This window comes from Eriocheir sinensis, chromosome 11, assembly GCF_024679095.1.
Source record: "Eriocheir sinensis breed Jianghai 21 chromosome 11, ASM2467909v1, whole genome shotgun sequence".
Classification (NCBI taxonomy): Eukaryota; Metazoa; Arthropoda; class Malacostraca; order Decapoda; family Varunidae; genus Eriocheir; species Eriocheir sinensis.
This window is the reverse complement of record NC_066519.1, coordinates 1420854-1491848: the sequence shown is the minus strand read 5'-3', so window position 1 is coordinate 1491848 and position 70995 is coordinate 1420854. Positions and strand designations below refer to the sequence as shown.

The window sequence follows — 70995 nt, the reverse complement described above, 5'->3', positions numbered from 1 at the left end:
TGTAACCTGCTCACCAAAAAATGTTTTGGAACAAATGAATACATAGAAACAAGATTAGAAATGAAAGAAAAGAGAAGAATTACACTAAAAGACAATAAAGAAGAAGAGAGAAGACAGACAAAGGAATTCCAATTCTATTGCTATGCACCTGAGAGTACTGATCGAACCTTGCAACAACTAGGGGGTGTGGCGCCAGCCTGACACCTCGCCTTTGAGCTATTAACTCCTTCACTACTGCCGCCAAAACAGCCTCGCCGTATCTGATCGCTGCGGCCAAATGTCAAATGTCGCTATTGAATATAACAAGTGTTCAGCCATAAACTCAACATAATCATCATGTATTATATATGAAAACATGCAGAAATAAATGGTGCACATAAAGAAACATAAATTAATTGATAATTTTGAGATGTAAGCATAAATATGGAGATAAAATAACTCGTATATTGGCTAAAGTGAGCCAGGACGCAGTATGCGCATCCTCGGATATGGTACGGGGCACGCAAGGACGCAGTATATGCGTCCTCGTGTTGAAGGGGTTAATACCTTCATAAGGGGGACAAGGTGCCTGATACTTTTATGCACTCACTGATATGTGATTACTGATCCCATAAAACTCATATGAAAATAGCATTGACGATATAGTACCTTCACTGGGCCCAAGAACTTTAGCAAAATTTCAAGCGCATTTTTCTCAAAAATAGTATACGAATTGAACATTAAATTATTTTTTGTATTTATTTTCCGCATGATTTTCATGAAACTTAAGGACATACAACATCATATATCGTACTAAAGTTCTACAAGATGTTTTTTTGAAAAATGGCATAATTTTGATATGTGGGAAAATTTTCCAAAACAATTTTCAAAATTTTTAAAATATTTTTACAGATCAACAAAAACAGTTTTCAAAAAAACATCTTGACAAATTGTTAGTATAACAATGAATTATCAGATGTGCGTGTCACAAGAAATTTAGTAAGAAAATGGCTGAGAAAAATTAATTTAATTTTTTCATAAAAACAACGAAAAATAATTTTCTTGAATTTTCATTTGATTTGATCAGCTTGAAATTTTCATATGATAACAAAGGTACTAATATATACAACATATTAATTATTCATGACCATAGATGCAATTATAATCCACGGCAAACTTTCCCCTTAACCCCTTCCCAGCGGAGGATCTACATATGGATTCTTTGAAACTGGGACTATTTATCAGTAAGGGCTGTATTACAAGTCAAATCCGAGAAGTTTTGGGTCCCTACAGAGTTCAGGATGAATAACTCTAAGGACCCAAAACTTCTCGGATGTGACTTGTAATACAGCCCTAAGTCTACATGTGGACATTTGGGCTGGTATTACAAGACACTTTGCCATATCACATCAGCTATTTCTAAAGGCCAAAGAGGGGATCAATCGGGTTCTAATGAGTGTTTCTTTAGGTTCATGGTACAGAAGAAGGGTCAGACTACCACCAGGGTCATAAAACTACCCTTGGAAATGCCCATGGCTCCTATGAAAGCCTTGTCAAATATGTGTTTCTTCAGGTTCACGGTACAGAAGAAGGGTCAGACTACCACCAGGGTCATAAAACTACCCTTGGAAATGCCCACAGCTCCTATGAAAGCCTTGTCAAATATGTGTTTCTTTAGGTTCATGGTACAGAAGAAGGGTCAGACTACCACCAGGGTCATAAAACTACCCTTGGAAATGCCCACAGCTCCTACGAAAGCCTTGTCAAATATGTGTTCTTGGGTGGCGAATGTCTGATAATACGCCCCTTGCTCTCATGTCACCACGCTAGTTTGCAGGAAATATACATACACACTTCCATCTAGCTCACATGATCACTGGTATGGCGGGGAAAACTACACATAGATGTATAGACTATATGCAGCAGAGTCTATATATATGGATGATTTTTTATTTATGGTGGTGCCGCCAAGAAGGGGTTAACGCAAATAAATGGTGACCTTGGTGGAGATGATGACACTTACCTTTGTTTTACTTGTTATAATTCTACCATATGTTGCCCTCCTTCAGTTTGTTCCTTCCTTCCTTCCTTCTTTTCCTGGGTAATTCTTTCCTTCTTTTCCTTGTTATTATTCTACCCTCTGTCTCAATCCTTCTTCAGTTCCTTCCTTCCTTATCTTCCTGTGCAGTCCCTTCCTTCCTTCCTCTCCTGGGCAGTTCCTTCCTTCCTTCCTTGTTCTCCTGTGCAGTCCCTTCCTTCCTTCCTCTCCTGTGCAGTTCCTTCCTTCCTTCCTCTCCTGGGCAGTTCCTTCCTTCCTTCCTTGTTCTCCTGTGCAGTCCCTTCCTTCCTTCCTTCCTCTCCTGGGCAGTCCCTTCCTTCCTTCCTTCCTCTCCTGGGCAGTCCCTTCCTTCCTTCCTCTCCTGGGCAGTTCCTTCCTTCCTTCCTTCTCCTCTTATGCAGTCCCTCCCTTCCTTCCTTCCTCTCCTGGGCAGTCCCTTCCTTCCTTCCTTCCTCTCCTGGGCAGTCCCTTCCTTCCTTCCTTCCTCTCCTGGGCAGTTCCTTCCTTCCTTCCTTCCTCTCCTGGGCAGTTCCTTCCTTCCTTCCTTCCTCTCCTGGGCAGTTCCTTCCTTCCTTCCTCTCCTGTGCAGTTCCTTCCTTCCTTCTCCTCCTGGGCAGTTCCTTCCTTCCTTCCTCTCCTGGGCAGTTCCTTCCTTCCTTCCTTCCTCTCCTGTGCAGTTCCTTCCTTCCTTCCTCTCCTGTGCAGTTCCTTCCTTCCTTCCTCTCCTGGGCAGTTCCTTCCTTCCTTCCTTCCTCTCCTGGGCAGTTCCTTCCTTCCTTCCTTCTCTCCTGTGCAGTTCCTTCCTTCCTTCACTCCCTGTGCAGTTCCCTTCCTTCCTTCCGTCCTCGCCTGTGCAGGTCCTTCCGTCCTTCCTTCTCCTCCTGGGCAGTTCCTTCCTTCCTTCCTTCCTCTCCTGTGCAGTTCCTTCCTTCCTTCCTCTCCTGTGCAGTTCCTTCCTTCCTTACTTCCTCTCCTGTGCAGTTCATTCCTTCCTTCCTCTCCTGGGCAGTTCCTTCCTTCCTTCCCTCTCCTGGGCAGTTCCTTCCTTCCTTCCTTCCTCTCCTTTGCTGTTCCTTCCTTCCTTCCTCTCCTTTGCAGTTCCTTCCTTCCTTCCTTCCTCTCCTGGGCAGTTCCTTCCTTCCTTCCTTCCTCTCCTGTGCAGTTCCTTCCTTCCTTCCTTCCACTCCTGGGCAGTTCCCTTCCTTCCTTCCCTCTCCTGGGCAGTCCCTTCCTTCCTTCCTCTCCTGCAGTTCCTTCCTTCCTTCCTTCCCTTCCTCTCCTGGGCAGTTCCTTCCTTCCTTCCTTCCTCCTGTGCAGTTCCTTCCTTCCTTCCTCCTGGGCAGTTCCTTCCTTCCTTCCGTCCCCTCCTGGGCAGTCCCTTCCTTCCTTCCTCTCCTGGGCAGTCCCTTCCTTCCTTCCTTCCTCTCCTGTGCAGTTCCTTCCTTCCTTCCTTCCTCTCCTGGACAGTTCCTTCCTTCCTTCCTCTCCTGGGCAGTTCCTTCCTTCCTTCCTCTCCTGTGCAGTCCTTCCTTCCTTCCTTCCTCCTGGGCAGTTCCTTCCTTCCTTCCTCTCCTGTGCAGTCCCTTCCTTCCTTCCTTCCTCTCCTGGGCAGTTCCGTCCTTCCTTCCTTCTCCTCAGCAGTCCCTTCCTTCCTTCCTCTCCTGGGCAGTTCCCTTCCTTCCTTCTCCTCCTGTGCAGTTCCTTCCTTCCTTCCTCCTCCTGGGCAGTTCCTTCCTTCCTTCTCCTCCTGGGCAGTCCCTTCCTTCCCTTCCTTCCTCCTCTCCTGGGCAGTTCCTTCCTCCTTCCTTCCTTCCTTCCTTCCTCTCCTGCAGTTCCTTCCTTCCTTCTTCTCCTGGGCAGTTCCTTCCTTCCTTCCTTCCTCTCCTGTGCAGTTCCTTCCTTCCTTCCTCTCCTGGGCAGTTCCTTCCTTCCTTCCTTCTCCTGTGCAGTCCCTTCCTTCCTTCCTCTGTACCTGGGCAGTTCCTTCCTTCCTTCCTTCTCTCCCTGTGCAGTTCCTTCCTTCCTTCCTCTCCTGGGCAGTTCCTTCCTTCCTTCCTTCCTCTCCTGGGCAGTTCCTTCCTTCCTTCCTCTCCTGGGCAGTTCCTTCCTTCCTTCCTCTCCTGTGCAGTACGTTCCTTCCTTCCTTCCTTCTCTCCTGTGCAGTTCCTTCCTTCCTTCCTCTCCTGTGCAGTTCCTTCCCTTCCTCCCTCCTACAGTTCTTCCTTCCTTCCTCTCCTGTGCAGTTCCTTCCTTCCTTCCTCTCCTGTGCAGTTCCTTCCTTCCTTCCTCTCCTGTGCAGTTCCTTCCTTCCTTCCTCTCCTGTGCAGTTCCTTCCTTCCTTCCTCTCCTGGGCAGTTCCTTCCTTCCTTCCTTCCTCTCCTGTGCAGTTCCTTCCTTCCTTCCTCTCCTGTGCAGTTCCTTCCTTCCTTCTTCTCCTGTGCAGTTCCTTCCTTCCTTCCTCTCCTGGGCAGTTCCTTCCTTCCTTCCTTCCTTCTCCTCCTGGGCAGTTCCTTCCTTCCTTCCTCTCCTGGGCAGTTCCTTCCTTCCTTCCTTCTCCTCCTGTGCAGTCCCTTCCTTCCTTCCTCTCCTGGGCAGTTCCTTCCTTCCTTCCCCTCCTGTTCAGTTCCTTCCTTCCTTCCTCTCCTGGGCAGTTCCTTCCTTCCTTCCTCTCCTGGGCAGTTCCTTCCTTCCTTCCCTCTCCCTTCCTTCCTTCCTCTCCTGGGCAGTTCCTTCCTTCCTTCCTTCCTCTCCTGGGCAGTTCCTTCCTTCCTTCCTTCCTCTCCTGGGCAGTTCCTTCCTTCCTTCCTTCTCCTCCTGGGCAGTCCCTTCCTTCCTTCTCCGCCTGGGCAGTTCCTTCCTTCCTTCCTTCCTCTCCTGGGTTCCTTCCTTCCTTCCTTCCTTCCTCTCCTGTGCAGTTCCTTCCTTCCTTCCTCTCCTGGGCAGTTCCTTCCTTCCTTCCTTCCTTCCTCGCGGGCAGTTCCTTCCTTCCTTCCTTCCTTCCTCTCCTGGGCAGTTCCTTCCTTCCTTCCTCTCCTGGGCAGTTCCTTCCTTCCTTCCTTCTCCTCCTGTGCAGTTCCTTCCTTCCTTCCTCTCCTGGGCAGTTCCTTCCTTCCTTCCTCTCCTGTGCAGTTCCTTCCTTCCTTCCTTCCTCTCCTGGACAGTTCCTTCCTTCCTTCCTCTCTCCACTTCCTTCCTTCCTCTCCTGGCAGTTCCTTCCTTCCTTCCTCTCCTGGGCAGTTCCTTCCTTCCTTCCTTCCTCTCCTGGGCAGTTCCTTCCTTCCTTCCTCTCCTGGGCAGTTCCTTCCTTCCTTCCTTCCTCTCCTGGGCAGTTCCTTCCTTCCTTCCTTCTCCTCCTGGGCAGTTCCTTCCTTCCTTCCTCTCCTGGGCAGTTCCTTCCTTCCTTCCTCTCCTGGGCAGTTCCTTCCTTCCTTCCTTCCTCTCCTGTGCAGTTCCTTCCTTCCTTCCTCTCCTGGGCAGTTCCTTCCTTCCTTCCTTCCTTCCTCTCCTGGGCAGTTCCTTCCTTCCTTCCTTCCTTCCTCTCCTGTGCAGTTCCTTCCTTCCTTCCTCTCCTGGGCAGTTCCTTCCTTCCTTCCTTCTCCTCCTGGGCAGTTCCTTCCTTCCTTCCCTCTCTGGGCAGTTCCTTCCTCCTTCTCTCCTGGGCAGTTCCTTCCTTCCTTCCTTCCTCTCCTGGGCAGTTCCTTCCTTCCTTCCTTCCTTCTCCTCCTGGGCAGTTCCTTCCTTCCTTCCTCTCCTGTGCAGTTCCTTCCTTCCTTCCTTCCTCTCCTGGGCAGTTCCTTCCTTCCTTCCTCTCCTGTGCAGTTCCTTCCTTCCTTCCTCTCCTGTGCAGTTCCTTCCTTCCTTCCTTCCTCTCCTGTGCAGTTCCTTCCTTCCTTCTCCTCCTGGGCAGTTCCTTCCTTCCTTCCTCTCCTGGGCAGTTCCTTCCTTCCTTCCTTCCTCCTCTCCAGCAGTTCCTTCCTTCCTTCCTCTCCTGGGCAGTTCCTTCCTTCCTTCTCCTTCCTCTCCTGGGCAGTTCCTTCCTTCCTTCCTTCCCTCTCCTGTGCAGTTCCTTCCTTCCTCTCCTGTGCAGTTCCTTCCTTCCTTCTCCTCCTGGGCAGTTCCTTCCTTCCTTCCTCTCCTGGGCAGTTCCTTCCTTCCTTCCTTCCTCTCCTGTGCAGTTCCTTCCTTCCTTCCTTCCTCTCCTGGGCAGTTCCTTCCTTCCTTCCTTCTCCTCCTGGGCAGTTCCTTCCTTCCTTCCTCTCCTGGGCAGTTCCTTCCTTCCTTCCTTCCTTCCTTCTCCTCCTGTGCAGTTCCTTCCTTTCTTCCTCTCCTGGGCAGTTCCTTCCTTCCTTCCTTCCTTCCTTCTCCTCCTGTGCAGTTCCTTCCTTCCTTCCTTCTCCTCCTGTGCAGTTCCTTCCTTCCTTCCTTCCTTCTCCTCCTGTGCAGTCCCTTCCTTCCTTCCTCTCCTGGGCAGTTCCTTCCTTCCTTCCTTCTCCTCCTGTGCAGTCCCTTCCTTCCTTCCTCTCCTGGGCAGTTCCTTCCTTCCTTCCTTCTCCTCCTGTGCAGTTCCTTCCTTCCTTCCTCTCCTGTGCAGTTCCTTCCTTCCTTCCTCTCCTGGGCAGTTCCTTCCTTCCTTCCTCTCCTGTGCAGTTCCTTCCTTCCTTCCTCTCCTGTGCAGTTCCTTCCTTCCTTCCTCTCCTGTGCAGTCCCTTCCTTCCTTCCTCTCCTGGGCAGTTCCTTCCTTCCTTCCTTCCTCTCCTGTGCAGTTCCTTCCTTCCTTCCTCTCCTGGGCAGTTCCTTCCTTCCTTCCTCTCCTGTGCAGTTCCTTCCTTCCTTCCTCTCCTGGGCAGTTCCTTCCTTCCTTCCTCTCCTGTGCAGTTCCTTCCTTCCTTCCCTTCTCTCCCTGTGCAGTCCCTTCCTTCCTTCCTTCCTTCTCCTCCTGTGCAGCCCTTCCTTCCTTCCTCTCCTGGGCAGTTCCTTCCTTCCTTCCTTCCTCTCCTGTGCAGTCCCTTCCTTCCTTCCTCTCCTGGGCAGTTCCTTCCTTCCTTCCTCTCCTGGGCAGTTCCTTCCTTCCTTCCTCTCCTGTGCAGTCCCTTCCTTCCTTCCTTCCTCTCCTGTGCAGTCCCTTCCTTCCTTCCTCTCCTGGGCAGTTCCTTCCTTCCTTCCTCTCCTGTGCAGTCCCTTCCTTCCTTCCTCCTCCTGTGCAGTCCCTTCCTTCCTTCCTTCCTCCTGTGCAGTCCCTTCCTTCCTTCCTCTCCTGGGCAGTTCCTTCCTTCCTTCCTTCCTCTCCTGGGCAGTCCCTTCCTTCCTTCCTCTCCTGTGCAGTTCCTTCCTTCCTTCCTCTCCTGTGCAGTCCCTTCCTTCCTTCCTCTCCTGGGCAGTTCCTTCCTTCCTTCCTTCCTCTCCTGGGCAGTCCCTTCCTTCCTTCCTCTCCTGTGCAGTCCCTTCCTTCCTTCCTCTCCTGTGCAGTTCCTTCCTTCCTTCCTCTCCTGTGCAGTCCCTTCCTTCCTTCCTCTCCTGGGCAGTTCCTTCCTTCCTTCCTCTCCCACAGTCCCTTCCTTCCTTCCTCTCCTGCAGTTCCTTCCTTCCTTCCCTCTCCTGTGCAGTCCCTTCCTTCCTTCCTCTCCCAGCAGTCCCTTCCTTCCTTCCTCTCCTGGGCAGTTCCTTCCTTCCTTCCTCTCCTGGGCAGTTCCTTCCTTCCTTCCTCTCCTGGTCAGTTCCTTCCTTCCTTCCTCTCCTGGGCAGTTCCTTCCTTCCTTCCTCTCCTGGGCAGTTCCTTCCTTCCTTCCTTCCTCTCCTGGGCAGTTCCTTCCTTCCTTCCTCTCCTGGGCAGTTCCTTCCTTCCTTCCTTCTCCTCCTGTGCAGTTCCTTCCTTCCTTCCTCTCCTGTGCAGTTCCTTCCTTCCTTCCTCTCCTGGGCAGTTCCTTCCTTCCTTCCTCTCCTGTGCAGTCCCTTCCTTCCTTCCTCTCCTGGGCAGTTCCTTCCTTCCTTCCTCTCATGTGCAGTTCCTTCCTTCCTTCCTCTCCTGTGCAGTACCTTCCTTCCTTCCTCTCCTGTGCAGTTCCTTCCTTCCTTCCTCTCCTGTGCAGTCCCTTCCTTCCTTCCTCTCCTGTGCAGTCCCTTCCTTCCTTCCTCTCCTGTGCAGTTCCTTCCTTCCTTCCTCTCCTGTGCAGTTCCTTCCTTCCTTCCTTCCTTTTCCTGTGCAGTTCCTTCCTTCCTTCCTCTCCTGGGCAGTTCCTTCCTTCCTTCCTCTCCTGGGCAGTTCCTTCCTTCCTTCCTTCTCCTCCTGTGCAGTCCCTTCCTTCCTTCCTTCCTTTTCCTGGGCAGTTCCTTCCTTCCTTCCTTCCTTGTTCTCCTGTGCAGTTCCTTCCTTCCTTCCTCTCCTGGGCAGTTCCTTCCTTCCTTCCTTGTTCTCCTGTGCAGTCCCTTCCTTCCTTCCTTCCTTTTCCTGGGCAGTTCCTTCCTTCCTTCCTTCCTTTTCCTGTGCAGTTCCTTCCTTCTTTTCCAGAGCAATTCCTTCCTTCCTTCCTTCCTTTCCTGAGCAGTTCCTTTCTTCCTTCCTTCTTCCTCCTCTCCTCCTCCTGTCTGGGTTAACATGAGACACACCAATACTGTAAAACATGTTATTGATACAGTCACAAGAACACTTCAACACACACACACACACACACACACAGCACAATAACTCTTCCCTGTCCACATATAATCCTGAGGTGCTCGTAGTCGCTGGCTGTGCGTGGACAAGGGAATCTGGACATTACTTTTATACCAAGGAACATTTGAGGCATCCACAGAAGCAAGGGAAACTCTACACTGCTTCTATGCCAAGGAAAACATTTGTGAACCCATGAATCCGTCTTTCTGGGACACCAAACAGTAGCTATGGAAGGTCAGTGAACAGTAATGATACAATCTTATATGTTCTTGTGGAGTTTGTGGACAAGGGAAAATCTGTACTGCTACTATGCCAAGGAAAACATTTGTGGACCCATGAATCAGTCTTTCTGGGACACAATACAGTAGCTATGGAAGGTCAGTGAACAGTTATGAAACAATCTTATATGTTCTTGTGGGGTTCGTGGACAAGGGAAACTGTACTGCTTCTATGCCAAGGAAAACATTTGTGGACCCATGAATCAGTCTTTCTGGGACACCAAACAGTAGCTATGGCAAGTCAGTGAACAGTAATGAAACAATCTTATATGTTCTTGTGGAGTTCGTGGACAAGGGAAACTGTACTGCCTCTATGCCAAGGAAAACATCTGGTGACTTATGAATCAGTCTTTCTGGAACACAAGACAGTAGCTATGAATGTAAATTACTATTGGGTATACATTGTTTTTCCCTATAAATACTGTATATACTTAAGTCAAGACCTCCCCAAGGCTGTGATATGCTTCAAGAGGTGGATTCATAAAAGAGTTAAACACCAAAACTGTCTTAAAAGTGGGTTCAGGCAAGACATGAATCCCTAAATTTTACATTGTGGAATCCATATAAGTGTTGAACCCCAAACTGTCTAAAAAGTAGTGGGTTCGGGCAAGACTTGAACCCCCAGACCGTCTTAACCCGAGAAAAGCGATCCCAGGGTTGGAGAGAGCCACTGTAAGGCGACTGGTTGACAAAAAAGTAGTCTCTCAGAATTGTAAAAACAGTACCTCAGCACCTTTGGAATATTGGAGCGCATAGGACGGCGAAAACCAAAATGTTCTAAACCTATTTGTATGGCTGTGGCAGCGGTCAATGAATGGGACTTAGCCGAGCGCTGGCAACCCCTGGGACGTGCGAGGGGGACTATGCGCGACGAGGCAAGACGAGGGACGTCAGCGTAAATGACACGTTGCACGCACACATATTGGTAACACTGATATACACCTCTTCCATATCTTATTTCTTAGTTTATGAATAATTTATAAACAAGACGTGCTACGAGGCGAGGCAAGACGACTGACGTGGGCGTAATGCATGGCGTGGGGATAGTGGGTAGGCCTACTGAGTGTTGCCATATATTACATGATCCAGTCCAATTTTCAGCCATCTAGACCTACTGGCGCGGTTTCTGTACGCATTTCAAAATCGCGCTCAATTAAGGCTTGTCGCCTCTCCTTGGGCAAGCCTTAATTGAGGTCTGTCGCCGTTCTCGAGTTAAGAGTGGGTTCAGGGAAGACTTGAACCCATAAACTTTAAATACAGTGGAATCCGTATATGTGTTGAACCCCAAACTGTCTTAAAAGTAGTGGGTTCAGGCAAGACTTGAACCCCAGACCGTCTTCTTTAAGAGTGGGTTCAGGCAAAACTTGAACCCATAAACTTTAAATACAGTGGAATCCATACAAGAGTTGAACCCCAAAACTTTCTTAATAGTGGATCCACATACAGAAAGTGAGATTGAAAGTGAGAAGAGAGATGAGAAAGTGAACACTGGACACACATTTGCTTATAATAAAACTGGAAAAAAAGGATAAATAAAAAATAAAACTGGATAAGGTTATGGACAGTGATGTTAGGTGGGGTTAGGTTTACAGGAGCTGCCTTGCATGGACCTACCAGCCTCTTGCGGACTCCTTATGTTCTTATGTTCCTTCTCAGGGCAAAGTTTAGGTCAGCAACTTTTACATGAATCAAATTTTTCTGGGAGTTTAAATTCATTCCTTCGTCAATAATATCACAGCCTTGGGGACAGACTTTCATGGGTGACTTTTCCATTCCCTTACAATGAGACTGAACCATTCTCTCTAAGGGCAAAGTTCAGATAGGCAGCTTTTATATGAATCCAGCTTTTCTGGGAGTTTTAAATCATTCCTTTGTCAAAAATATCACCTACCAGCCTCTTGCAGACTCCTATGTTCGTATGTTCTTTCTCAGGGCAAAGTTTAGGTCAGCAACTGTTATATGAATCAAACTTTTCTGGGAGTTTAAATTCATTCCTCTGTCAATAGTATCACAGCCTTGGGGACAGACTTTCACGAGGGGCTGGATGACTTTCACATGAGATTATACAGCAAGTGAAGATGGGAAGGAACAGTTCTACATTATGCGCAAGGTCACAGAGCCACCCGTTCCCACAGCAGTGAAAAATGTAAAAATCTGCAAAGGTCCTTCATAGACACAGTTTTCACGACACATTTGCGACATACAGAACCCAATGAGGTGTGTTGGGAGGAGCCGACATCAGAGGGAGGTGAGGGAAAGGTCATGGGGAAGTACATTGCTGAGGACGGCAATGGACAACACTCTTACGAAATGGGTCAAAGTGAACACAGAATTTAGGGGAGAGATGAACCTTCAACGCTGGACCTGGTGTTTACAAAGGAGCCTTAAATAGTAGAAATGTAAGTGTCGTATAAAATCCCAGCACACAAAGAAATCAGCTGAAATCACACTTAAAGATGCTCTCCTAAACCCCACAATGAGGTCTGATACAAGCCAGTGAGGGGTGTGTGTGCCTTGCTGATATGAATTAGATAACTCATATACTTGACACCCTCCAACACAAGGCAAATACACACCAACACACACAAAGAAACCTGCAGAAATCTCGCTTAAAGATGCTTCCATAAACTCCACAATGAGGTCTGATACAAGCCAGTGAGGGGTGTGTGCCTTGATAACATATCACTTAACTCATATACTTGACACCCTCCAACACAAGGGAAATACACACCAACACACACAAAGAAACCTGCTGAAATCTCACTCCAAGAAGCTCCTCTAATCCCCACAATGAGGTCTGATACAAGCCAGTGTTGGGTGTGTGTGCCTTGCTGATATGAATTAGATAACTCATATACTTGACACCCTCCAACACAGGGCAAATACACACCAACACACACAAAGAAATCAGCTGAAATCACACTTAAAGAAGCTCTCCTAAATGCCACAATGAGGTCTGATACAAGCCAGTGAGGGGTGTGTGCGCCTTGATGACATAAGAATTACCTAACTCGTATACTTGACATCACCAACACAGGGCAAATACACACCAACACACACTAAGAAACCTGCTGAGATCTCACTCCAAGATGCTTCCATAAACCCCACAATGAGGTCTGATACAAGCCAGTGAGGGGTGTGTGTGCCTTGATGACATATCACTTAACTCATATACTTGACACCCTCCAACACAAGGCAAATACACACCAACACACACTAAGAAACCTGCTGAAATCTCACTTAAAGAAGCTCTCCTAAACCCCACAATGAGGTCTGATACAAGCCAGTGAGGGGTGTGTGCCTTGATGACATATCACTTAACTCATATACTTGACATCCTCCAACACAAGGCAAATACACACCAACACACACTAAGAAACCTGCTGAAATCTCACTCCAAGATGCTTCCATAAACTCCACAATGAGGTCTGATACAAGCCAGTGTGGGGTGTGTGCCTTGCTGACATATGAATTACCTAACTCATATACTTGACACCCTCCAACACAAGAGCTGTCACTAGTTGGGTATTAGCGCAAACCCTTGAGGCAGCAGTGACCAACCCCTGACAACCCCACCACTGACCAACCCCTGACCACCCCACCACTGACCATCCCACCACTGACCAACCCCTGACCACCCCACCACTGACCAACCCCTGACAACCCCACTACTGACCAACCCCTGACCACCCCACCACTGACCATCCCACCACTGACCAACCCCTGACCACCCCACCACTGACCAACCCCTGACCACCCCCACCACTGACCGAGACCCCCTGGTAACACTTCCCTGTCTGGCTGAGGGTGGCGATGTGATGCCTGTGTGTGGGTGTAGTCTTGCCCATCACAGGACCACAGTATGACGGAATTTTTGTATATCGCCCAAAAAAGTTATGAAGGCCTTTTGTATACAGCCCAGAAAGGTTAAAATATGAAGAACTTTTTGAATATAGCTGAAAAAAGTAATGAAGGCCTCTTGTATACTGCCTAAAAATGTTAAAATGTGAAGACCTTTTTGTATGTACATAGATGAAAAAAGTCAGGAAGACCTTTTTGTATACTGCCTATAAATGATCTCAACGCCTTTATCTTACATCTTATCAGTCCTGCACGCATCAAAGCCTGATGCTGATGGGATACTGAATGTCACAGGTTCATATGATGGATCCTGGTTCACCAGGGGACACTCATCACACACTGGCACAGGCTGCTCCATTGACTCTGAGACAGGCTTTGTATTAGACTATCAAGTTCTTTCAAATTACTGCATTCAGCGCTTCAGGCTCCTTACTCACAAAGAACAGAAAAAAGTAACTGAGGAGGAATAGGTAAGGTCTCTCATTGAAGAACACAAAGAAAAGTTCCAGAAGAATTTTGAAGGTACATCTGGAGGCTATGGAGGCAGAGGCAGCTACCAGAATATGGGGAGGTCAAAAGAACTGAACAAGATGAGACATGTGACATTTATTGGTGACGGGGACTCCTCAGCGTGCCTTGCCGTGAAAAACCTAAACCCATCTGGAAATGTGCCAGTACAATAAGAAGAATGCATCAACCATGTCAGCAAAGGCTTGGGACAAGGCTGAGGAAGTTGAAAGAACAGTCAAAAGCAGGAGGAAAGAAAAAAAAAGTCTCTAGGAGGAAAAGGAAAGTTGACTGATAAAGTAAATGAGCAACTTCCATTTTCCTGCAGGCAGGCCTTCCCTAGAAACAAAGGTGGACACTGGAAGACCTAAGGAAGGATATCCCTGCAACTTTCTTTCACTGTACAAGCACAGATGAAAACCCTGAACATTCTTTGTGCCCTGAAGGAGAGAAGTCTTGGTGCTTTTATCAGAAAGCTCTGGCACAAGGACCCCCCCCCAAGTCATAAGGACATGAAAATAAAATTCCCCCTGGACCCCCTGAGAGAACACAAGTCTTCCAGATATATTTAGACCTAACAAAAGATGACTTGTTAGTTAAATGCATGATGGGCAACACCTAAAATCCTAATGAGGTGCTCCACTCAAAGATCTGGAGTCACCAACATAAGGTAAAATTTTTGGGACTGAGGAGTGTTCAGAACTCCTGTGCTTGTACTGTCCAACTCACAATTTTGGTTATGTGCAAGATGACCTCAATAAAGTACTCGGTTTTAGAAACCTATTAGAAATACAGAAGAAACACCAAGAGATTCAAAATATGAAGCGGAGAAAGCTGCGGCTCCGGCAAAACCAAAACGACGTCGGACGGTTGCAGACGCAGCGTACAGATGCGGAGAATATTAAGGAAATCTCCATTCTCCACGGTGAGGAGCATATTAAACACCTCCACCTGCCGAAACTTATGTGCCGAGGACCCCCAGTGGTGAGGTAGTTGCTACCGGCAAAGGCCTATAACAAATGTGTTTACAAATTCCTTTAATATTAAGCTAAGGTAACCATTTTATTGTTACAACATGGCCTATAGGCATAACAGAAGTGACCAACGTTTGATGCATGCAGGACATACACTTCCCAAGTTATGACAAAGTGTTGTATTTCTTTAAACCGAGACTCCCGGAAAATGATATTTTTGAAGTATAAAAATGCTCAGAACACTTACTGATTGGGGGATTTTGAAAATTAAAAAACTGTCATGTTTGTCAACTCTTTTTCCAGGTTTTGGTCAAAGCAAAAATACTTTATTTTAATTTGATATATTTTTTGAATGTTTTCAAAAAAATATTTCAAAAGTACTTTAAAAAATTCAACTTTTCTCTTCACAAAAAGTTTGGAAAAGGACGACATTTACAAATCATACATAACATTCAGATTTATCTAAAAAATACGGAACTGGACGCTTATAAAGTACAGCTACAAAACCATCTGTTAGAATGAAACCTGTTACATATATACAGCAAAATTAAGTCACTGTACAATGAAGGTTAAAACTGCCTCATAATCGCCAGTTCAGGTTTTGCCGTAATGACATTCTTGGGCAGTTATTGAGTCTCTCTAACACTTTAATTTCTTTTCTTTTGTTTTCTTTTTTATATATACAGTGAAATGAAGTTACTATTATTATTATACTGATTATTACTTGGCTTAAAACGTCGAGTACAGATGTCCGTCACGAGGTTAAAAATGTTCTGCCTTGCGTCCTTCCTTACGAGAATGATCTGTCGTTACGTATAGTTTAAAAAATGTGCTACAGACTCAGTCACACACACACACACACACACACACACACACACACACACACACACGCACACCTTACATGAATGGTCGGTCGTAATGTCTAGAGTTTAAAAAATGTGAGTTATGAATCAGTTACAAACTTCATCACCCTAAACACACACACACACACACACACACACACACACATGCAATGGGCCACAGTATTTCATTTGAGTAGTATGTATGTATGTATGTATGTATGTATGTGTGTGTGTGTGTGTGTGTGTGTGTGTGTGTGTGTGTGTGTGTGTGTAATTCACCTCTTGGTCTGCTGCGGGTCACTCTCGAGACAGCCAGCCGTTCCCCTACAGAAGAGCACAGAGCTTGTAGTACCGATCTTTGGGCAGGACTGAGACCACTCACACACAACACACCGCGACAACGAGGTCACAACTCCTTGCCTGACGTCGCGTACCTGCTCACTGCTGGGTGAACAGGGGCTACACGTGAAAGAAGATAAACCCAACTTATCTTCACCCGGCCGGGGAATTGAACCCCGGTCCTTCTGGTTGTGAGGCAGATGTTCTATCCACTGAGCTACCGGGCCGTGTGTGTGTTTGTGTGTGTGTGTGTGTGTGTTAGCCTACTGCCTTACATGAGAACACACACAGAATTTATCCTTTGCATTATGTGCCTGGAATCTTCACGCTATTCACTTAACGATATCGGAAAAAAAAAATATCGAAAAAATAAAAAATAAAAAATAAAAATATTGAAAAAATAAATATATACACCCCCCCCCCCCCCACACACACAAAAAAAATCGAAACAAGTAAAAAAGTCGTTTCTCCACACATTACCCTCGGCCGTCCCCCCCCTTAGTTCCCATCCTGCTCAGACATCACAGCAGCGGCGGCGGCGGCGGCGGCGGCAGCAGCAACAGAGTAACACTGCTGGTGGGGCGGGGGAGGCTGGGAACCGCACATTGGCCCCGGCAGCTCCCCGACAACCGCCCCGTCACACCCGCGGTAGAGGCTGGGCTCCGATCACCGCGGCCCCCCCGGCTGTGTGTTAGGCTTGGGCATCTTCTGCAGCAGCGCTTGGACCTCCGCGCGCTCATCGTAGGACTTCCAGAGGTCGTACAGGTTGAGGATGTAGCGCGTGATCTCCATGATGCGGTCCAGATCCGTGTTGAGCTCCGCGAACCACTGCTTGCAATCCTTCTGGTGGACCACGCAGGCCATGTGGATGCAGGCTGGGGCAGGGTGGAAGGGTGGACGGGAGAGGGAGAGGTAGAACGGAGGCATGAAGGGAGGAAAGGAGGGAAGGGAAGGGAGGAATGCAGAATGGGATGCAAAGATGAAAAAGGAGGGAGAGAAAGGGTGGAGGAAAGGGAGGAAAGAAGGTGGAGAGTGAGGCATTGTGGAAGAAAGGGAGGCATGAATGGAGGGAGAGGTAGGAGGGAGGGAAGAAGGAGGGAAGGGAGAGTGAGGTGAGTGGAAGAAAGGAAGGAGGGAGGAAAGGGAGAGACCAAGGCGGCAGGGAAAGGAGAGAAGGAAGGAGGGAAGGGAGGGAAGGGAGGGAGAGAGGAAGGAAGGAGGGAAGGAAGGGAAAGGAAGGGAAGGGAAGGGAAGGAAGGGAGGGAAAGGAAGGAAGGGAAGGGAAAGAAAAGGAAGGGAAGGGAAGGGAAGGGAGGGAAAGGAAGGGAAGGGAAGGGAAGGGAAGGGAAGGGAAGGAAGGAGGGAAGGGAGGGTGAAGAAAAGGAGGGAGAAAGGGAGAGAAGGGAGGGAAGGAGGAAGGGATGCAAGGATAAGTGAATGGACAGTAAAAATTAAAAGGATGAGAATTTTAGAAGACAGAAGAATGAAAATTTGAACAGACAGAGACAGAGAGAAATGTACAGAAGATGGAAAATTGAACAGACAGAGACAGAGAGAACAGACAAATGTACAGAGGATGGAATATTGAAGATAGACATTGATTACAGAGGAAATGGAAGAATGGGAATTGAAGAGAGAGAGAGAGAGAGAGAGAGAGAGAGAGAGAGAGAGAGAGAGAGAGAGAGAGAGAGAGAGAGAGAGAGACAGAGAGAGAGAGAGAGAGAGAGAGAGAGAGAGAGAGAGAGAGAGAGAGAGAGAGAGAGAGAGAGAGAGAGAGAGAGAGAGAGAGAGAGAGAGAATATGCACATTTCAGGAGGAGAAGAAGCAGATCAAGCACAAAGAAAAAAAGAAAGAAAAGAAAAAGAAAGATAAAATTAGCACTTGGTAACCTATCAAGAGATTTTTTATAAGATTCAAAGCAATTCACTTATATTTCTAGGTATCCCTCTCTCTCTCTCTCTCTCTCTCTCTCACACACACACACACACACACATACACACATACATACACATACAATTCTCTCTCTCTCTCTCTCTCACACACACACACACACACACACACACACATACAATTCTCTCTCTCTCTCTTTCACACACCCACACACACACCCACCCACACACCCACACACTCACCCAGGGCTATCTCGTAGGGAGGGAAGAGCAGGCACACGTCAGTCCTGAGGGAGTCATTCACTATGCGCCAGGCCAGCTGTAGGACCTCACCCTCCCCACCCAGGTCCTGCATGTATTGAACCAGCGGCCTGCACACGGGGAGAGACACAGAAGACTATTAAGCACAGAAGATTATTAAAGACAGTAGATTATTAAAGATAGAAGGTTATTATAAGGCAGAAGATTATTAAACATCTCAGCAGAGTCAGAGTCAGAGTGTTAGAACATGTTAGGTTATAAATAAGTCTCAAAAGCCTCTGTTCTCTCTCTATTCTGTCTGGGTGTTTTTTTCTCTCTCTCTCTCTCTCTATTGTGTCTGTTTCTCTCTACTCTCTCTCTAATCTTCATCTCTCTCTCTCTCTCTACTGTCTCTCCATTCTGTCCTCTCTCTATTCTGTCTTTCTCTATGCTCTCTATTCTGTCTCTCTATTGTCTTTCTCTATTCTGTCTGTCTCTACTCTCTCTCTTTTGTCTTTCTCTATTCTCTCTCTCTCTATTCAGTCTCTCTCTCTCTCCCCGCCTCACCGGTAGGGCTGGTAGACAATGAGGCAGCAGTCCATGCTCTCCAGGAGGTAGAACTCACACTCCAGGATGTGGTTGGTGCGGTAAGGGAACTCGGAGCTGTAGGCGTATGAAAACTTGTTCTTCACTGCAACGGAACCGAGAGAACTTGTGTTAGGATTATTTAGGGTTAGGATCATTGAGGAAGGAATTTGTATAGGGAGAGATTCTGTATTAGGATTAGTTAGGAGAGAATTCATATAAGGAGAGATTCTGTATTAGGATTATTTGGGAGGGAATTTGTATAAGGAGAGGTTCTGTATTAGGATTATTTGGGAGGGAATTTGTATAAGGAGAGGTTCTGTATTGGGATTATTTGGGAGGGAATTTGTATAAGGAGAGGTTCTGTATTAGGATTATTTGGGGGGGAATTTGTATAAGGAGAGGTTCTGTATTAGGATTATTTGGGGGGGAATTTGTATAAGGAGAGGTTCTGTATTAGGATTATTTGGGGGGGAATTTGTATAAGGAGAGGTTCTGTATTAGGATTATTTGGGGGGGAATTTGTATAAGGAGAGGTTCTGTATTAGGATTATTTGGGAGGGAATTTGTATAAGGAGAGGTTCTGTATTAGGATTATTTAGGAGGGAATTTGTATTAGAATTATATAGGAGAATTTGTATCAGGATTATATAGGATTAGGATTATTTATGAGACAATTTGTGTTAGGATTATTTACGAGAGAATTTGTATTAGGATCATATATCATCATCATCATTTTGTTTACCGTCCGTTTTCACTTTTCCTGAGCCAGCCGTTGGACGCTTTGTGGCTCTCCTCCACTCTACTCTGTCTTCTGCCCAATGCTCATCCAATACCATCAATGCCAAGCCTTCCTGTGTACACCTTCTCCACATTTTCTTAGGTTTACCAACTGGTCTCCTTCCTTCTATCTCCAATCTCTCCAAAACTCCCAGCACTGTGTCCTCCCCTGCTCTCTTTGCATGTCCAAACCATCGCAGTCTTTCCCTTTCTGAGCACTGTCTCCTTCCTTCTACCTCCAATCTCTCCAAAACTCCCAGCACTGTGTCCTCCCCTGCTCTCTTTTCATGTCCAAACCATCAGAGTCTTTCCCTTTCTGAGTACTGTCTCCTTCCTTCTACCTCCAATCTCTCCACAACTCCCAGCACTGTAACCTTCCCTGCTCTCTTTTCATGTCCAAACCATCGGAGTCTTCCCCTTCTAAGCACTGTCTCCTTCCTTCTACCTCCAATCTCTCCACAACTCCCAGCACTGTAACCTTCCCTGCTCTCTTTTCATGTCCAAACCATCGGAGTCTTCCCCTTCTAAGCACTGTCTCCTTCCTTCTACCTCCAATCTCTCCACAACTCCCAGCACTGTAACCTTCCCTGCTCTCTTTTCATGTCCAAACCATCGGAGTCTTCCCCTTCTAAGCACTGTTTCCTTCCTTCTATCTCCAATCTCTCCAAAACTCTCAGCACTGTATCCTCCCCTGCTCTCTTTTCATGTCCAAACCATCGGAGTCTTTCCCTTCTGAGCACTGTTTCCAGGTCCTCTACTCCACATCTGTCAGCTACATCTGCACTGAACACTGTCTTGCCACCTGATCCCCGCCAAATTCCTCAACATTCTGCGATCACTTGCTCTCAATACCTCCATCAATTTTCTAGTTAGAGTCCATGTTTCTGCTCCATACAACATCACTGATCTAATACATGCTTGGCACCCCCCCGCTATGCTCTTTAGAGGGATGCTATGATTCACGAGCAGACTAGCCACCTCCCTCCACTTTAACCACGCTGCCGCCACTCTCGCTCTCACTGTCCTCTCCACTCCCGCCTCACAGTCCAGAACATCTCCCAAATAACAGAAATGTTCTACCTCATCCAGCTTTCCTCCATTCACCTCTTGTTCATCCCTCTCAGTTTCTTGTCCTTGCTGTCTCCTTACACAAGCTGGGCATGTAAAATTCTGCACTCCTCTTACATGTCTGAGGCCTGAGCATCTAAGGTGGCATCACTGCCTGCAACATACATGTGCACAAGACTGAATTTACACCTACTCCCTTCCCACAGCATCCACATGGATATTTTCCTGATTTAATCTTTTCTCTTGCTTCTTTTCCAGTCACCATATACAGTACCCTCTCGAGTTTAGCACTATCCAAGTTTCGCGGTTAGTCCTAAATTCTTACCATCCTGAGTTTCCCGCATTATCACCCTGAGTTTCGCGCTGCTTTGACACGTACGGGTCACGTCTACTTACCATCGGCGTCACGCACGCTACCTTTAAAGGTAGTGTCACACTAAACGTTTTCCTCCAAACATTGTGGCAATGGCAAAAGAGAGAGAGAGAGAGAGAGAGAGAGAGAGAGAGAGAGAGAGAGGGGGGGGGGGGGGGGGTAAACGGGATGAGAAAACAGGTCGTTTTGAAGCAGCAGTTGAAGGCGGCTGCCTTACGATTGGGTGACAGTTCTGAAAACACGCTTGTGATTCGCTGGGAGTCCGATGACGTCATCACCGACGCTCACCCTATCAGCGGCTTCACTGCCTTAAGGTGGTGTCACAATGGCCGTTTTCGTCCAACCGTTGGGGCAACGCCTGCACGCCAGGAGCGAGTTCACAGTTATCCGTAAGCTGGTGTCACACTGGGCTTTTTTCTTCCCGCCGCGTTGGCGCCAGCTTGGGCAGCTGGCATCTCCAACTTTTCCTGGTGTGCATCACACACGGCCAAGGTCGGTCCGTCCTCGATCCATCCTATCGAAAAACAAAGCACTTGCCCTGTATCAACATGGCGTCGTCTGCTAAAGTAAGGGCTGTCACAGCTTGTGCTGCCATTACCCAAGTCATGGACTTGTTGCTGCAGTTAAATGGCAGGAAGAAACAGTTGTGGGTGTGGCGTGTCTGTGGGTCCTCCGTGCCAGTTCTCATTGTCACCATTGCGCGTGCGCGGCCAACCCATCCATACACATGGATCGAATAACAACACACACACACACACACACACACGCACACACCAGACTCATTAGGAACCATTGCAGATGTTTCTGACAAACAGAAACGACTTCACCATTTCTTGAGTGTGTTAGAATGTATTTGGTGAGTGTCTCACATGAACCAAACCTCCTGGCTCCTGGCAAGAAGAGAGCAGTCCTCTTTAACACTGCTCGCTTCTTGCCATTGGGTGTGTTTGGTTTGTATGAACCACTCACCAAGTAAGTTCTAACACACTCTAGGGAATGGTGAAGCCATTTTTGTTTGTGAGAAACATCTGCCATGGTTCATGATGAGTCTGGTGTGTGCGTGTGTGTGTGTCTTTGTTGTTACTTGATCCACGTGTTTATGTGGTCGGAGTCTAGATGGGTGGGTTGGCTGCGACAATGAGAATTGGCACGGCAGAACCACAGACACACCACACCCACAAGTGTTTCTTCCTGTCATTTAACTGCAGCAACAAGTCCATGACTTGGGTAATGGCAGCACAAGCCGCGACAGCCCTTACTTTAGCAGACGACGCCATGTTGATACAGGGCAAGTGCTTTGTTTACGTTGTGGATGTGGAGACGGACAACCGACCTTGGCCGTGTGTGACACACATCCGGAAAAGTTGGATTTGCCAGCTGCCCAAGCTGGCGCCAACGCGGCGGGAAGAAAATGGCCCAGTGTGACACCAGCAGGTTACGGACAACCGAAAACTCACTCCCACATGGGTACACGGGAGTTGCCAGTAGCCACAACGGTTAGAAGAAAACGGCCAGTGTGACACTGCCCCAAGGCAGCGAGGCCGCTGACCGGGTGAACGCCGATGATGACGTCATCTCAGCCAATCGTAAGGCTTCCTCTGTGGCTTTAAAACGACCCGTTCTCTCTTCCTGTTTTCTTCCTTTTTCCAAGGTACGTATTTTGAGATAACAAGGGAGTAAAGGAGGAAAAAAAGTGAGCTTCGGGGGGCAGCATGAGCCAGTTATAATAGCCCCACAATGAGCAGTTGCCTGGGCCATGACAGGCTCGGGGCCGACCACCAGGCCCAGATGTATAGTCTACCGGCGCCATGGCCCACATGTAAAAAAAAAAAAACAAAAACAAAAAAAAAATCCACAGGACGGAACAGCTAGCACTTTTTCAGTGTTTTCAATACCGTGAGTTTCGTGATCCTCGAGTTCAGCGCTTTGCCTTCAGAACGAAGCGAGCGCAAAACTCAGGAGGGTACTGTAGTTTGTTTTTTCCATATTAATTTTCCAACCTCTCTCCTCCATTCCTTCCTTCCATTTATTAAACTTTTCTTTCACTTCTGTTATGTCTGCATTTACTACCAAGTCATCTGCATACAGCAGCTTCCATGGTGCCTCTCCTCTTGCTTCCTTTGTTGCCTCCTCCATTACTGTTACAAGCAGGAGCGGGCTAAGGGCAGATCCCTGCTGAACCCACACGTGTTGGGGTGAGATTCACAGAGGTGCACGCTAGTGGCCTGCGGTAAAGGCTACAAACTAATGATTTAACCCTTTCAACACAGGGATGCGTATACTGCGTCCTTGTGTGCCCCGTACCATATCCGGGGACGCGCATACTGCGTCCTGCCGCGCTTTAGCCAATATAAGAGTTATTTTATCTCTACGTTTATGCTTACATCTCAAAATTATCAATTAATTTATGTTTCTTTATGTGCACCATTTAATTCTGCATGTTTTCACATATAGGACATGATGATTATGTTGAGTTTATGGCTCAAAACTAGTTATATTCAATGGCGACATTTGAAATTTGGCGCGCGTGGCAATCCTGGATACAGCATGGGGCGCTGTTTTGGCCCGGCCATAGTGAAGGGGTTAACTATCAACGTTAACTTCAGATTCACAAAGCTTTCGTTTCATCATAGTTAGAGGCTGCTGATTGGATGAGCTCCATCGATGACATTATTGGACTCGTCCAATCACAAGTGTGTTTTAAACACTTCACTACAGCCAGGCCAAAACAGCACCCCGCGCTGTATCCGGGATCGCCGCGCGCGCCAAATTTCAAATGTCGCTATTGAATATAACAAGTTTTCAGCCATAAACTCAACGTAATCATCACATATTATATATGAAAACGTGAAGAATTAAATGGTGCACATAAAGAAACTCACTACAGCCGGGCCAAAACAGCGCCCCGCACCGTATCCGGGATCGCTGCGCACGCCAAATTTCAAATGTCGCTATTGAATATAACAAGTTTTCAGCCATAAACTCAGCATAATCATCATGTATTATATATGAAAACATGCAGAATTATATGGTGCACATAAAGAAGCATAAATTAAATGATAATTTTGAGATGTAAGCATAAATATAGATAAAATAACTTGTATATTGGCCAAAGCGAGCCAGGACACAGTATGCGCGTCCTCAGATATTGTACGGGGCACACAAGGACGCAGTATGCGCGTCCTTGTGTTGAAGGGGTTAAGAACTGTCAACCAATCGTAAGGCAGCCAGCCGCCTTCAGCTGCGGCTTCAAAACGACCCGTTTTCTCTTCTTCCTTTTTACACAGTGCGTATTTTGAGATAACAACAGAACAAGTCAGCCCTTTTTCAGTGTTTTCAAGACGCAGAGTTTTGTGATCCGCAAGTTTAGTGCTGAACCTGAGGAACAAAACAACCGCGAAACTCTGGAGGGTACTGTAAGTCTGCTGTTTGAGATGAGGTATAATAACAACAATAATAAGAGGAAGAAGAAGAAGAAGAAGAAGAAGAAGAAGAGGAAGAAGTGTCAGGGTCCCGCCACTCACCCACAGTCTGACATGCTGATATAAGTCTGCTGTTTGAGATGACGTATAACAAGATGAAGAAGAAGAGGAAAAAGAAGAAGAAGAAGAAGAAGGAGAAGTGTCACAGTCCTGCCACTCGCCCACAGTCTGACACGTTGATATGAGTCTGCTTTTTGAGATGACGTATGAATTTCAAGATGAAGAAGAAGAGGAAGAAGAAGAAGAAGAAGAAGAAGGAGAAGAAGTGTCAGGGTCATGTCACTCACCCACAGTCTGACACGTTGATATGAGTCTGCTGTTTGAGATGACACCAAATTCCTCCACTTTAGACGAGAGGAACACGCTGGTTGGGGCGAGAAGGAGCGGGTCGATGCAGCGGAGGGAGTTGCGGGCGTAGAAGCGCTTGAGAAAGGTGGTGGCCGTGGCGATGACCTGCTGGCGGAGCTTTAGGGTCTCGCCGAGCTGCTGGATGACTGTGGGAGAGGAGAAGGGGCGGAATAAGCTTGTTTTGAACTGACGGAAAAATGAAGGTTAGAATTCAAGCTTTTATATGACTGAAGGGAAGAGGAAGGTTAAAATATAAGCTTATTTATGACCTGCAGAGGAGCTTTAGGGTCACACCAAGTTGCTGGATGACTGGGCGGAATAAGCTTGTTTTGAACTGACGGATAAATGAAGGTTAGAATTCAAGCTTTTTTATGACTGAAGGGAAGAGGAAGGTTAAAATATAAGCTTATTTATGACCTGCTGGGGAGCTTTAGGGTCATGCCGAGCTGCTGGATGACTGGGCGGAATAAGCTTGTTTTGAACTGACGCAAAAATGAAGGTTAGAAGTCAAGCTTTTTTATGACAAGGGAAGAGAAGGGTTAAAATATAAGCTTATTTATGACCTGCTGGGGAGCTTTAGGGTCACGCCAAGTTGCTGGATGACTGGGCGGAATAAGCTTGTTTTGAACTGACGGATAAATGAAGGGTAGAATTCAAGCTTTTTTATGACAAGGGAAGAGGAAGGTTAAAATATAAGCTTGTTTATGACCTGCTGGGGAGCTTTAGGGTCACACCAAGTTGCTGGATGACTGGGCGGAATAAGCTTGTTTTGAACTGACGGATAAATGAAGGTTAGAATTCAAGCTTTTTTATGACTGAAGGGAAGAGGAAGGTTAAAATATAAGCTTATTTATGACCTGCTGGGGAGGTTTAGGGTCACGCCAAGTTGCTGGATGACTGGGGGGTGGAAGAGGAGGAAGGGCAGAATAACCTTGTTGAGGGCTGACGGAAAAAGATTGATTAGAACTTACGATACAAGAAGATTGGAATACATACAAGATTAGATTACATTAGAAAGGGGAAAGGGAAGAATATGAGCTTGTTGAGGTCTGACGGAAAAAGATCGATTAGAACTTACGATACAGGAAGATTAGAATGCGTACAAGATTAGATTACATTAGGAAGGGTAGGAAATGATGGGAAAGATTGGTTCGAACTTACAATACAGGAAGATTAGAATGCGTACAAGATTAGATTACATTAGGAAGGGTAGGAAATGATGGGAAAGATTGGTTCGAACTTACAATACAGGAAGATTAGAATGCGTACAAGATTAGATTACATTAGGAAGGGTAGGAAATGATGGAAAAGATTGGTTAGAACTTACAATACAGGAAGATTAGAATGCGTACAAGATTAGATTACATTAGGAAGGGTAGGAAATGATGGAAAAGATTGGTTAGAACTTACAATACAGGAAGATTAGGATACATTACAATACATGCAAGATTAGAACACATTAGGAAGGGTAGGAAATGATGGAAAGATTGGTTAGAACTTACAATACAGGAAGATTAGGATACATTACAATACATATAAGAATAGAACACAAGTTTTTAATGAGTGAGGGGAGGATGAAGGGTAGGAAATAAGGTTGTTTATGAGTAATGGAGGAGAGAGAATGGCATCAACTTGTTAGCTTCTCGTATCAAACCCTCCATCAACTTTTATTTTTCATGCGATTTCAACACAATTTCTACGCCCGAGAATTTCATGACTTGTCTATCACGGAAGGGAAAGACAAAGGGGTGGAACATATGCTGGGCAGACACCTTATGAGAGGAAAAAGAGGATAGGAGGAGGAGGAGGAGGAGGAGGAGAAGGAGGAGGAGGAGGAGGAGGAAGAGGAGGAGGAAGAGAAGGAGGAGGAGGAGGAGGAGGAAGAGGAGAAGGAGGAAGAGAAGAAAACACATAATAATAATAATAACAGGGAAGTAGAGGAGGAGGAGGAGGAGGAGGAAGAGAAGGAGGAGGAGGAGGAGGAGGAAGAGGAGAAGGAGGAAGAGAAGAAAACACATAATAATAATAATAACAGGAGGAGGAGGAGGAGGAGGATGATTAAGGGAAGGAGGAGGAGGAGGAGGAGGAGGAGGAAGAGAAGGAGGAGGAGGAGGAGGAAGAGGAGGAGGAGGAGGAGAAGGAGGAGGAGGAGGAGGAGGAGGAGGAGGAGGAGGAGGACGAGGAGGAGGAGGACGAGGAAGAGAAGAAATAATAATAATAACAGGGAAGTAAAGTAGGAGGAGGAGGAGGAGGAGGAGGAAGAGAAGGAGGAGGAGGAGGAGGAAGAGGAGGAGGAGGAGGAGTAGGAGGAGGAGGATGAGAAGGAGGAGGAGGAGGAGGAAGAGAAGAAAAACATAATAATAATAACAGGGAAGTAGAGGAGGAGGACGAAGAGGAGGAGGAGGAGGAGGAGGATGAGGAGGAAGAGGAGGAGGAGGAAGAGAAGGAGGAGGAGGAGGAGGAGGAAGAGAAGAAAAAACATAATAATAATAATAACAGGGAAGTAGAGGAGGAGGAGGAGGAGGAGGAGGAGGAGGAGGAGAGGAAGGAACAAGAACAGATAGAACAGACCTACAATTAGTGAAGATCATTATTTACAGACATCTTATGAGAGGAAAAATAGAAGAGGAGGAGGAAGAGGAGGAGGAGAAGGAGGAGGAGGAAGAGAAGGAGGAGGAGGAGAAGAACAAAGAAGAACAGACCTACAATTAGTGAAGATCATTATTTACAGACATCTTATGAGGAAAAATAGAAGAGGAGGAGGAAGAGGAGGAGGAGAAGGAGGAGGAGGAAGAGAAGGAGGAGGAGGAAGAGAAGGAGGAGGAGGAGGAAGAACAAAGAAGAACAGACCTACAATTAGTGAAGATCATCATTTACAGACATCTTATGAGAGGAAAAATAGAAGAGGAGGAGGAGGAAGAGGAGGAGGAACAAAGAAGAAGAGCCTTACAATTAGTGAAGAATATCATGATTTTCTGGTACTCCTCCTCGGACAGCACCTCCAGGTCCGGGCGGCGCTCCTGGATCAAGTCTTGGCCGTCCAGGATCCATTGCTGGCTGGAGGGAGGGAGGGAGACAAAGGGTTAGTTTATCCTTATCATGAAGAAAGAGCACAAAGGGGAGGGAGGGAGACGAAGGGTTAGTTTATCCTTATCATGAAGAAAGAAAGAGCAAAGGGGAGGGAGGGAGACGAAGGGTTAGTTTATCCTTATCATGAAGAAAGAGCACAAAGGGGAAGGAGGGAGACGAAGGGTTAGTTTATCCTTATCATGAAGAAAGAGCACAAAGGGAAGGGAGGGAGAGCGAAGGGTTGGTTATCCTTATAATGAATAAAGAGCACAAAGGGGGAGGGAGGGAGACGAAGGGTTAGTTTATCCTTATCATGAAGAAAAGAGCACAAAGGGAAGGGAGGGAGACAAAGGGTTAGTTTATCCTTATCATGAAGAAAGAGCACAAAGGGGAGGGAGGGAGACGAAGGGTTAGTTTATCCTTATCATGAAGAAAGAGCACAAAGGGGAAGGGAGGGAGACGAAGGGTTAGTTTATCCTTATCATGAAGAAAGAGCACAAAGGGGAAGGGAGGGAGACGAAGGGTTAGTTTATCCTTATCATGAAGAAAGAGCACAAAGGGGAAGGGAGGGAGACGAAGGGTTAGTTTATCCTTATCATGAAGAAAGAGCACAAAGGGGAAGGGAGGGAGACGAAGGGTTGGTACTATCGTTATCAAGAGGAAAGTGATTTATCTCGTCCAAGCAGGGAGCGGAGGGTAGCGGGCTTTTTTTTTTTCTGCACTCTTTCTGTTGCCCTTGAGCCGTTTCCTTTGTTATAATAAAAAAAATATAAAAATAAATAGTCTGTCCTCGGAGTGGTGAGCAGCGGGCTTTTTTTTCTGCACTCTTTTTGTTGCCCTTGAGCCATCTGTTGTAAAAAAAATAGAATAAATAAATAAATAAAAGTCTTTCCTCGGATTTCCTGGCTTCCCTCGGCACGGTCAAGGTTAAGAAGATAAGGAAAAAAAAGTCTGTCCTTGGATCTCTTGGCTTTCCTCAGCACACTCAAGGTTAAGAAGGTAAGGAAAAAAAGTCTGTCCTTGGATTTCCTGGCTTTCCTCGGCACACTCAAGGTTAAGGTGAGGAAAAAAAGTCTGTCCTTGGATCTCTTGGCTTTCCTCAGCACACTCAAGGTTAAGAATGTAAGGAAAAAAAGTCTGTCCTTGGATCTCTTGGCTTTCCTCGGCACACTCAAGGTTAAGAATGTAAGGAAAAAAAGTCTGTCCTTGGATCTCTCGGCTTTCCTCAGCACACTCAAGGTTAAGAATGTAAGGAAAAAAAGTCTGTCCTTGGATCTCTTGGCTTTCCTCGGCACACTCAAGGTTAAGGTGAGGAAAAAAAGTCTGTCCTTGGATCTCTTGGTTTTCCTCGGCACACTCAAGGTTAAGGTGAGGAAAAAAAGTCTGTCCTTGGATCTCCTGGCTTTCCTCGGCACACTCAAGGTTAAGGTGAGGAAAAAAAGTCTGTCCTTGGATCTCTTGGCTTTCCTCGGCACACTCAATGTTAAGGCAAGGAAAAAAAGTCTGTCCTTGGATCTCTTGGCTTTCCTCGGCACGGTCAAGGTTAAGAAGGTAAGGAAAAAAAGTCTGTCCTTGGATCTCTTGGCTTTCCTCGGCACACTCAATGTTAAGGTGAGGAAAAAAAGTCTGTCCTTGGATCTCTTGGCTTTCCTCGGCACACTCAAGGTTAAGGCAAGGAAAAAAAGTCTGTCCTTGGATCTCTCGGCTTTCCTCGGCACACTCAAGGTTAAGGCAAGGAAAAAAAGTCTGTCCTTGGATCTCCCGGCTTTCCTCGGCACACTCAAGGTTAAGAATGTAAGGAAAAAAAGTCTGTCCTTGGATCTCCCGGCTTTCCTCGGCACACTCAAGGTTAAGAATGCAAGGAAAAAAAGTCTGTCCTTGGATCTCTTGGTTTTCCTCGGCACACTCAAGGTTAAGGCAAGGAAAAAAAGTCTGTCCTTGGATCTCCTGGCTTTCCTCGGCACACTCAAGGTTAAGGCAAGGAAAAAAAGTCTGTCCTTGGATCTCTTGGCTTTCCTCGGCACACTCAAGGTTAAGAAGGCAAGGAAAAAAAGTCTGTCCTTGGATCTCCTGGCTTTCCTCGGCACACTCAAGGTTAAGGTGAGGAAAAAAAGTCTGTCCTTGGATCTCCTGGCTTTCCTCGGCACACTCAAGGTTAAGGTGAGGAAAAAAAGTCTGTCCTTGGATCTCCCGGCTTTCCTCGGCACGGTCAAGGTTAAGGTGAGGAAAAAAAGTCTGTCCTTGGATCTCCTGGCTTTCCTCGGCACACTCAAGGTTAAGGTGAGGAAAAAAAGTCTGTCCTTGGATCTCTCGGCTTTCCTCGGCACACTCAAGGTTAAGGCGAGGAAAAAAAGTCTGTCCTTGGATCTCTCGGCTTTCCTCGGCACACTCAAGGTTAAGAAGGCAAGGAAAAAAAGTCTGTCCTTGGATCTCTTGGCTTTCCTCAGCACACTCAAGGTTAAGGCAAGGAAAAAAAGTCTGTCCTTGGATCTCTCGGCTTTCCTCAGCACACTCAAGGTTAAGGCAAGGAAAAAAAGTCTGTCCTTGGATCTCTCGGCTTTCCTCAGCACACTCAAGGTTAAGGCGAGGAAAAAAAGTCTGTCCTTGGATCTCTCGGCTTTCCTCAGCACACTCAAGGTTAAGGCAAGGAAAAAAAGTCTGTCCTTGGATCTCTCAGCTTTCCTCGGCACACTCAAGGTTAAGGTGAGGAAAAAAAGTCTGTCCTTGGATCTCTTGGCTTTCCTCAGCACACTCAAGGTTAAGGCAAGGAAAAAAAGTCTGTCCTTGGATCTCTCGGCTTTCCTCGGCACACTCAAGGTTAAGGTAAGGAAAAAAAGTCTGTCCTTGGATCTCTTGGCTTTCCTCGGCACACTCAAGGTTAAGGTAAGGAAAAAAAGTCTGTCCTTGGATCTCCTGGCTTTCCTCGGCACACTCAAGGTTAAGGTAAGGAAAAAAAGTCTGTCCTTGGATCTCTTGGCTTTCCTCGGCACACTCAAGGTTAAGGTAAGGAAAAAAAGTCTGTCCTTGGATCTCTTGGCTTTCCTCGGCACACTCAAGGTTAAGGTGAGGAAAAAAAGTCTGTCCTTGGATCTCTTGGCTTTCCTCGGCACACTCAAGGTTAAGGTGAGGAAAAAAAGTCTGTCCTTGGATCTCTCGGCTTTCCTCAGCACACTCAAGGTTAAGGTGAGGAAAAAAAGTCTGTCCTTGGATCTCTCGGCTTTCCTCGGCACGGTCAAGGTTAAGGCGAGGAAAAAAAGTCTGTCCTTGGATCTCTTGGCTTTCCTCAGCACACTCAAGGTTAAGAAGGCAAGGAAAAAAAGTCTGTCCTTGGATCTCTTGGCTTTCCTCGGCACGGTCAAGGTTAAGGCAAGGAAAAAAAGTCTGTCCTTGGATCTCCCGGCTTTCCTCGGCACGGTCAAGGTTAAGGTGAGGAAAAAAAGTCTGTCCTTGGATCTCTTGGCTTTCCTCGGCACGGTCAAGGTTAAGGTGAGGAAAAAAAGTCTGTCCTTGGATCTCTTGGCTTTCCTCGGCACGGTCAAGGTTAAGGTGAGGAAAAAAAGTCTGTCCTTGGATCTCCCGGCTTTCCTCGGCACGGTCAAGGTTAAGGTGAGGAAAAAAAGTCTGTCCTTGGATCTCTTGGCTTTCCTCAGCACACTCAAGGTTAAGGTGAGGAAAAAAAGTCTGTCCTTGGATCTCCCGGCTTTCCTCGGCACGGTCAAGGTTAAGGTGAGGAAAAAAAGTCTGTCCTTGGATCTCTTGGCTTTCCTCGGCACGGTCAAGGTTAAGGTGAGGAAAAAAAGTCTGTCCTTGGATCTCTTGGCTTTCCTCGGCACACTCAAGGTTAAGAATGCAAGGAAAAAAAGTCTGTCCTTGGATCTCTCGGCTTTCCTCGGCACGGTCAAGGTTAAGGCGAGGAAAAAAAGTCTGTCCTTGGATCTCTTGGCTTTCCTCAGCACACTCAAGGTTAAGAATGCAAGGAAAAAAAGTCTGTCCTTGGATCTCTCGGCTTTCCTCGGCACGGTCAAGGTTAAGGTGAGGACTGGATGCTGGCGTGTGTTGTTTTAGGGTAATATACACCTTTGTTTTGCTCTCATTCGTCTGTTTCTCTTTACTGCCTCATTCATGCATCTATTTATTTTCCTTTCCTTCTTTGATTCTTCCTCTTCATGTATGATTTTCTTTAAGTTTTTCCTCTTATGATTTCCTCGCTTTTCAAAAGGTTGTAATTATTGTTGTTAAGGTTAGATGAGAGGTCGTTATTGGTGTTGTCATTACTGTTACTGTTTTGTTATTAAGGGGACGCAGGCTTGTTATTAGTGTTACTGTTGTTATTAAGGGGACGCAGGCTTGTTATTAGTGTTACTGTTGTTATTAAGGGGACGCAGGCTTGTTATTAGTGTTACTGTTGTTATTAACCCCTTCCCCGGCAGAAACGTGTATACACGTTTCCACAAAATGGTCTTTTTTCAGTCGTTGACGAGTATACTCGTCTAAAACTTTACCTTCAAAAACCAGCTACATACGTATATACTCGTCGATTTTAAGCCTTTGTAAGCCATTCTACGTGTGAAACGAGTATTCTCGTCAAATCGTACGCCTGGCAGAGGCGATAGGGTAGAGCTGTGGGATTTCAAGGACATTGTTACTAGACTTGCTCCGACAACGGATGGGTGTTGTTTGCATCCACATTTGCATTCATTTTTTTGTAGCATTTTCAAGTGTTACACCCCAAATGTCTAGTTCAACGGAAGATAGTGAATATGAACCTTCCCTCAGAAGCTTGAATACTTCTGATAACTCTGCCAGTTCATCAGACAATGACTATTTCTCGACAAGTGAGGAGGAGGAGGGGGGTGAGGGGAGAGCTTGGAGAAGCCTCGAGTTGTCAGAGGAGCGTATGAATGCACCACCACCACGTTTTCCTTTCACAGGAAATCCTGGAATAAAGATTGATGAAAACCCAGCAGAACTGAGTCCATTTGAATTCTTCAGTCTTTTTATTGATAAAAGGATTATTGACTCTGTACTGGTAGAGACTAATCGTTTTGCTGAACAAACTGGGCAAGATGATTCTTTGTGGCGCCCTGTAACAGAGGCTGAACTTTTTGTATTTTTTGCCATGAAAATGCTTGGGGGTATTGTGAAAATGCCAGAAGAAGAAATGAACTGGTCACATGATGAACTGCTTGAAAGACCAATTTTTCGGCAGCTAATGACTATGAAACAGTACAGTAAGATAAAGCAATATCTTCATTTTGTAGATAATGAAACTCATGATGCACAAACTCACCCCAACCCAAAATTGTATAAGATTTATGATGTATTCATGACATTGTGTGAGAACTTTGGGAAGTGTTACACCCCTAGGCAAGATGTATGTATAGATGAGAGCCTTATGTTGTTCAAAGGAAGGTTAGGATGGGTACAGTACATTCCACTGAAAAGGAGGAGGTTTGGAGTGAAATATTTCATGTTGTGTGAGTCAAAGACTGGATATGTGTACAACATGACCATTTATGTTGGCAAAGGAACACAGTTTGATCCAGAGTATGATGCATATCCTGTGAGTTCGCGTGTTGTTTTATCTTTGATGAAGCCCTTATTTGGGAAAGGTTATTGTGTTACTGTGGATAACTATTACACTAGTCCACAATTAGCTGATGCTCTAGTTATGAACCAGACTGATACTTATGGAACTCTACGTATGAATCGAAAGAAGTGCCAGAAGAACTGAAAGAAAAGAAAAAAAACTGAAGAAAGGAGAAGTTGCAGCATTTCAGAGAGGCAAGGTAATGACTCTTCGTTGGAAAGACAAAAAGGATGTTGCAATGCTATCAACCATTCACAACCCAGCCATGCATGACATTGAGACAAGACAAGGGCCTGTGAAGAAACCCAAAGTTGTATGTGAATACAATCATACAATGGGAGGAGTTGACAAGGTGGACCAGCAACTGGTAGATTATCCCATTCCAAGGAAACGGGGTAAGAAATATTACAAGACAGTTTTCTTCCATTTGATGGATATTGGAGTATGGAATGCTTTCATCCTGCATCAAGAAGCATTCACTCAGTCAGGAAAAAAAAGCCTAACACACCTGAAGTTTCGTTTGGAAATTATACGATACATATTTGGCAAGTATGGACCTGCTTTACCACCAAGAAGATCACCAGGTAGACCCTCGACATCACCTGGAAGTTTATGACATACGCCAGGAGGACATTTTCCAATGGAAGTTCCACCAACAGAAAAAAAGAAAAATCCAACAAGAAAATGTGTTGTATGCAGTCTGAAGCGTGACCATAGAGGGAAACAAGTCAGGAAAGAGTCACGCTACATGTGTAAAGTTTGCCAAGTAGCTCTGTGTGTTGTGCCATGCTTTGAAAAGTACCATTCTAAATAATTTCATCTAGAAACTTTCTGAGGAAATACTATTCTTTTATATGTGGAAATAAAATTCATTTGTTTTATTTTTTTGCTAACAACTTACAGTTTTCAATTGATTTTGTTCATAATAAAATGCCGGAAAAAGGAATTTCATTTATTATGCATATTATAATTACTGCTAGATATTTGGTAACAATTGTAATAAAAATAAAAAATAAAATAGGTTTTCATTTCTCTTTACATTTGGTAATAAAATTTTGAGAAAAATTAAGAAAATATGGTAAAAAAATATGGTTTATAGGAAGACGAGTTGACTCGTTTTTGCCGACAAAGGTATTCTCAAAATAAAAAGTTAACCACAAAAATGGGAAGAAAAAATAATTACAAACTGTTTTCATAACCAGCATCAAAAATACTATATAGAACCAAAATAAAAAAAATAATCTGAAAAAGAAACGTTTTTAACAAAAAAATTGTTGGGGAAGGGGTTAAGTCAGTTGTTTTCAAGCCGCCATAATGGATGGAAGGCCCAACACTCTCACTCCCTCAAAATATCAGTCTACTTCACCTCTCGGTAAGTGTTAACTGAGTATTTAACCTCTATTGGTATGCATGTAGGTTGACAAAAGGACCGATTACTGTCCCAATACCGGGTCCAACAGTGACACGGACGTGTCACGTGCGCTTTGTGATTCGCGGTCACATGAAGCTGTGACAAGCACGTGTCAGAAAACAAACGGATATTGTTCAACGCGCAATACTTATAGTGGAGTTTGAATAAAATGGAGGCCAGGGTCATACGTAGCAGTCGGTAGGTCACTCCCGGGTCAGTTAACAGCAGGAGCGTCAGTTCTGGATGACAGCTGTCACAAGTCAAAAACAAAATACTTTCTAAGAAGTCCGCCTCCCCCTCCACCACTCCAGCCCCCCTACCCCCCAAGACAAGCCTGGGGAACTGTGGGGAACCGGGGTTTGGGGGGGGGGGTAGCCCAAATGACTGAAAAATGGGCTTCTAAAATTTCCCCAGATTAATCACTAAATTAAGGAAAATTCCCTACATGGGGGGGTCCAGCCCCCCTTGGTTAGGAGGGGGGGTTGAGGGGGGCGAAGCCCCCCCGTTAGCAAGTCGTAAAGTTCGGTTGGATTAGTTTAAATATGCTACCCACCAAAAAAAAAAATACACGATTTTCCAGCGCATCATACATGTGAGGGGGTCCAGAGGGGGGCACAGCCCCCTCTGGTTAGCAGGGGGTGAGGGGGGCTGTTAGGTTATAAAGTTAGGATTTTCCTTACTTTTGAGACTAGGGAATTTTCCTTCATTTAGGGATTTTTCTAGGGAAATTTTGGAAGCCCATTTTTCAGTGATTTTGGCTTCCCCCCCAAACCCCAGTTCCCCACAGTTCCCCAGGCTTGTCTTTGGGGGTAGGGGGGGTTGGGGTGGTGGAGGGGGAGAAGTAGTTGTTCCCTAGTTTTACCTTACTTTTTAATGTTTTAGTATTATTAATGTTTTTAACTTTTTAATGTTTTATAATGTTTTAATATTTTTTAAGTTTTAATGTTTTTTAATATTTTAATGTTTTAATGTTTTTAACTTTTCCAAGAAAAAATATACTTCCTTCTGTACCAGAGCCACTGTCTTCAGTTCGGCAGCCTTTAATTCGTGTACATTAATTGTCTATTTATCTTCAAGAACGACCACTGTTACTTTTTTTCCTGAATAAAATGAGTAGTTACTTTTTTCCTGATACTTTATTTCCGAGCACCGCGCGTGGCATCAGTGTTCACCCCCGTCACATTGACCCTTCAGCCGAGCCGCGGACACAAACACACCACTATTAAACCCTAAACCTACACATGAACACTGCACACATGGCCGCCGCGTACACAGACACACACTACACATAGTGACAGCACAAGGCAGCCAGGCGCGTGCTTAATAGCCCCTCAAAACACTTACTAATGGGCGCTCTGCCAGAAATTCCCCGCCATGGCTGGGTCGCGATGTTGACGGCGCTTACTCTCCGAGGCCGCCGCGCCCTGCACACTCTTCTCTTCTCTCTCTCTCTCTCTCTCTCTCTCTCTCTGCCATCTTATTTAGACGCTTCACTAGTTCATTTCAGTTAATTTATGCATAGTGTGGTCTCCAAATTATTAGTCTTGTCTAGAGTAATGACAGTCTGCCTTCTATTATTTAGAAGGCGCGCCCTGCTCACTCTCCCTTATCTCTCTGTCGCCCTGCCATATTATTTAGACGCTCAACTAGTTCATTTCAGTTTAATTTACGCATATTGTGGTCTGGAAATTATTAGTCTTGCCTGGAGTAATGACAGTCCGCCATCTATTATTCAGAGGCCGCTCCCTGCACTATCCTACTAACTCTAAACTCATTTTTACGCTTTATTAGTTCAGTTTACTTTAATTAATGGATATTGTGGTCTTAAAATTATTAGCCTTGCATACAGAACCAAATAAGCCGTGCACACTTTCCTCTGCTTCTTATTTGAACTTATTTAGACGCTGCAATAGTTCACTTAATAAATGGATTTTGTGGTCTTGAAATCGTTAACCTTGTCTGGACCACCAAATAAAGAATATATTAGAAATGTCAGTCGAGAGTATACTTAAAATATTATAAAACTCTTAATTCGTCTTTTTACATCCTTTTATTTTCTCTGATTATCCAACACTTACATTTTATTATTTTTTTCTTGTCCTTTTATTTAAAAAAAATATTATATTATGGAGTATTGTCTTAATTTATCGCTGTCTTCATGGTGTTTTTTCCTTCTGTTTCTTGTTTTACTGTTCAAAGGTAATATATATTCTTTGTATGAATCCTCACCGGCCGCTCTCCCCTATTCATCTCAACCATTTTCTAACATCGCTTTCTCTAATTTCATGTTTTAGTAATGTACATATTTTTTTACCTTACATTAACACTTTTACCACACAGCTTCTTGTTCTTAAAGTCCTCCTGTTCTTTGCCTATCAGTGTATATATGTTGTTATGTTCTTAATTATGACTGTATGTTTCTATAATTCCAAGTGTAAGTTCTATATTTTCACTGTACCTTACAATAACACTTTTACCACACAGTTTCTTGTTCTCAAAGTCCTCCTGTTCCTTGCCTATTAGTGTATATATGTTGTTATGTTCTTATGACTGTATGTTTCTATAATTCCAAGTGTAAGTTCTATATTTTCACTGTGCCTTACAATAACACTTTTACCACACAGTTTCTTGTTCTCAAAGTCCTCCTGTTCCTTGCCTATCAGTCCATATATGTTGTTATGTTCTTATGGCTGTATGTTCTGTAATTCCAAGTGTAAGTTCTATATTTTCACTGTGCCTTACATCAACACTTTTACCACACAGCTTCTTGCTCTCAAAGTCCTCCTGTTCCTTGCCTATCAGTCCATATATGTTGTTATGTTCTTATGACTGTATGTTTCTATAATTCCAAGTGTAAGTTCTATATTTTCACTGTACCTTACATCAACACTTTTATCACACAGCTTCTTGCTCTTAAAGTCCTCCTGTTCCTTGCCTATCAGTGCTTAAAAGTTATGTTCTTATGACTGTATGTTTCTGTAATTCCAAGTGTAAGTTCTATATTTTCACTGTACCGTACAATAACACTTTTATCACACAGCTTCTTGCTCTCAAAGTCCTCCTGTTCCTTGCCTGTCTGTGTATATATGTTGTTATGTTCTTATGTTTCTGTAATTCCAAGTGTAAGTTCTATATTTTCACTGTACCTTACATTAACACTTTTACCACACAGTTTCTTGTTCTCAAAGTCCTCCTGTTCCTTGCCTATTAGTGTATATATGTTGTTATTTTCTTATGACTGTATGTTTCTGTAATTCCAAGTGTAAGTTCTATATTTTCACTGTACCTTACAATAACACTTTTATCACACAGTTTCTTGTTCCCAAAGTCCTCCTGTTCCTTGCCTATCAGTGTACAGGTAACTCTCGATTTACGCGAGTATTGCGTTCTTGGAGAGGTCGCGTAAATCAAAAACAATGTAAATCAAACAAGAGGTAGGTTTATGTCGAAAAATAAATACCGTATTTTTCAGCGTATAGCGCACACCTTTTTCTCGAAAAAATGCCTGAAAGTTTAGCCCTGCGCCTTGTACGCCGAATGTACAAATTTTTAATGATTTTTTTCTTCTTTGGGGTGTTTTTAAGGGTCTGTTTTTTGTCTTATCCAATAACAACGGCAAACTTTCCTTTATCGTTGTATATAATCCTTCATAGTCTGTAGCTGTCTTATAATATGTTACCATAGAATACAGGGCGATCTAATAACTACTATACAAAATTGAAATCGGTGGAGGATCGCCCATGCCTTGCTGTTATTCCGTTTTTCCGTCGGGCGCCATTTGTATGATCTTGATCTTGATGTCACAGGTGGCTTAAGATTGTATGACTAAGGAGCAGTACAAGCTACATAAAAAATCATATTGGAAAAAAATATCCATGTGTTCATTATTAATTATTAATATTAGTGAGAATAATGGGGCGAATATGATATCAGAAACTGTACATCACGAGTCTTGTACGAGGAGATATTTCGCGCAATACAGCAGGCCGCCATTTGCATTGTTCACAAACCACACAACCACACCCACACAACAAACACCTGCATGGCGCGTGTCACCAGAAACGTGTGAATTGTGTCTTGCCTAGTTCTCTGTCATAACCTACTAGTGATGGTGGGAATAATATGCTTATTCACTTCATTCAGTGGAGAGAGAGAGAGAGAGAGAGAGAGAGAGAGAGAGAGAGAGAGAGAGAGAATATCCATATCACCGAGATATCCACTCAGGCACTCAGTCTCAGCCTCACTCGTGTGAGGAAGAAATGAGGGACACCATGAGTGGCTAGCTAGTATTGGTACCGGTACCGATCAGTCTGGTACCGGTACTGTACCATATAGCTAGTACCGTTAGTACCGGTAACTGCCCACCCCTATTGTTGAGTAGCGTGGCAGCGTGGGTACTGTATTGTTGTTCAAGTGGCGCGCGGGAAGAACTGAGCTCTGCTGTGTGGCCGCGGCGCCGTGTGAGTCCAGTTGCGTGAGACATCTGGTGGCCACTCCATAAAATATCGCGTGTAACTGGAAAAAACGTGTAAATAAATTTTGGGGGGGGATTTTGGACCCCGCGTTATTTCAAAAACGCGTAAACCAAACTCGCGTAAATCGGAGTTACCTGTATATATGTTGTTATGTTCTTATGACTGTATGTTTCTATAATTCCAAGTGTAAGTTCTATATTTTCACTGTACCTTACATTAACACTTACTACACAGCTTCTTGCTCTCAAAGTCCTCCTGTTCCTTGCCTATCAGTGTATACATATGTTGTTATGTTCTTATGTTTCTCTAATTCCATATTTAACACAGTTTTTGTAGGAGTTTTGTGGGCATTTCCAGGGGTGGTTTAATGGCCCTGGTGGTAGTGTGACCCTTCTTCTGTACCGTGAGCCTAAAAACACACTCCTCAGAACCTTGCCTGTCTGTGCTGTTCTTCTCTTTCTGTAATTTCAAGTCTAGGTTCTATATCTTGAACAGCTTCTTGTTCTCAAAGTCCTCCTCTTCCTTGCCTATCAGTGTATATATGTTGTTATGTTCTTATGTTTCTCTAATTCCATACATGACACAGTTTTTGAAGGAGTTTTGTGGGCATTTCCAGGGGTGGTTTAATGGCCCTGGTGGTAGTGTGACCCTTCTTCTGTACCGTGAGCCTAAAAACACACTCATCAGAACCTTGCCTGTCTGTGCTGTTCTTCTCTTTCTGTAATTTCAAGTCTAGGTTCTATATTTTCACACAGCTTCTTGTTCTCAAAGTCTTCTTCTTCCTTGCCTATCAGTCCATATATGTTCTTATGTTCTTATGTTTCTCTAATTCCATACATGACAGTTTTTGTAGGAGTTTTGTAGGCATTTCCAGGGGTGGTAAAAGTGTGACCCTTCTTCTGTACCGTGAGCCTAAAAACTCACTCATCAGAACCTTGCCTGTCTGTGCTGTTCTTCTCTTTCTGTAACTCCAAGTCTAGGTTCTATATTTTCTATCGTCCCTTACTCACACCAGCACTTTTAATACACTGTTTCTTGTTCTCAAAATCCTCAACGGAAAAAATAAATCAGAAAAAAAGCTAAAAAAATCCCACTGAACTTGTAAATAATATAATATGAATGTTTGAATCGGACAAAATAATTCATCACATTATGTATATACTTGTTTAATGTGTATTGGAGTATGTTATAGTGAGGTATTTGTTTAAGGATAATACATATATTTTCTCCATAAGCTAATAATAATAATAATAATAATAATGATCATAATAATAATACATATACATAGCTTAGTTCTCTTACTTTCACACACACACACACACACACACACACACACACACACACATTTAATAAGGATGGATCAATGGGAGAGAAATAAAAGTCTGTCAGGAGTCTGGTAGCAGTGTGTAGGTGGAGTTGGTGCCGCTGGAGGTGAAGGGCAGGGGTGTGATGGGCCGTCCCACCCCATCACACACTCACCAGAGAGGGGCACGCACACCCTAACACTGCCAAGGCTGAGAAAAGGGCTGTGGGGGTAAAGCCTGGCACGCACAGGAGATGAGCACCAGACAGAGGGAGGCACACAGCCCTTAAGCTCATATTCTTAAACATTTCGGAGCCCAAGCACACAAGGTTTTCATAGGAGTTTCAGGCATTTCCAGGGGTAGTTCTATGACCCTGGTGGTAGTTTGACTCTTCCTCTGTACCATGAACCTAAAAACACACATTTGACAAGGCTTTCATAGGAGTTTCAGGCATTTCCAGGGGTAGTTCTATGACCCTGGTGGTAGTTTGACTCTTGCTCTGTACCATGAACCTAAAAACACACATTTGACAAGGCTTTCATAGGAGTTGTGGGCATTTCCAGGGGTAGTTCTATGACCCTGGTGGTAGTTTGACTCTTCCTCTGTACCATGAACCCAAAAACACACATTTGACAAGGCTTTCATAGGAGTTGTGGGCATTTCCAGGGGGAGTTCTATGACCCCAGTGGTAGTCTGACCCTTGCTCTGTACCATGAACCTAAACACACCCAATTAACCTCCTTCTTGGACTTTGGAAATATATAGTCGATGTAAGAGGCGACAGTGCTTAAAAATACCTTGACCTTAACACTCCCAGGTAAGGCTTACAGTGATTCCCAACCGGTGTGCCGCGGCACCAAGGGGTGCCGTGAGATCTTTTGAGGGTGCCGCCAAAATTCAGGGGAAAAAATTGCATTAACTTCACTCTCTCTGCTTCTGCTGCTGCTGCACAATTTAGCGATCGAATTTTCAACTTAGCTACTTTTCATTGAATTTGTATAATAATTTGTACTTATGAAAAATTACAATCCAGGAGAACAATACTAATTATATGATTTTGCTGTGTAATAATTGTACGGACACTGGAGAGAACAGCTTGGCGGGAGAGTGGGAGGGAGGGAGGGGAGTGAGGGTTGTAGACTGACGCGTATGACACACGTACAGGGCAGGGCGCACAGCGAGTCGCCACTGGCCAGAGCCCAGAATGTCTCAGTACTGATTGGTGACGCAAAGGAAGCAGAAGGTATGACATATCCTCCTCCCTCAGCTCGTTAGCAATACATACCTGGTATGTATTGCTAACTAGCTGAGTTCGTGAGTCGTTTGTTCATCTTTTTCTTTTTTTTAGTAATTAATTACGAAGTATTAGTAATGAATTTCTCTATGCTTTATAACACCAAAAGCAAAATTTAATAATTTTCTCCTGTAATACCAAATGTAAACACGTCGTAAATTTGTGATCATTTGCAATTCTTGAGATAAGCTAAAACCGTGTTTGTCGCTTTCTACCTAAGTATCAAAAACTAATTTAAGCCTCTATTTTTTCCCTTTTTTTCAGAATACGTCTTATCTGACAACGTCGAGAAAGAAGGATGGATAAGTTCGTTGTGAGGATTTTAAATATGTGTGAGATTTTAAATATGTATTTCCTTATAAGGGTGCCGGGAAGTTTTGAAAGGCTTGCCAAGGGTGCCGCAAACTAGAAAAGGTTGGGAACCACTGGGCCTTAGAATGTATCAAAATGAGCTGTTGGTGATGGCGGAGGCGTGTCATGCGTGCCTCTCCGTGAAGGTGAAGCGCAGGGGGTGTGACGGGCCGTAGCTCAGACGGTTGATGAGGTGGATGTCCTCGTGTTTGTACTCCACCTGGAACTCGCTCAACACCTGGAACACAGAAAACACACGGCTAAGACACACACGGACACTTTTTATCATTATCATCATCATCATTATTACAGTAGACCCTCCATTCATCATCATCATCATCGTTTCGTTTACTGTCCGTTTTTACTCTTCCTGAGCCAGCTGTTGGATGCTTTGTGGCTCTCCTCCACTCTGCTCTGTCTTCTGCCCAATGCTCATCCAGTCCCATCACTGCCAAGCCTTCCTGTATACCCCTTCTCCACATTTTCCTATTTCTACCAACTGGTCTCCTTCCTTCTACCCCCAATCTCTCCACAGCTCCCAGCACTGTATCCTCCCCTGCTCTCTTTCTCCTCCACTCTACTCTGTCTTCTGCCCAATGCTCATCCAGTCCCATCACTGCCAAGCCTTCCTGTGTACACCTTCTCCATGTTTTCCTATTTCTACCAACTGGTCTCCTTCCTTCTACCCCCAATCTCTCCACAGCTCCCAGCACTGTATCCTCCCCTGCTCTCTTTCTCCTCCACTCTACTCTGTCTTCTGCCCGATGCTCATCCAATCCCATCACTGCCAAGCCTTCCTGTGTACACCTTCTCCATGTTTTCCTATTTCTACCAACTGGTCTCCTTCCTTCTACCCCCAATCTCTCCACAGCTCCTAGCACTGTATCCTCCCCTGCTCTCCTTCTCCTCCACTCTGCTCTGTCCAATCCCATCACTGCCAAGCCTTCCTGTATACCCCTTCTCCATGTTTTCCTAGGTCTACCAACTGGTCTCCTTCCTTCTACCCCCAATCTCTCCTAAACTCCCAGCACTGTATCCTCCCCTGCTCTCCTTCTCCTCCACTCTACTCTGTCTTCTGCCCAATGCTCATCCAATCCCATCAATGCCAAGCCTTCCTGTACTTCTCCTTCTGTTTTGTTTTTTCAGCTACCTGGTGGTCTCTCCCCTTCTACCCCTCTCGTCTCTCCTAGCACTGTATCCTCCTCTGCTCTCTCCTCTCTCCACTCTCCTGTCTGTCTTCTGCCCAATATCATCAATGCCAAGCCTTCCTGTGCACACCTCCACGTTTTCCTAGGTCTACCAACCGGTCTCCTTCCTTCTACCTCAAATCTCTCCACAGCTCCCAGCACTGTATCCTCCCCTTGCTCTCTTTACATGTCCAAACCATCTGAGCACTGTTTTCCGGTCCTCTATTCCACATGTTAGCTACATCTGCGCTGGACACCCTCCATTTAGCATGTTTCTTTTTTAGGATTTTCTTACATACACTTCTTTCCTTTCCTCTCAAACCAAAGACAGATGCAGACAGAGACACATAGACAGAGATAGTATCATTTAATCCTTCTCTCATGAGGCAAACTATTCCCTGCTAATGTACATCCATGAACAGAGAAACACAGACAGAGACATAGATGGCGTGTTACTACCAAGCAGCCTTACCCTGATGATGACACAGAATATCTCCTGTCATACACATCCTTGGGTGCACAAAGACAGAGAGAGGTAAAGAGATATAATGCCATACATCTTGCAACAGCCACAGAGAGACAGAGACAGAGAGAGACACACACAGACAGAGATAGAGAGAGAGTTTCATGCAGTCATACACATCCTTGGGTGGACAGAGAGAGAGAGACACAGAGACAGAGAGACACACACACACACACACAGAGATAAAGAGATAGTTTCCTGCAGTCTTAACCTGATAATGACACAGAATATCTCCTGCTATACACATCCTTGGGTGGACAAAGACAGAGAGAGAGATACAGAGATAGAGACAGACAGAAATACAGAGACAGACAGAAATACAGAGACAGACAGAGAGACAGACAGAGATACAGAGACACAATACCATAGAGGAGGAATAAAGAAATGAAGCTCTGGAGGGCAAATCACTAAGGAGGAGAAGGAGGAGGAGGAGGAGGAGGAGGATAAAAAATGAGTAAAGGAGGAAAGGAAAATAAAAATAAGAGGAAGAAAGGAAGACAAATTTATATGAGAGAAAGAAATGAAGGAAAGAAGGAAGGAAGGGAAAGGGAATCACTAGGAAGGAAGAGGAAAGGGTGAATGCTGGAACAAGGGAAGGGAGAGAGAGAGAGAATGAGGAAGGGAGATTAAGTCACTCTGAACACTTCCTGGTATGCAATCTTCCTGCCAAAACACATCCTTGACCAGACACAGACACAGAGACACAGACACAGACACAGACACAGAGACACAGACGCAGACACAGAGAGACACACAGAGACAACAGCACACAGTCTCACCCTGATAATGAGGCAGAACACTTCCTGGTACACGATCTTCCTGCCAAAACACATCCTTGACCAGACACAGACACAGAGACACAGACATAGACACAGAGAGACAGACACACAGACACAGACACAGAGAGACAGACAGACAACAGCACACAGTCTCACCCTGATAATGAGGCAGAACACTTCCTGGTACACGATCTTCCTGCCAAAACACATCCTTGACCAGACACAGACACAGAGACGGAGAGACAGACAGAGACACAGAGAGACAGACATAGACACAGAGAGACAGACAGACAACAGCACACAGTCTCACCCTGATAATGAGGCAGAACACTTCCTGGTACACGATCTTACTGCCAAAACACATCCTTGACCAGACACAGACACAGAGACGGAGAGACAGACAGGCAACAGCACACAGTCTCACCCTGATAATGAGGCAGAACACTTCCTGGTACACGATCTTCCTGCCAAAACACATCCTTGACCAGACACAGACACAGACACAGAGAGACAGACAGGCAACAGCACACAGTCTCACCCTGATAATGAGGCAGAACACTTCCTGGTACGCAATTTTCCTGCCAAAACACATCCTTGACCAGACACAGACACAGAGATGGAGAGACAGACAGAGACACAGACACAGACACAGACAGACAACAGCACACAGTCTCACCCTGATAATGAGGCAGAACACTTCCTGGTACGCAATCTTCCTTCCGATGCACATCCTTGGGCCGTAGGAGAAGGGCAGGAAGGCAAAATTATGTCTCGGGGCGAAGGGTGACCCGCGCAGGAACCTCTCCGGCAGGAACTCTGTGGCGCGGGGAAAGACGTCCTCCTGGTGGTTGATCAGCATGGTGGAAGCGACAACCTCCCACTGTGGAAGAATGTGGATTTTTTTTTATTTATTTTTTTTATTTTTTTATTTTTTTTGGACCAGGCAAGGTGTCCAAACAGAAGCACAGTTTTTAAGGTCAAGGAAGCACAGTTTTTAAGGCGTCTGTGTGTGTGTGTGTGTGTGTGTGTGTGTGTGTGTGTGTGTGTGTGTGTGTGTGTGTGTGTGTGTGTGTATTGACCTCCACTTGTGACCTTTCTCCAATCCGCTTTTTCATCTTTCAACCTGGTTCTCATTTCTCTGTTTGTGAGGTAATTTTTCTTCATCCACTCTCATTTTTCTCCCCAATCCTCCTCTGTTTTTGTTTCCACGGCAATCTTTTATGTGTATGTGTGTATGTGTGTGTGTGTGTGTGTGTGTGTGTGTGTGTGTGTGTTTTTCTGCGATGACTTTACGAGTGTTTATCGGTTTCATGTACTTTACGTATAATCTATGGAACTTTTAGTATGTACATATTTAAAACCTTATAGAAACTGTATCCATGGACTGTTTTGTGATGCCGGTGATAGTTTGACGTGACCTCTGCATCTTGAACGGGAAAGTCACCCATGAAAAAACAGTTAATTTTTTCTGTGGCCTTGGGAAAGAGTTGTAAAGGGAGCCTGATGTTTTAAGAAGACAGATATACAGAGATACAGTGATGCCAGTGATAGCTTTACACGACTTCTGCATCTGGAACAGGAAAGTCACCCATGAAAACCCGGTTAATTTTCTCTGTGGCCTTGGGAAACAGTCATAATGGGAGTCTGAGATATTTAAGAAGACACGAGATATAGAGATAGAGACAAACAGAGATACAAAGTGATGCCTGTGATAGTTTTACACGATTTCTGCATCTGGAACAGGAAAGTCACCCATGAAAACCCAGTTAATCTTTTCTGTGGCCTTGGGAAACAGTCATAATGGGAGTCTGAGATATTTAAGAAGACACGAGATATAGAGAAAGAGACAAACAGAGATACAAAGTGATGCCAGTGATAGTTTTACACGACTGCTGCATCTTGAACGACAAAAACACCCATGAACACCCGGTTAATCGTCTCTGTGGCCTTGGGAATAGTCGTAATGGGAGAGTGATATGTTTAATAAGACAGAGATACAGAGATAGAGACAGAGATACAAAGTGAAGCCAGTGATAGTTTTACACGACTGCTGCATCTTGAACGACAAAAACACCCATGAACACCCGGTTAATCGTCTCTGTGGCCTTGGGAAACAGTCATAATGGGAGCCTGAGACATTTAAGAAGACACGAGATATAGAGATAGAGACAAACAGAGATACAAAGTGATGCCTGTGATAGTTTTACACGACTTCTGCATCATGAATGGTAAAGTCACCCATGAAAACCCAGTTAATCTTTTCTGTGGCCTTGGGAAACAGTCATAATGGGAGCCTGAGACATTTAAGAAGACACGAGATATAGAGATAGAGACAAACAGAGATACAAAGTGATGCCTGTGATAGTTTTACACGACTTCTGCATCATGAATGGTAAAGTCACCCATGAAAACCCAGTTAATCTTCTCTGTGGCCTTGGGAAACAGTCGTAATGGGAGTCTGAGACATTTAAGAAGACACGAGATATAGAGAAAGAGACAAACAGAGATACAAAGTGATGCCAGTGATAGTTTTACGCATCATGAATGGTAAAGTCACCCATGAAAACCTGGTTAATCTTCTCTGTGGCCTTGGGAAACAGTCGTAATGGGACCCTGAGACGTTTAACAATAAGGATCACAGTTTAAGAATAAGTCTGCCCATCACAGTTTAAGAAGATGGGATGTATTTTAAAACATTTCATCACCCAAGTTCACATAATTGACAAGGCTTTCGTAGGAGTTTTGGGCATTTCCAGTAGTAGTTTTATGACCCTGGTTGTAGTCTGACCCTTCCTCTGTACCATCAACTTAAAAAAACCTCCTTAGAACCTGACTGACCCCCTCTTTGACCTTTAGAAATAGTTGATGTGAGAAGCGAAACTGTTGTTACCTCGACCAACCACAGCTATCCTTCCCTTCCCTCCTTCCTTCCTTTTCTCCATTTCTTCCTTTCTTCCTTTTCTCCCTTCCTTCCTTCCTTTTTCCCTTCCTTCCTTCCTTCCTTCCTTTTCTCCATTCCTTCCTTCCTTCCTTTTCTCCCTTCCTTCCTTCCTTCCTTTTTCCCTTCCTTCCTTCTTTTCTTTCATCCTTCTTACCTTCTTTCATTCTTTACTTCATTCTTTTCTACGGACAACACCTCTCCTTCCCTTCCTTCCTTCCTTCCATTTCTCCCTTCCTTCCTTCCTTCCTTCCTTCCTTCCTTCCTTCCTTTTCTCCCTTCCTCCCTTCCTTCCTTCCATCCATCCTTCCTTTTCTCTTTATCTTTCTCCTTTGTTCTTTTGTTCATTCATTCGTCATCTATAATAGCGACGTAAGGACCCAAGTGTCGGGTTTCATAATAAGGACCACAGATGCATTTAAGAAGGACAAACCGCCCCCCTAAGGATCCTGCCCCTTGTGTCTGGAGGGAGCGTGGCGGCAATGACTCACCCCTCGTGGCACCAGGTAGCCGCCCAGCACTGTGTCCTGGGTGAGGCGCCGCGCGATGCCCACGTTGACCGGCATCAGTCTGCGGAGGGAGGCGGCTTAGGGTAGAATGGCCACACACACACACACACACACACACACACAGCAGTACCCAGAGAGATGAAGCATAACAAGCTTGCTCTAATCAGAAGGGTCTACATATAAGTACAGAAATACCTTGGTTTATGCGTTGCTTACTGTATGAGTGTTTTGATTTACGAGTAAAAAGAAATCACTAAAAATGCCTTGGTTGTGAGCAGTGCCTTGGTGTGGTAGCTTCCTGCTTGTGCCAGGGATGGAGTGACACCAAGAGTTGTGTATTTGAACATGAATACAAATATTTTAAATTCCAACGAATACGAATACAAATACAGTGAAATGGTCTTAATTCAAATACAAATAAAAATACGAATACTTCTTGTAAGTATTTATGAGTACTCTTCATTGAAAATACCTTTTGGATATAACTGAGTGTTGAACTTTTTTTTTTTACATGAGGAAACAGCTCAAGGGGAAAAAAAAGAATAATGAAAAAAAAAAAAGCCCGCTAGTCATTGCTCCTATAAAGAGCATTCAGAGGAGTGGCCGAAGGAGAGGTCAGTTATGGGAGGAGAGGTGTCCTGATACCCTCCTCTTGAAAGAGTTCAAGTCGTAGGCAGGAGGAAGTACAGATGAAGGAAGATTGTTCCAGAGTTTACCAGCATGAGGGATGAAAGAGTGAAGATGCTGGTTAACTCTTGCATAAGGGTTTTGGACAATATAGGGATGAGCTTGAGTAGAAAGTCGTGCGCGGCGAGGCAGCGGGAGGGGGGGAGGCATGACTGTATTTCCTGGTGATCACAAGGCCAGCGCGTGATCAGGCCAGCGGCGTGGGTGGTGGACACATACCTGAGGGCCTCCCTGAAGACGGCCTTGGTGTAGGTGAGGGCTGAGAGGTGCTCGGGCCTGAGGGTGTCGGGGCGGCCCACCTCGCGACGCACCTCCTCGTACACGCGCTGCTGGGCTCGGGGGTGACGCGCCAGCAGGTACAGGATGTTGCCCGCCGCGTGGCTGGTCTGGGGCGCCGGGAGGGGGGAATAATGGATCACAATGGAGGAATAAATAAATAAATAAGAGAGAAAGGCAAAAAGAAGAGGAAAAAGGAGAAAAAGATGAGAAAGAAATGAGAAGAAAAATTGGAAAAAAAAAAGAAGAAGAAAAAGATGAAGAATAAAGAATATGAAAAAGAAGTTCTCTCTCTCTCTCTCTCTCTCTCTCTCTCTCTCTCTCTCTCTCTCTCTCTCTCTCTCTCTATCTCTCTCTCTCTCTCTCTCTCTCTCTCTCTCTCTCTCTCTCTTTCCTTCCCCTCTCTTTCATTTTCATTTTCTTTAACATATCTCTCTCTCTCGATCTCTCTCTCTCTCTCTCCCCCCCTCACCGTGTCAATCCCCGTTGCTATCATGTCAAGACGTAAGGTCAGCACATCCTCCTTGCTGAGTCCCGGGGTGGCCAGCAGCGTACCCAGCAGGCTGCCCACCTCCCCCTGCCGCTGTGCCTCCTGCTGCTCCGTCTCCTGTATGGCCTCCAGAGCAACACTGTAAGGGAGGGGAAGGGTGAGGTCAGGTCAGGTGAGGTCAGGCTAGGTTAAGTTAGGTTAGGTTGTGAGTTTTAGTATAGAAGTTAAGTTGATCTCATATGTTGGGAGAGAGAGAGAGAGAGAGAGAGAGAGAGAGAGAGAGAGAGAGAGAGAGAGAGAGAGAGAGAGAGAGAGAGAGAGAGAGAGAGAGAGAGAGAGAGAGAGAGAGAGAGAGAGAGAGAGAGAGAGAGAAATGTTAAAGAAAATGAAAATGAAAGAAAGAAAGTGAAAGAGAGGAAGGAAAGAAAGAAAGAGAGAGAGAAATAGAAATATATTTGAGCGTGTGTGTGTGTGTGTGTGTGTGTGTGTGTGTGTGTGTGTGTGTGTGTGTGTGTGTGTGTGTGTGTGTGTGTGTGTGTGTGTGTGTGTGTGTGTGTATTTACCTAGTTGTAATTTTACAGGCCTGGGCTTATGCTCGTGTGGTCTCGTCTCCATATCTATAATTATCCAACTTTTCCTTGAAGCTCTGCACACTCTCCGCCGATACTATTTCTTCACTTAGTCTGTTCCAAAGCTCTATATTTCTTTGTGGGAAGCTATATTTCTTTATGTCTCTTGAGCATCTTCCCTTCCTCAACTTTTTACTGTGTCCTCTAGTGTTCCTGCTGGAAGGTTTCTCTCTTAGTAGCAATTTCTCGTTATCTACTTCTTTCATTTTACTCAATAGCCTATATATTTGTATTAGGTCTCCTCTTTGTTCTAGTGTTGGCAAGTCCATTTCCTTTAGTCTCTCTTCATATGTCAGTCCCATTGTTGTTGCCATCCTCTGTATTCTTTCTAGTTTTTTATGTGTTTCTTCATTGTTTCCGCGTATTCTAGTTTAGGTCTGATCATAGTAGTTATTAATTTTTTCATCATTTCTTTGTCCATGTAGTGGAATGCTATGTCTATATTTCTCACCATGTTATATGTATCACCGGAGATCCGATTTATATGACTTCCTGGTTGCATATAATCTTGCATTATTACTCCCAGGTCTCTCTCTTCATTTACTTTCTTTAATGTTTCACCATCTCTCATTTTGTATGTCCATTTTGGTCTTTCTACACTTTTTCCCATTTCCATAACATGACATTTCTTCACGTTGAATTTCATCTCCCATTTCTGACTCCATTTCCAAATCCTGTTCAGGTCTTCTTGCAGCTCCTTGCAGTCTTCACTGTTTCTTATATGTCTTTGCAGTTTAGCATCATCCGCGAACAGCCTCATGTAGCTATTTACTCCCTCTGGCCTGTCATTAATATAGACTAGGAAGAGTACTGGTGCTAAAACCGTGTGTGTGTGTGTGTGTGTGTGTGTGTGTGTAATGAATTTTGTGTTTTACGTCTTGCATTATTTTCTCTCTGTTTGAATTTGTGGTCATTACTAATCTATCTATTCATCTATCTATCTGTGTCTGTGTGCATGTGTGTGTGCATGTGGGGAGGGTCTGTGTGCGTGAGTGTGTGTTTGTGTGCATGAGGGGACGGTCTATGTGCATGTGTGTGTGTGCATGTGGGGAGGGTCTGTGTGCGCTTGTGTGTGTCTGTGTGCATGTGGGAACGGTCTATGTGCATGTGTGTGTGTGTGTGTGTGTGTGTGTGTGTGTGTGAGTGTGTGTGTACTAACTCGGTGAAGACCTGGTGTGCGTGCTGCAGCCTCAGGATGGACGCCGTGGGGAAGTACTGCCACAGCTTAACATTCTCTGTCTCGTGGAGGGCCGCCAGGAGCTGCTTGGCCAGGCGGATCAGGCGGAAGGGGTCAGCTGTTCCACCACCACCACTGTCACCACCACCACCGTTCACCTCCTCAGTCTCCTCATCCACCCGCAAACACCCCAGCCGGCGATTCAGTGCGATGGTGCCGAGAGCTGAGGAGAGAATGCGAAAATCAGCGACGCGTGTGATTCTGAGTTTGGCATTTCAGGGAAAGTTAAAGTGAATGAATTAGTCCACCAGCACTTGAGGGGAGGAGAAGAGGGGGGTTGATGATGCTATATAACCTGGTAAATGATAGGGAGGAGGTGGAGAGAACATTAGAAGAGAGAGGAGAGAGAGAGAGGAGGCTTGGTAACACTACATAGCCTGGTGAACACTGTGCTGGAGGTGGAGAGAACATAAGAAGAGAGAGGAGAGAGAGAGAGGAGGCTTGGTAACACTACATAGCCTGGTAAACACTGTGCAGGAGGTGGAGAGAACATTAGAAGAGAGAGGAGAGAGAGAGAGGAGGCTTGGTAACACTACATAGCCTGGTAAACACTGTGCTGGAGGTGGAGAGAACATTAGAAGAGAGAGGAGAGAGAGAGAGGAGGCTTGGTAACACTACATAGCCTGGTAAACACTGTGCTGGAGGTGGAGAGAACATTAGAAGAGAGACGAGAGAGAGAGAGGAGGCTTGGTAACACTACATAGCCTGGTAAATACTGTGCTGGAGGTGGAGAGAACATTAGAAGAGAGAGGAGAGAGAGAGAGAGGAGGCTTGGTAACACTACATAGCCTGGTAAATACTGTGCTGGAGGTGGAGAGAACATTAGAAGAGAGAGGAGAGAGAGAGAGGAGGCTTGGTAACACTACATAGCCTGGTGAACACTGTGCAGGAGGTGGAGAGAACATTAGAAGAGAGAGAGAGAGGAGGCTTGGTAACACTACATAGCCTGGTGAACACTGTGCAGGAGGTGGAGAGAACATTAGAAGAGAGAGAGAGAGAGAGAGAGGAGGCTTGGTAACACTACATAGCCTGGTAAACACTGTGCTGGAGGTGGAGAGAACATTAGAAGAGAGAGGAGAGAGAGAGAGAGGAGGCTTGGTAACACTACATATCCTGGTAAATACTGTGCAGGAGGTGGAGAGAAAAGACCTAATGATTTTACTGTTAGAAAACGAACCACAAAATGTACAAAGAAACCACAAGATGCTGCGGAGAATGAGAGGAAAGAGGAAGAAAGAAAGAAGGGAATAAAGACAAAGAAGAAGAAAATGAAGATAAAGAAGATGAATAAGAAAATGTAGAAGAAGAAAAACAGGACAGACACAGAAGTCTAGACACTATCCACATATAAGAAAAGATGTTTATATTAGACGAGAGGAAGAAATCATTGCAGCAAAGCATTCACAAATTAAAAAAAAGATATATACATAGAAATAGACATGAAGACTTTACGAACACAGCTTTGACCCTGCAAACACACACAGACACACACACACACACACACACACTAGATTAGAGGACCTGGGCTTACCAAAACACTGGAAGAAAGAAAAAAAGAAGAGAAAGAGGAGACCTGACAACACTGTACAGGAACACAAGTGGAATGGATGTGTTGGACAGAAATGATGTAATTGTGATGGAAGGGAGGAGGCAACCAAGAGCACACAGCAAGAAACTGAGGAAGGGGACTTGTTTGAAGGACATGATGAAGTACAGTTTTCCATACAAGACTCAGCAAGGACATTGTTGAAATTTTCCACACAGACTCAGCAAGGACATTGTTGAAATTTTCCATACAAGACTTAGCAAGGACATTGTTGAAATTTTCCACACAGACTTAGCAAGGACATTGTTGAAATTTTCCATACAAGACTCAGCAAGGACATTGTTGAAATTTTCCATACAAGACTTAGCAAGGACATTGTTGAAATTTTCCACACAGACTCAGCAAGGACATTGTTGAAATTTTCCATACAAGACTTAGCAAGGACATTGTTGAAATTTTCCACACAGACTTAGCAAGGACATTGTTGAAATTTTCCATACAAGACTCAGCAAGGACATTGTTGAAATTTTCCATACAGACTCAGCAAGGACATTGTTGAAATTTTCCACACAGACTCAGCAAGGACATTGTTGAAATTTTCCACACAGACTCAGCAAGGACATTGTTGAAATTTTCCACACAGACTTAGCAAGGACATTGTTGAAATTTTCCATACAGACTCAGCAAGGACATTGTTGAAATTTTCCATACAAGACTTAGCAAGGACATTGTTGAAATTTTCCACACAGACTTAGCAAGGACATTGTTGAAATTTTCCATACAAGACTCAGCAAGGACATTGTTGAAATTTTCCACACAGACTTAGCAAGGACATTGTTGAAATTTTCCATACAAGACTCAGCAAGGACATTGTTGAAATTTTCCACACAGACTCAGCAAGGACATTGTTGAAATTTTCCATACAAGACTCAGCAAGGACATTGTTGAAATTTTCCATACAAGACTCAGCAAGGACATTGTTGAAATTTTCCATACAAGACTCAGCAAGGACATTGTTGAAATTTTCCATACAAGACTTAGCAAGGACATTGTTGAAATTTTCCACACAGACTCAGCAAGGACATTGTTGAAATTTTCCACACAGACTTAGCAAGGACATTGTTGAAATTTTCCATACAGACTTAGCAAGGACATTGTTGAAATTTTCCACACAGACTCAGCAAGGACATTGTTGAAATTTTCCACACAGACTCAGCAAGGACATTGTTGAAATTTTCCACACAGACTCAGCAAGGACATTGTTGAAATTTTCCACACAGACTCAGCAAGGACATTGTTGAAATTTTCCATACAAGACTTAGCAAGGACATTGTTGAAATTTTCCATACAGACTTAGCAAGGACATTGTTGAAATTTTCCATACAAGACTTAGCAAGGACATTGTTGAAATTTTCCATACAGACTTAGCAAGGACATTGTTGAAATTTTCCATACAAGACTTAGCAAGGACATTGTTGAAATTTTCCATACAGACTCAGCAAGGACATTGTTGAAATTTTCCATACAAGACTTAGCAAGGACATTGTTGAAATTTTCCATACAAGACTTAGCAAGGACATTGTTGAAATTTTCCATACAAGACTTAGCAAGGACATTGTTGAAATTTTCCACACAGACTTAGCAAGGACATTGTTGAAATTTTCCACACAGACTTAGCAAGGACATTGTTGAAATTTTCCATACAAGACTTAGCAAGGACATTGTTGAAATTTTCCATACAAGACTTAGCAAGGACATTGTTGAAATTTTCCACACAGACTTAGCAAGGACATTGTTGAAATTTTCCACACAGACTCAGCAAGGACATTGTTGAAATTTTCCACACAGACTCAGCAAGGACATTGTAGAAATTTTCCATACAGACTCAGCAAGGACATTGTTGAAATTTTCCACACGGACTCAGCAAGGACATTGTTGAAATTTTCCATACAAGACTTAGCAAGGACATTGTTGAAATTTTCCATACAAGACTTAGCAAGGACATTGTTGAAATTTTCCATACAAGACTCAGCAAGGACATTGTTGAAATTTTCCATACAGACTTAGCAAGGACATTGTTGAAATTTTCCATACAAGACTTAGCAAGGACATTGTTGAAATTTTCCATACAAGACTTAGCAAGGACATTGTTGAAATTTTCCACACAGACTCAGCAAGGACATTGTTGAAATTTTCCATACAAGACTTAGCAAGGACATTGTTGAAATTTTCCACACAGACTTAGCAAGGACATTGTTGAAATTTTCCATACAAGACTTAGCAAGGACATTGTTGAAATTTTCCACACAGACTTAGCAAGGACATTGTTGAAATTTTCCATACAAGACTTAGCAAGGACATTGTTGAAATTTTCCATACAAGACTTAGCAAGGACATTGTTGAAATTTTCCATACAGACTTAGCAAGGACATTGTTGAAATTTTCCATACAAGACTTAGCAAGGACATTGTTGAAATTTTCCATACAGACTTAGCAAGGACATTGTTGAAATTTTCCATACAAGACTTAGCAAGGACATTGTTGAAATTTTCCATACAGACTCAGCAAGGACATTGTTGAAATTTTCCATACAAGACTTAGCAAGGACATTGTTGAAATTTTCCATACAAGACTTAGCAAGGACATTGTTGAAATTTTCCATACAAGACTTAGCAAGGACATTGTTGAAATTTTCCACACAGACTTAGCAAGGACATTGTTGAAATTTTCCACACAGACTTAGCAAGGACATTGTTGAAATTTTCCACACAGACTTAGCAAGGACATTGTTGAAATTTTCCATACAGACTCAGCAAGGACATTGTTGAAATTTTCCATACAGACTCAGCAAGGACATTGTTGAACCCAGCAGTGTGCATATAAAATGGAAAAGCTGGACAAATATTGAGTGGGAGACAGGACTGACCGAGACTGAGCTCAGGTCCTGTATACACACACACACACACACACACACACAAACACATACAAACGCACACACTCACACTCGAGCGCCCACTTGTAGAGCTCTGTGTTGAAGGTTTTGGGCATTTCATTAGTGTTTTCGTCCCTTATATTGCGGATTCTGAAAAGTCAAAAATAACATTAGTAATAACAATGATAATAATAATAATGATGTCTCCTTTTAACCTGGTAGCAGTGACGGGCCAAATTTGTGGCTTTACCGTGTAGCAGCAACGAGACAAATTTTTGCCATGATATAAACCCCACAAAATAGATGATGCATAAACTGATCACAAATGCGTTGATATATACAGGTAACTCTCGATTTATGCGAGTTTGGTTTACGCATTTTTTAAATAACGCAGGGTCCAAAATCCAACTACATGTTTAATTTACACATTTTTTCACTTACACGCGATATTTTATGGAGTGGCCACCAGATGTCACGCAACTGGACTCACACGGCGCTGCAGCCACACAGCTGAGCTCAGTTCTTCCCGCGCACCACTTGAACAACAATACTCAATGCTCAATGCTACTCAATAATAGGGGTGGGGAGGTACTGGTACCAGTACCGGTACTAATGGTACCAGCTATACGGTACGGTACCGGTACCAGACTACTTGGTACCGGTACCAGACGGCTTGGTACCGGTACCAATACCAGCCAGTCGCTCATGGTGTCCCTCATTTCTTCCTCTCTCTCTCTCTCTCTCTCTCTACTGAATGAAGTGAATATCTATTTTACGACAGAAACCTACCTCTTGTTTGATTTACATTGTTTTTGTTTTACGCGACCTCTTCAAGAACACAATACTCGCATAAATCGAGAGTTACCTGTACTATGAAATGGTTTGCGTGAGTGGTGATTTTTTCTCGTTATTCTCGCTTGGAGGGGCCTTTAAGAAACATGATCCCTGCAGCTACTGGGCTAATATATACTTCTATGGGCCATTAAGTCTTGGAAAGCACACCTTGCAACAAAATCCTTGGCCACTCCGTCCATCTGAGGCAGCGCGCGGGCCACCAGCGGCGAGGCGGTGAGGGGGCGCTGCACCACTCTACGCACCCGCCACCACTCCTCACCCTGACACACAGAGAGGGAGAGATTTACATAGATATTTAGGCCTCAAAAAGGGAGACGAAAACAATGCTTATTAACAGCTGAGAGAGAGAGAGAGAGAGAGAGAGAGAGAGAATGCATGAGGGATTTGATAGCATACATTTGGGATTTAGACACCATGCATAAAGGATTTGGACACCATACATAAGGGATTTGGACACCATGCATAAGGGATTTGGACACCATGCATAAGGGATTTGGACACCATGCATAAGGGATTTGGACACCATGCTTAAGGGATTTGGACACCATGCATAAGGGATTTGGACACCATGCATAAGGGATTTGGACACCATGCATAAGGGATTTGGACACCATGCATACTGGATTTGGACACCATACATAAGGGATTTGGACACCATGCATAAAGGATTTGGACACCATGCATAAAGGATTTGGACACCATGCATAAGGGATTTGGACACCATGCATAAGGGATTTGGACACCATGCATAAGGGATTTGGACACATACATAAGGGATTTGGACACCATGCATAAAGGATTTGGACACCATGCATAAAGGATTTGGACACCATGCATAAGGGATTTGGACACCATGCATAAGGGATTTGGACACCATGCATAAGGGATTTGGACACCATACATAAGGGATTTGGACACCATGCATAAGGGATTTGGACACCATGCATAAGGGATTTGGACACCATGCATAAGGGATTTGGACACCATGCATAAGGGATTTGGACACCATGCTTAAGGGATTTGGACACCATGCATAAGGGATTTGGACACCATGCATAAGGGATTTGGACACCATGCTTAAGGGATTTGGACACCATGCATAAGGGATTTGGACACCATGCATAAGGGATTTGGACACCATGCATAAGGGATTTGGACACCATGCTTAAGGGATTTGGACACCATGCTTAAGGGATTTGGACACCATGCATAAGGGATTTGGACACCATACATAAGGGATTTGGACACCATGCTTAAGGGATTTGGACACCATGCTTAAGGGATTTGGACACCATGCATAAGGGATTTGGACACCATGCATAAGGGATTTGGACACCATGCATAAGGGATTTGGATAGAATACATAAGGGATTTAACCCCTTCACTACGGCCAGGCCAAAACAGCGCCCCACGCCATATCCGGGATCACCGCGCACGCCAAATTTCAAATGTTGCTATTGAATATAACACGTTCTCAGCCATAAACTCAACATAATCATCATGTATTATATATGAAAACATGCAGAAATAAATGGTGCACATAAAGAAATTCACTATGGCCGGGCCAAAACAGCGCCCTGCGCCATATCCAGGATCACCAAGCGCACCAAATTTTAAATGTCGCTATTGAATATAACAAGTTTTCAGCCATAAATTCAACATAATCATCATGTATTATATCTGAAAACATGCAGAATTATATGGTGCACCTAAAGAAACATAAATTAATTGATAATTTTGAGATGTAAGCATAAATATAAAGACAAAATAACTCGTATATCGGCTAAGGCAAGCCAGGATGCAGTATGTGCATCCTCGGATATGGTACGAGGCATGCAAGGACGCAGTATACGCATCCTCGTGCTGAAGGGGTTAATAGCATACATAAGGGATTGAATAGCAACTCCTACGTCCGCACCTGCTCGGCGAGGATGCCCGCCCTGCCCTGGAAGACGTGATCGTGGCCGTGGTGCTTCCCGTCCGCGCCGCCATCCCTCCGCACGGCCTTGAGCGATGCCATGCCAGGCCGCTGTGGGTTGTACATGGTGGCCCGCAGCAGTGTTTCCATGTCCTGGGGCCGCGTGATGAAGACCAGGTGTGGGTGCCCCGGCATGTCCTTGCGGAACGTGGGCCCAAACTCTTGACGCACCGCCTGCCAGAAGAGGTACACGCGCTCGGGGTCGAAGGCTGCCAAGGGGGGGGGAGGGGGGAATGTGTGTTAGATTTCTGCATGGGATTAAAACTAGTCCTCAAGCCTTATATAAGAAGGAAGATAAGAGGTACACTGTGTTAAGGGAATGAGAGAGAGATAGAAAGGATATACATACAAGATTGCCAGATAGAGAAATACAATAACAGTACCAACCCTCACATGTGCAAGTGAAACGTGGGCCTGGAATGAAAGTCAGAGGTCTAGAGTGCAGGCAGTGGAAACAAGTTGTTTGAGGAGTGCTTGTGGTGTGAGTAGAATGGATGGAATGAGTAATGAAAGTGTGTACGAGCATTGTGGAATGTGTCACAGGGGTGAAGGGAAGGAGTGTGGAGTGGTGGAAGAAGTGAAGCGACAGACTTTAAAGTGGTTTGGCCACATGGAGCGAATGGAGGAGAGTAAGATGACCAGAAGGGTGTATGTGAGTGAGAAAGAGGGAGGGAATGCTAGAGTGAAGTGAAGTGGAGGGATAGGGTGCAAGAGTACGTTGGGGAGAGGGGGGAAAGATCTTTGAGGAACTTTGAGCAGGCAAGGAGGGAGTGTCTGGATAGAGAAAGTTGGAAGCTCTTCTGCCATGGCCATCCCCTGCTGGGAGCTAGTAGGAGCAGGCGTCCAGGAAATGATGATGAATGAATGATTGCCATAAAACGTACATGCACTCTGGGTGGAAGGCTGCCGGGAGGATGCGGATGTGTGTTCAGAGTGTTCAAACTAGTCCTCAAGCCTTATATAATCATCATAGCCTTCCAGGGGTTGACTTTTAATACAAGGTTGCCAGAAAATGTACATGTGCTCTGGGTCGAAGGCTGCCGGGAGGTTGTGGATGTGTGTTAAGAGTTGTTCCGTGGGTTTAACCTGAGAACGGCGACAGACCTCAATTGAGGCTTGCCCGAGGAGAGGTGACAAGTCTCAATTGAGCGCGATTTTTGAATGCGTACAGAAACTGCACCAGTAGGTCTAGATGGCTGAATATTGGACTGGATCATGTAATATAGGGCAACACTCAGTAGGCCTGCCCACTATCCCCACGCCATGCATTACGCCCACATCACACGTCTTGCCTCGCCTCGTAGCACGTCTTGTTTATAAATTATTGATAAACTAAAAAAATAAGATATGGAAGAGGTGTATATCAGTGTTACCAATATGTGTGCGTGCAACGTGTCATTTACGCTGACGTCCCTCATCTTGCCTCGTCGCGCATAGTCCCCCTCGCACGTCCTAGGGGTTGCCAGCGCTCGGCTAAGTTCCATTCATTGACCGCTGCCACGGCCATACAAATAGGGGTTAAGATTCGTTTTAGGTCCGTGCCAGTATCTCACAATCTACTTTATGAAACATCAGTATCTCTTCATATATCTTTTCTACAAACCTTCAACAGTCATGGAAACGCTTTGAAAATCCAATTCAAGGACTTTTTTTTTACTCTTGAAAATAGGGGATAATGTTTACGAAACCCAAATAGGTTTAGAACGTATTGGTTTTCACCGTCCTGTGCGCTCCAGTATTCCAAAGGCGCTGAGGTACATTAACAAATAGCCAATTCGGATTCAGAGGAGGATGGTCTTGTGTAACTAATCTGATCAGCTTCTATTCAAGAGTAATTGATATAATACAGAAAAGGGACGGTTGGGCAGATTGTGTGTATCTGTACTGCTTTTACAATCTGAGAGACTCGATTTTTTTGGTCAACCTGACAGTGGCTCTCTCCAACCCTGGGATCGCTTTTCTCGGGTTAAGCAAGTCCTCAAACCTACTTTTATATGAGATCTGGGGTCATATTATAAGACACATCGTCGCCCAAAAACACATATTCGGCAAGGTTTTCGTAGGATTTGAGGGCATTTCCAGGGGTAGTTTTCTGACCCTGGTAGTGGTTTAATCCAGCGTTGCCAGATTATCGTATTCACCACATCGTATTTATCATTTTTAAGCCTCAAACTCTCGTACCTGCACAAATAACGATAGAAAATTGAAGTTAGCGTTAAAGCTGTTATTTATTGATGCTCTTTTTTTTCCTTTTTGCCATAGTTATCGGTCCGAAACTACGAAAATACAATGCGATGAGTACGATAATTTGGCAACGCTGGTTTAATCCTTCTGTACCATTAACCTGAAGAAACACTCATTAGAACCCGACTGACCCCCTCTTTGACCTTTAGAAACAGCTGATGTGAGAAGTGAATGTGTCTTGTAATACCAACTCTACTGTTTTCTGCGCTGCCAGCCGGAAGAGGCACACACTAGGGGTCGAAGGCTGGCGGGAGGATGTTGGCGATAGTATTGTCATGAGGGGAATGCAAGTCTTGATTGTTATGGTTATGATTGTTATTATAGTTATTATTAGAGGTGCTAATAGTAGTAGTAGTAGCAGTATAAATAACAGAAACGAGTGTATAAGTAGTAGTAGTAGTAGTAGTAGTAGTAGTAGTAGTAGTAGCAGTATAAATAACAGAAACGAGTGTATAAGTAGTAGTAGTAGTAGTAGTAGTAGTAGTGGTTGTGAGGTTCATGTTGCTTCTTTGCCCCTCACTAAAAAAAAAAATAAAAAAAATAAAAAAAGGGAAAGACAGAAAGAAAAGTAGAAGTAATAGTAACAATAGAAATAGTAACACTAGTGGTATCAGCATCATCATCATCATCAGCACTATTCACCCGGGTGGCGCAGCATGTAGGGCAGGCATCCTACGAGGGGCCAGGAGCGTGGGCCGGGCAGCTGCGAGGCGTGGCGCGGGCCGGCCTCCCCCACACTGGCGTCGGCAGGGCTCAGGCCGTCGTACGTCCTCTCGCTCATCATGTCCTGGGCCTCAAATATCACATCGGTGTTCTCCTCCATCAGGTCGTAAGCCTCCAGGTACGCCGGGGCCGAGGACGGGCTGCCCAGGGGAGGCTGTGCGGGGCGGGGGCAGCGGGAGGCAGGACGGGGGAAGGCCAGACTCACCCCGGCATTGCCACAGGGGGCCAGGCTCCTCCACACACGCATCTGTTGGGAGAGGCGGCCATGAGGATGTGTGTGTGTGTGTGTGTGTGTGTACTGAGTTATGTAATGGCTTGATATTTTTTCTTCTCTTCCTAATTTTGTTTCTTTTCTTAATCTTTCTCTTCTTCCTCCTCTTCCTTCTTCTTCCTTTCCTTCCTCCCATTCTTAATTTTCCTGCTTATCATGTGTGTGTGTGTGTGTGTGTGTGTGTGTATTTACCTATATGTGTCTGCTCATTGAAGGGTCACTGTTTAAGTCTATATCAATTTTTTGTATATATCTGTATTTATGTATTGCCTTTAAGTGAATCTCAATACACTTATACAAACACTAATACTAATACTAACAATAGCTCGAGTCACCCTTAAAATCCTCACCACCATCTTGTCAGTAGTATTGCCTTGCCCCGAGAGTTGATTTTCTCTTTTCCTCTATTTTCCAACACGACCTCTGCATGTATCGAAACACACGAGAAATTAATCAAGACCAGGAGAGGGTATTCGCCGGCTGCCTGGGCTGGGATTGAACCCGCGACCAGCGTGACGAGAGAGCCACTCCTTACCGAGTCGGCCAAAGAGGTACCCCCCTGGCTAAGTGGGTTATGGGAGGCTCGTTCGTCAGGCATAATCGCTGCACTAAAGTATGTTTAACACGTGTCAGATTACCCCGAACCAACGCTGCTCAAGCCTTCTATTTTTTGTGCTGATAAATCTCTGGAGTGGCTCTCAAACCTAGCCTTAGACTGGCCGATAGTGTGACAGGAATAGCACAGAGGAGGGGAAAAGAGACGCCACTTATGTCAGGGTTTTTAAAGTGTTCGCTGATAAGAGTCTACAGGTATGGGGAGGAAGTTCATGAGAGATGGAAGGGAGGGAGCAGAAGGGAGAGAGAGAGAGATTTAGCAAGGAGGAAATATGGGCTGGTTATGTCATGTTCTCTCTCAAGTTTACGCTGATAAGAGACCTCAATTCCCTTCCCTGATAAAGAGAATCTACATGTATGGGGAGGAAGTTCATGAGAGATGGAAGGGAGGGAGGAGAAGGGAGAGAGAGAGATACAGAAAGGAGGAAAAATAGGTCAATTATGTCACGTTTTCTCTCAAGTTGACGCTCATAAAAGACCTCATGTCCCTTCCCTGATAAAGAGAATCTACATGTATGAGGAGGAAGTTTATGAGAGATGGATAGGAGGGAGGAGAAGGGAGAGAGAGAGATACAGAAAGGAGGAAAAATAGGTCAGTTATGTCACGTTTTCTCTCAAGTTGACGCTCATAAGAGACCTCAATTCCCTTCCCTGATAAAGAGAGTCTACATGTATGGGGAGGAAGTTCATGAGAGATGGACAGCAGGGAGCAGAAGGGAGAGAGAGAGATACAGAAAGAAGGAAAAATAGGTCAGTTATGTCACGTTTTCTCTCAAGTTGACGCTCATAAGAGACCTCAATTCCCTTCCCTGATAAAGAGATTCTGCATGTATGGGGAGGAAGTTTATGAGAGATGGACGGCAGGGAGGAGAAGGGAGAGGGAGAGAGATAGCAAGGAGGAAAAATAGGTCAGTTATGTCATGGTTTTCTCAAGTCTATACTGATAAGAGATTTCAAGTCCCTTCACTGATTGGATTGCATTGTGGGATGTTTTAAAGATTTATGGTGTGGGAGGAAAACTGCTTAGTGCAATAAAGTCTTTCTATGAGGATGCATCTGCATGTGTCAAGATTACTGGAGAAACAGTGAACATCTTGAGATAAAAGTGGGCTTAAGACAAGGGTGTGTCATGTCACCATGGTTATTCAATATTTATATGGATGGTGTTATTAGAGAAATGAAGGGCAAAGTTGGGGAAGTTGGAGTAAGACTGTTGGATGAGGGAAGGAAGTGGGTACTGAATTCGATACTGTTTGCTGATGACACGGTGCTCATTGCTGAAAATGAAAGTGACCTACAAAATTTGGTCAGTGTTTTTGATAGTGTCTGTAACAGGAGAAAGCTGAAAGTAAATGTCAACAAAAGTAAAGTGATGGTTTGTGAGCGAAGTAGAAGTGAGGTTGTAGGTTTTGTATGCCCATACAGAGTGGGAATTGAATGTGAAAAAGAATGCAAAATAATTCTGAATGGTGAAGAAATGGAGGAGGTCAATGAGTTTAAGTACCTTGGATCAGTTATGTGTAAGCATGGTGGTATGGAGGGAGAGACAAGAGAAAGGGCATTGCAAGGAAGAAGGGTGGTAGGGTCTTTGGGACGAATCATGAATGGCAGAAGTGTGAGCATGGAGGTAAAGAGGGAGTTGAGAAATACAATAATAGTACCAACCCTCACATAGGAAACGTGGGCCTGGAATGAAAGTCAGAGGTCTCTCTCTCTCTCTCTCTCGGCACAGAATATTAAGAGTGAGACAGCTGGAGGAGGAGGAGGGGGAGGAGGAGGAGGAAGAGGAGGAGAAGGAGGAAGAGGAAGAGAAGGAAGAGGAGGAGGAGGAGGGTAAAGGTGCAGCTGCATTGTTTCTTTATCATCAAGTGTCCTCCCTGACTTGCCGATAGCTGGGCCTTGGCGCACACACACACACACACACACACACACAAGGTCCAGCTATCGGCAGGTCAGGGAGGACACTTGATGATAAAGAAACAATGCAGCAGTGTCGCCAAGGCCAGCACTCCATCACGCGGCAGCAGCCCTTCCTCTCTCTTTACAACACTGCACCTTTACCCTCCTCCTCCTCCTCCTCCTCCTCTGGCTGTCTGTCTCACTCTTAACCGTGTAGCAGTGACGGGGCAAATTTGTGGCTTTACCATGTAGCAGTGACGGGGCAAATTTGTGGCTTTACCGTGTAGCAGTGACGGGGCAAATTTGTGGCTTTACCATGTAGCAGTGACGGGGCAAATTTGTGGCTTTACCGTGTAGCAGTGACGGGGCAAATTTGTGGCTTTACCGTGTAGCAGTGACGGGGCAAATTTGTGGCTTTACCGTGTAGCAGTGACGGGGCAAATTTGTGGCTTTACCGTGTAGCAGTGACGGGGCAAATTTGTGGCTTTACCGTGTAGCAGTGACGGGGCAAATTTGTGCCGCGATTTAAACCCCTCAAAATAGATGATACATAATCCGATCACAAATGCTTCGATATATATTATGAAATGGTTTGTGGGATTGATGATTTTTTCTCATTTTTCTCGCTTAGAGGGACTATTAAGAAACATGATCCCCGCTGCTACTGGGTTAATATTCTGTGTCGAGAGCAAAGAGGAAATTTTTTTTTTGAGTTTTGTGGGACAGGGTAAAGAAATGGCACATAAGGGAAAAGCCATAACTGACCATACACGAGACAAGACTGGAACAAGTACAGGTTTAAGTGAGATGTACACCAACATGGATGGGATAATATCACCTAGAAATTTGGAACTACAAGATTACCTAAATTAAAAAGAGCCCAAGGTTGTGTGTTTAACAGAAATGAAGCTGAAAGAGGACATGCAAATAGTGTTTAATAAGTACAATGTATGGAGGAAGGACGGGAGGGGTGAAGGTGGTGGGGGAGTGATGATAGTGACGAGGAAGGAGTTATTGGTGAAGTCAGTCGTATATGGAGAAGGAAAGGCGGAAATAGTGAGTGTCAACCTGGAGAACAAAAACAGAGAAATTATGACGATGATAGCAACTTATGTACCACCAAGAACACACTCATGGAACAGAGAAGAATAGGAGACCATTGAGGAAACCATTCAGTGTTTGAGGTAAGGAGGTAAATTGGGAAACATTCGAAGGTGGAGGAAGTGAGACAGCATGGGGGAAAGATTTCTAAATGTGACTATGGAAAACTTAATGATGCAGTGGGTGACACAAGATACAGGAGTGATGATGAACTGGCGAGACTGTCCCTGGTGCTGACCAAGGAGTGAACTTGTTAGATGACTTAAGATGTGTGTGTGTGTGTGTGTGTGTCCCATGGGAAGAAGTGACCATGTGGTAATAGCCATGGAAACAGAGGAGGAAGGCACTGAGGGGGACAAATCATATAAAGGAAACAGGACAAACTACAGGAAAGCGGACATAGAAAATCTTGGGAAATATTATGAAAAACTGGACTGGGAAAAGTTGAAGAGAACAAACGAGGTGCAGGAAAAGTACTATGATATTTTTATGGAGGTGTATCAGACAGGAGTCATGAAATATGTCCCATTATATAAACCAATAGAAAGAGGAAAGCAAGAGTGGCTTAATGCAAGATGTGCAAAGGAAAAGGAAAAAAGAGACAAAGCGAGGAAGAGATTGAAAAGAAATAAGAATCAAAGGAATAAAGAAGACTTAAGATAGCAAGAAATGAATGTGAAAATAAGGAGAAGAAGAGAAAGGATATGAAAAGGATATTGTTGAAGAGTGCAAGGAAGAACCTAAACAGTTTTATAGATTCATAAATGTAAAGATCAAACCAAAGGAAACAATACAAAGACTGAAAGATGGAAATAAGATAACTGAAGATCCCAAAGACATGACTGAGCTGTAAACAAGAGGTTCCAGCAAGTCTTTACAAAAGAATCACAATTCAATGAACCACAAGATGACAAGATAAATGTTCATATAGATGACGTCATAGTAGCTAAAGAGGAGATATATAAAATAATGGAGGAGCTGGAAGAGAGGAAAGCAGTAGGACCGGATGGAGTCTCAGGTTATATATTGAAAGAATGCAGAAATGAGTTGGTTGGACCGGTCTATGATATCATTAGGTGTTCAATATCAACTGGTAGAGTACCAAAGGAGTGGTGGAGGGCTGAGGTTGTCCCTGTATATAAAAACGGGAAAAAGAAGAACCCCTGAACTACAGACCCGTATCATTGATCAGTATAGTTTGTAACATATGTGAGAAAGTGATAAAGAAACAATGGACAAAATTTCTAGAACACAATATAATTACAGAAAACCAGTATGGCTTTAAACAAGGGCGTTTATGTGTAACAAACTAATTAAACTTTTACTCAAGAGTGACGGACATAACACAGGAGAGGGACGGATGGGTAGACTGCGTGTACTTGGACCTGAAGAAGGCTTGTGACAAAGTTCCACATACAAGACTGCTATGGAAGCTGGAGAATAAAGGAGGATTGAAAGGGAAAATGAAGAACATGATGGAAAGTTACTTAAGGGGAAGAGAGATGAGAACAGTGGTAAAGGACATGAAATCAGAATGGAGAATTGTAGAGAGTGGAGTGCCTCAAGGATCGCTATTGGCACTAATACTTTTCCTAGTGTATATTAATGATATGCCGGAGAAAGTAAGCAGTTACATGAGCCTGTTTGCAGATGATGTGAAATTGCTGAGACACATAAGAAACAGAAAGACTGTGAAATTCTGCAAGATGACCTGAATAAGATTTGGGACTGGAGTATGAAATGGGAGATGGAGTTCAATGTGAAGAAATGTCATGTAATGGAAATGGGAAAGAGTGAAGGGAGACCAAAATGGACATACAGAATGGGAGATGGAGAAATATTAAAAGTTCAAGAAGAGAGAGATCTGGGAGTGACAATACAGGATAATCAACAGTCTGAGAGTCTTGTTAATAGGATGTTCGGTGATAGGTTTGGAGTGGTGAGAAATATAGGGTTAGCATTCCACTACATGGATAAGGATATGGTGAAAAAGTTAATAACCACGATGATTAGGCCTAAACTGGAATATGCAAACTGTGTGGTCTCCCCATAAGAAGAAACACATGAAAAAACTAGAAAGAACACAAAGGATGGCAACGAAAATGGTTCCAGAGCTGGAGGGATTGACATACGAGGAGAGACTAAAGGAAATGGACCTGCCAACACTGGAACAAAGAAGAGAAAGGGGAGACCTAATACTGATTTATAAGTTGTGGAATGGAATGGAAGAAGTAGATAATGAGGAGTTACTACTAAAAGAAGGAATAAACACCAGCAACACACGACAACAGTAAAAAATTGAGGAAAGGAAGATGCTTGAGAGACACAAAGAAATATAGCTTCCCGCAGAGAAACAAAGAGGTTTGGAACAGACTAAGTGAGGATGTAGTATTGGCAAGGAGTGTGCAAAACTTTAAGGAAAAACTGGACAGATACAGATATGGAGACGGGACCACATGAGCGTAAACCCAGGCCCTGTAAAACTACAACTAGGTAAATACAACTAGGTAAATACACACACACACACACACACACAGGTTCCCAAGAGTATATTTTTAGGTTCCCGGCACAGAAGAAGGGTCACACTACCACCAGGGTCATGAAACTGCCCCTACAAATGCTTAAAACTCCTACAAAGCCTTAAATATGTGAGCTTGAGCGTCAAAATGTTTTAGAATATGACTGCACACACTGTCCTTGCTACACACACACACACACACACACACACACATCTACAACAGTGTGTTTCATTAGGACATTACAGGCAGCAGCACCAAGTCAGCCAATCAGCACTCACTACAGCAGCACTGAGTCAGCCAATCAGCACTCACTACAGCAGCACTGAGTCAGCCAATCAGCACTCACTACAGCACTGAGTCAGCCAATCAGCACTCACTACAGCACCGAGTCAGCCAATCAGCACTCACTACAGCAGCACTGAGTCAGCCAATCAGCACTCACTACAGCAGCACTGAGTCAGCCAATCAGCACTCACTACAGCAGCACTGAGTCAGCCAATCAGCACTCACTACAGCAGCACCGAGTCAGCCAATCAGCACTCACTACAGCAGCACTGAGTCAGCCAATCAGCACTCACTACAGCAGCACCGAGTCAGCCAATCAGCACTCACTACAGCAGCACTGAGTCAGCCAATCAGCACTCACTACAGCAGCACCGAGTCAGCCAATCAGCACTCACTACAGCAGCACTGAGTCAGCCAATCAGCACTCACTACAGCAGCACTGAGTCAGCCAATCAGCACTCACTACAGCAGCACCGAGTCAGCCAATCAGCACTCACTACAGCAGCACTGAGTCAGCCAATCAGCACTCACTACAGCAGCACTGAGTCAGCCAATCAGCACTCACTACAGCAGCACTGAGTCAGCCAATCAGCACTCACTACAGCAGCACTGAGTCAGCCAATCAGCACTCACTACAGCAGCACCGAGTCAGCCAATCAGCACTCACTACAGCAGCACCGAGCAGAAGGAACATAATATACTACCAAGGAAAAACAGCAAACACCATTTTGTCATTACTTCCCAGTCCCTTAAGTGTCAGGGACTCCGATGAGAGAAATATACCAGGCAGAAGTACGTAACAGATCACACATAATAATGAAAAAAACAGTTACGTATATTTTTGTCCATTCATCACGTGACGGCTACATGGGAAAAACAATTGATCGTGTTGGGTTACTGAGTGAAGCTTAAGAACAATTCCCTGAGGACGGTGATTATGTCAAAGGAAAAGAAAGAAAAAAAAGAAAAGAAAAAAATGTCTGGTAGCATTCCAGATATCATTAGAAAACTGTAAGATGCGGCAGCAGGGTACATCCTGGTGCCCCACTCCTCCGCGCATCACTGCAGGGAGCCGCTGTGTGCTCACTGTCGCGGCGGCACGCACCGCTCCCTTCAGATATACAAGTACAGTCATGCCGTGGTTGACGAGCTTAATTTGTTCCGTAATTCTGCTTGCAAACCAAAACAAACGCACACTGTCTTGCTGGAAATACAGAGACGGCACACTGGAGCACAAATGTAAGTGGATGCAAGCGTGTGGGAGCTGCCTCTGGGCGTGTACAACGTGGACTGAGACCCATTACCATTGTTTTCTGTTCTGAGCGCTCTCGTCTTGTGGTGAACGAAGGGAACCCACACTCACGCCTTTGACTAGAACAAACAGAATGCTTGTCGCCAAGGCACCTCTCATAAACCAAGGCACTTATAGTGATCTGTTTTGCTTGTGAATCAAAATGCTTGTAAAGTAAGGCATTCGTGAACCAAGGTATTACTGTACAAGGAAGTCGGTGTTTCTTCTGGGCCTCCTTCACACACTAAGGGCCAATGCCACAGCCCAACACAGCGGCTTTGTATTCACCCCAGCCAAACTATGGAATCTTCTGTACTAAATGGCTCACATCATCTCCTGGAGCCATCCCTTAGGGTGCAGCCACACTGCATGCAATTTGCTGGGAGGGAAGAGGGTAGTGGGATGCCTAGCGGGTAGAGGCAAGTGATGCCGTGTCCACAGTGGAGGAGGAAAAATCGCGCGGGAAGTCAGTAATTTTTTAGGTTTTGGTCACGCCCACTCAGTGCATGTCATTGTCAAAATCATAAAGAAATTTTGTCTTCCAAGGACACATATTTCACAAGGCTGTCATGTAAGTTGAGAGCATTTCCAGGGGTGGTTTTATAACCCTGGTGGTAGTTTGACCCTTCTTCTGTACCTATACTGAACCTCATCTCCTGGAGCCATCCCATAGTGAGCCTATCCTCTGCTTGTGATAGAAGAGAGAAAGGGTAAAGGGCCCTCTCCCTCACAGTCACCTTGGGGTCCTGGCACTGAGACGTCACCTTCCAGCGCTGACACGAGGAGGTGTGCGTTGAGAACAAGCCAGGATGAGTGTGTTCCCGAGGCCTTCCTTTGACACACCCACGCACATACACACACGCACACACACACACACGCACCACATAAACACTGCCCGGTTGGATGTCAGTTTGGAGATGATCTTATCAGCGTGAGAGGAGGAGATAGAGACACGAGTACTCTGCCCCAGCCTGCATAGTGACCCCTCCAGCCTTATGTCATTAAACTCTTCTTATCTATCAGCCTGGAGTGTGTGTGTGTGTGTGTGTGTGTGTGTGTGTGTGTGTGTGTTTACCCAGATATAGTATAGGGAATTAAAGTTAGTCCTATGTTATCTTGTCCCCATATCTACTTTTTTATGTAACTTATTTTTAAAGTGTGTGTGTGTGTGTGTGTGTGTGTGTGTGTGTGTGTGTAAGAGAGGGGTTGCACATACCTTTCCTTCTGCATGGAGGTTCTAATTGCATATTCTCCTCCTTCTTATTCCTATTCTTGGTTCTTCTTATTTTTGGTTCTGGGTTCTTCTTCTTTTTCTTTTTCTTCTTCTTGGTTCTGAGTTATCCTTCTTCTCCTTCTTCTTCTTCTTGGTTCTGAGTTATCCTTCTTCTCCTTCTTCTTCTTCTTGGTTCTGAGTTATCCTTCTTCTCCTTCTTCTTCTTGGTTCTGAGTTATCCTTCTTCTCCTTCTTCTTGGTTCTGAGTTATCCTTCTTCTCCTTCTTCTTCTTCTTTGTTATTAGTTATCCTTCTTCTCCTTCTTCTTCTTGGTTCTGAGTTATCCTTCTTCTCCTTCTTCTTCTTGGTTCTGAGTTATCCTTCTTCTCCTTCTTCTTCTTCTTGGTTCTGAGTTATCCTTCTTCTCCTCCTTCTTCTTCTTGGTTCTGAGTTATCCTTCTTCTCCTCCTTCTTCTTCTTGGTTCTGAGTTATACTTCTTCTCCTTCTTCTTCTTGGT

The 70995-nt window shown here is 44.7% G+C and overlaps 2 protein-coding genes across 18 annotated transcripts; both read right to left on the bottom strand.

Moving 5' to 3' along the window:
- Positions 1-14588: 14588 nt before the first annotated feature.
- On the bottom strand, positions 14589-35735 carry LOC126996745 (cyclin-C-like). The gene is made up of 6 exons (XM_050857577.1): positions 35671-35735; positions 27207-27313; positions 24196-24402; positions 18188-18311; positions 17624-17751; positions 14589-16366 (listed from the first exon to the last, which is right to left on the bottom strand). The coding sequence occupies exons 1-6, from the start codon at positions 35700-35702 to the stop codon at positions 16158-16160; spliced, it is 807 nt and encodes a 268-aa protein (XP_050713534.1). The 5' UTR covers positions 35703-35735; the 3' UTR covers positions 14589-16157.
- Positions 35736-36361: 626 nt separating this feature from the next.
- Positions 36362-70684, bottom strand: LOC126996739 (probable cytochrome P450 301a1, mitochondrial). 17 transcript variants are annotated; one of them, XM_050857511.1, is made up of 15 exons: positions 70481-70684; positions 61203-61530; positions 58257-58525; positions 56486-56598; positions 55554-55633; positions 50928-51168; positions 49122-49278; positions 48593-48759; positions 47669-47747; positions 44916-45119; positions 41831-41988; positions 39233-40928; positions 37473-37525; positions 36785-37203; positions 36362-36640 (listed from the first exon to the last, which is right to left on the bottom strand). In XM_050857511.1, the coding sequence occupies exons 2-11, from the start codon at positions 61528-61530 to the stop codon at positions 41875-41877; spliced, it is 1752 nt and encodes a 583-aa protein (XP_050713468.1). In that variant the 5' UTR covers positions 70481-70684; the 3' UTR covers positions 36362-36640; positions 36785-37203; positions 37473-37525; positions 39233-40928; positions 41831-41874. The 17 variants fall into 17 exon arrangements, with proteins under 17 accessions (XP_050713468.1, XP_050713467.1, XP_050713465.1 ...); XM_050857510.1 differs by having other exon boundaries at positions 36362-37203; positions 39233-40514; positions 40618-40928; XM_050857508.1 differs by having other exon boundaries at positions 36362-37203.
- Between the last annotated feature and the right edge of the window lie 311 nt (positions 70685-70995).

What these genes read in the sequence shown, in the direction of transcription:
- LOC126996745 (XM_050857577.1), bottom strand. Translation starts at nt 35,702, where the DNA reads ATGGCGGGGAATTTCTGGCAGAGCGCCCATTA. An exon ending in CATGATATTCTTCACTAATT is followed by an intron (nt 24,403 to 27,206) that starts GTAAGGCTCTTC and finishes CCTCTCCCACAG; the next exon opens with TCATCCAGCAGCTCGGCGAG. An exon ending in ATTGTCTACCAGCCCTACCG is followed by an intron (nt 17,752 to 18,187) that starts GTGAGGCGGGGA and finishes CCCCGTGTGCAG; the next exon opens with GCCGCTGGTTCAATACATGC.
- LOC126996739 (XM_050857508.1), bottom strand. Translation starts at nt 61,530, where the DNA reads ATGCGTGTGTGGAGGAGCCTGGCCCCCTGTGGCAATGCCGGGGTGAGT. An exon ending in CGGGCATCCTCGCCGAGCAG is followed by an intron (nt 56,599 to 58,256) that starts GTGCGGACGTAG and finishes TCTGTGTGTCAG; the next exon opens with GGTGAGGAGTGGTGGCGGGT. An exon ending in GCACACCAGGTCTTCACCGA is followed by an intron (nt 49,279 to 50,927) that starts GTTAGTACACAC and finishes CCTCCCTTACAG; the next exon opens with TGTTGCTCTGGAGGCCATAC.